Below are 62705 nucleotides of genomic sequence, written 5' to 3'. Positions count from 1 at the left end.
TACCTGCACCTCTCTTAAATCACACATTACTTTCTACCCTGGGTTACAATTAACGTAATGTCTGAGTATAAGCTATTAAAATAGGTGCCCTTTCACTAGATTGTAAACCAATAAAAAAGCGACGGAAGGGTTGAGGATACTACACATATGCGTAGTTTGAAAACATTCAATGTTATGACCAAAACACCCTACTCTTTATAATAAAAGCTACAGAAAGCTTGACATAATATTGAGTGAAGTGAGTGCAACCATTTTTAACAAAGGACATGTTCCCTTAAGTATGTATCAGTGTTTGAGAGGGAATAGAATGTTTAAGTGTATTCAAAGGAATGTGTTTCAGAAGACAAACTGTGACTCAGTGCTTGAGCGTGAACCCATGCACCAAGAGGTCACTGATTCAATTCCCCATCAGGGCACATGACCAAATTATGCGCCCAATCCCCAGTGTGAGGCATGCAGGAGGCGGCCAGTCGATGTTCTCTCTCATCGATGTTTCTTTCTCCCTCTCCCTTTTTCTCTTTAAAATCAATAAAGAAAAAGGGGGGGGGGGCACCACACTATAGTCTTCCCATAGTGCCCAGCAGCACTTAAATCAACATTTAACCGATGTGAACTCAGCCCAAGTGGCAGAGATAAGTAAAACACTCCCTACCTTATAAAAGCTCACAGCCTGTGGGAGAGACATTGCTTACTCACCAATATCTATATCCCACTGTTTCATAAAGGGATTAGAACCAGCCCACACTTAACCAGAAATAACTTGAAAGTAAGTGAAATGGTGACAAATGCACAAAAAAGGAAAATGAGAAATGGAGATTTATAGATTTCATACAAGTTTTAAGACTGGAAAATTTCAAGGCAGAGATCAGATAAATGGGACCTGAGGTTGCATATAGGAAGAAGGGAAAGAATTCCCACGTGCCTTGTTTTCCTCGTTCTCTGTAAGCCTAGGTATGACTCAGAATTGGGAAATTGTGCCATGGAAAGAAAACGTATATTGGGGTTGGTCAGACCAGGGTTCAAATTACTCTGACTTACTGAGCCTCAGTTTCCCCTATAAAAGAAAAGGACTTGGCCCTAGCCGATTTGGCTCAGCGGTTAGAGCATTGACCTGTGGTCCAGAGAGACCCGGGTTCGGTTCCGCTAAGGGCACGTACCTCGGTTGCAGTTTGTCCCCGGCCCTGGTTGGGTCGTGCAGGTGGCAACCACTCGATGTGTTCCTTTCACATCGATGTTTCTCTCTCTCTCTCTCTCTCTCCCTCCCACTCTATCTGAACAAAAAATGGAAAAATGTCCTTGGGTGAGGATAAAAACAAATAAATAAAAATAAAAACAAATAATACCCTTTAAATCTGTTCCCCAATAAATCCAATTTAAAAAAAAAAAAAGAAAAGGACTTGGGGGCCCTGGTTGGTATGGCTCAGTTGGTTGGGCATTGTCCTGTGCACCAGGAATTTGCTGGGGTGAAGGGAACATGCCTGGGTTTTGGGGCTCAATCCCTAGTGAGGGTTGTGCAGGAAGTAGCCAATCCATGTTGCACTCTCATATCAATGTTTCTGTCCCCCTTCCGTCCTCTCTAAAAATCAATGTACTACTCTTTTTTTTTTTAATCCTCACTCGAGTACATTTTTTCCATATTTTGTTCAGATAGAGTGGGAGGGAGAGAGAAAGAGAAACATCGACGTGAAAGGGACACATAGAGTGGTTGCCACCTGCACAACCCAACCAGGGCCGGGGACAAACTGCAACCGAGGTACATGCTCTTAGCGGGAACTGAACCCAGGTCTCTGGACCGCAGGCCAACGCTCTAGCTGCTGAGCCAAACCGGCCAGGGTGTACTACTCTTTTTTTTAAAATATGGACTTGGGGGATTAATGAGAGAATCAAATGAGCCCTGGCCAGTTTGGCTCAGCGGTTAGAGCATCAGCCTGCAGTCCAGAGAGACCCGGGTTCGGTTCCCACTAAGGGCACGTACCTCGGTTGCAGTTTGTCCCCGGCCCTGGTTGGGTCGTGCGGGTGGCAACCACTTGATGTGTCCCTTTCACATCGATGTTTCTCTCTCCTCCCACTCTATCTGAACAAAAAATTAAAAAAAAGAGAGAGAGAGATAATTGGTGTAAAAGTGTAACTAAGAATTCAGATCATTTTCAGCTCGTAGCACAGGCCTGATTGCGTGAAATGAAGAATGCAGTAAACATGAGAATGGCCCTGGCCAGTTTGGCTCAGCGGTTGAGCGTTGGCCCGCGGACCAGAGAGTCCCGGGTTCAGTTCCCACTAGGGGCATGTACCACCAAAAAATAAAGATGATAATGAATGGCCCTAAAGAATAAGTTGTTCACCCTGGCCAGTTTGGCTCAGTGGTTAGAGCATCAGCCTGCAGTTCAGAGAGACCCGGGTTCAGTTCCCACTAAGGGCATGTACCTCATTTGCAGTTTGTCCTCAGTCCTGGTTGGTCGTGCGGGTGGCAGCCACTCGATGTGTCCCTTTCACATTAATGTTTCTCTCTCTTCCTCTCTCCTTCCCATTCTATCTGAACAAAAAAAATTGGAAAAATGTTCTCGGGTGAGGATTAAAAAAAAAAAGAATAAGTTGTTCTTCCTATATAAGACAGTGTCCTTCAGCCCAAAAGATACTTGACTCTCATCGCCTTTTCCTTCCCCAGTCTAAAAGACCGAAATTCCTTTCATGCCAGATGGGCCTACCTTGTACTGCTGCAACTCCTCATCGCGTTTTTGCCTCACAAGTGTGATCTGGTCCTCCAGGTTCCTGTTTAGCAGGTGGAGCTGCTGGGCCTCTGCTTGCAGGGGCCTCAGAGCCTCCTTCATCTCCTGGATCTCCGCCTGGGTTTTCTGCAGGGCTTTGGCAGCAGCTTCTTTCCTCTCTAGGAGCCGCAGCAGCTGAGGCTCATACTCCTCCTCCAGGCCCTGGCGGCTCTCTGCCATGAGGTTCTCAAACTGGGCAGAGAGCCTCCGGCTCTCCTGCAGGAATTGCCCATCCCTCTGACTTGGAGGTGCTTCTAGTTGTTGCTGTAACTGCTCCTTCTGCTTCTGATAGGCATCCCGGAGCTGGGCCAGTTCCTCCGAGAGCTGGGCTGCCCGTGCAGTCAGTACTTCCCGGAAATCAGCAAACTGGGCCACGTCCTGCTGGCGGCACTCCAGCTGGTATTGGTAGGCCACACATTCCTTCGTCACCTTGAACAGCTTCTGTTTGACCAACCGGATCTCCTCTCTTAGCCCATCCCTCTCCAGCTCTGCTTGAGCTTGCAGTTTGTAGGCAGCCAGGATGTCTTGATGGACTTGTTGCACCTCCTGGAGAGCTGGTTCCCGGAGCAACACAAGTTCATGGATGAGCTGATCCCTCTCCTCTTCAAGCTGAGCCACAGCTTGGACACATTCCTGGAAACGCCCCTCAAGCAATTCCAGGTCCTCTATGCTCAGGCTGTCATCCGTGCTGGGACTAGGCCCAGCTCTGAGGCTCTCCTCAGAGTTAGGTTTCTCCTCATTTGTCACCATCTCTCCCCCATAAGCCATCTGCTTGGGGCTAGTCTTTTCTGGCTTCACAGGCTCCTCCACACACACTGTCTCCTCCGGCTTCACGGGCTCTTCCACACACACTGTCTCCTCCGGCTTCACGGGCTCCTCCACACACACTGTCTCCTCCGGCTTCACGGGCTCCTCCACGCACAGTGTCTCCTCCGGCTTCACGGGCTCCTCCACGCACAGTGTCTCCTCCGGCTTCACGGGCTCCTCCACGCACAGTGTCTCCTCCGGCTTCACGGGCTCCTCCACGCACAGTGTCTCCTCCGGCTTCACGGGCTCCTCCACGCACAGTGTCTCCTCCGGCTTCACGGGCTCCTCCACGCACAGTGTCTCCTCCGGCTTCACGGGCTCCTCCACGCACAGTGTCTCCTCCGGCTTCACGGGCTCCTCCACGCACAGTGTCTCCTCCGGCTTCACGGGCTCCTCCACGCACAGTGTCTCCTCCGGCTTCACGGGCTCCTCCACGCACAGTGTCTCCTCTGGCTTCTCAGTCTCTTCCACATACAGTGTGTCATCAAAGTCATCTGTGTCCCCCAGGTAGAGAATGTCCTCTAAATTCAAGGTCCCCTCCAAACATAGAGTATCATCCAGGGATTCAGAGTGCGCCTCCTCTTGAAAAGAATTGGCCTCTGCTCTTGTTTCCCTGCAAGAGAAATGACCTAAAGTGAGAAGGGCAGCCATGATCCCAGGATGGTTCGTGACTGGAGCCACAGACCTAGATTATATCAGGTTCTCGCATCTCAGCACTTGTCTGCTTCCTTCCCTCCACTGATCTATCCCCACGCAGCCCATTACTTAGATCCCCTGACAACATAACCAAGATGTCAATGTCTAGTCTCTGCTTACATACCTTCAAGGACAGGAAACACACACCTGAGCCACTACTATTTGTTTCATTACCATAAAATTCTAATGTTGAGGTAAAACCTTCCCTGCAGTTTATACTTGGAATTGATTCTTCTTTCTAGAATCAGGCAAATCTAACTTCTTTTCCATATAAGTTCTCTAAACACTTGAAGAGAACTAACTTGTCATTCAGTTATTCCATGAATGCCAAGGCTTCCAGTGCCCTCCTCATTTGGGTCACTTCTTTCTGACCAGGTTCCAAGTTGTCACTGTCCCTTGGGGATGGGTATTGGAGCAATACCAGGTATTTTCTGAGCACTAAACTGATGCAGTCAAGATTCCCTCAGCATATAGGGCAGCTCCATCATACTCATGACAAATGCTGAGTTTGACTAAAACCCTTAAGGCTTTTCCACAGCAAGTGCTTTTAAACCACATCTCTTGTTCCTGTAAAATGTCAATCATCTTGTTAGAATTGGTCCATCCTTCTAGCCTATAGGCTCTTAAATACAGATTCTGTGTGGTACATATATACAATGGAATACTATGCAACTGTAAGAAAGAAAAATCTTTTATCCTTTGAGACAACATGGAGGGACCTCAAGAGTATTATGCTAAGCAAAATAAGCCAATCAGAGAAAGACAAATACCACATGAACTCACTTATTTGTGGAATACAATGAACAAGGTGGGCTGATGAACGAAATAGACCCAGAGACAGGAGTATGGTTCAGACTTACAAACCTCAGAGTAGGGGGGCAAGGGGGATGGATGAGATGAGCCAAATAACTTATATGCATATATGCATAACCAATGGTCATAGACCACAATGCTAAGGAGTTGGGGGGGCAGGATGGGGAGGATGGGGGTCTAGGGGGAAAAAAGGAGAAACATCTGTAACAATAAATTAATAAAAATTGGGAAAATTAATTAATTTTTAAAAATACAGATTCTGTGATTCTAACAAATGAGCCCTGTAATCCAGGTGCCCATTGTCCAATCAGTTCCTGTCAAGAAATGCTCCCCTGCTGCTTTGGCCCTCAAGTGGTTTTGATCTTTCTTGTTTCAAATGCATCTATCTTACCTACCTTGGACCTCTAAGCAGTTCTTTGGAAATATAAAATACCATGTAAATAATAATTATAGAGGTCTTTATGTCTTATGTGTGCCAGAACCTATTCTAAATGCTTTATGTATGTCAACTCATTTAATCCTCATAACAATTATATGAGGTAGTACATTTATCCCCATTTTACAGATCAGGAAACAGGTTAAAAGAGATTAAGTCATTTGCTCAAGGAAACTCAGATATTTAATGTACATCAGTTATAAAACAGACTAAATTTGCCTGTAGCTTGCAAGAAACAGTTTTTTAGACATGAAGTATAAATAAAAAGCCCCAAATATTAAATAATTTGATTGATCTGTCTTGAAAAAAACTACTTGTGTCCAGGTTTTAAGATCTATATCTTAACTCCCAAGTGCCCAGTAAAGATTATGTTTACTCTAAATCATCCTGTACTCTGTCTTCTCTAACACCCTGGGAATCTCTGGCTGCCCTTTGTTTTCTCACATTAACTCTCTGGAAAGTACAAAAGTATAGCTTCATCAGACCCCAGACGTCATTGGCCTCCTCCAACCTACCACCCACACCAAAATCTAAAGTTTGAAGACAACTGCAACAGTTACCTAGTCCATTCACATCACTTTACCAGAGAGGAAGTGTTTCTTAGACATCTTTCCCAGATGTTACTTTGCACCTCAAATTCAACTGCCCTAAATTAGTCTCCCCAAGCTTGCTGTACCTGTCTGTATTCTCCAGCTCAGAAAAACACATCAGCATACACCAGGTTGATGAGGCAAGAAGTCTTGAATCTCCCTCGCTGGACAGCCTACTTACAAGAAACTGACCTTTCTGTCTCCGGTCTCCATCCACTGCCAGGGCCCTAGTCCTTGTCATCTCTCACCTGCACATTTGTACCAGCCTTCCAACAGGCCTTCCTTCTCATCCTAGTCTATGCTCTACAACCCCACAGCTGGCTATAGTATAAAGCAAATCATGTTGCCCCACTTCACCCATAGATAGCCACTGCTTAGCAGAGATTCAAGGCCCTTAAAGACGTGGTCTCAACCTACCTTTTCAGCCTCATCTCACATTACTCCCCCATAGCCTACCCAATGCTTGGCAATCTGGAACATGGATTAACTTTTTATACCTAGTCCTAGCCCACAACGTCTAAAGGATCCAGCTGAGAAAATATAGCTCTTTATACACCACCCCACTAGGAAACAGTCCTGGAAAGGTAGAGCTCCTAGTGCCAGGAAGGATGCACCTGCTCAGCCAGCCAGAACCCACCCTGATCCTCAACAGACAGCAGAGAGCCCTCACATCACTTTCCTGCTGAGTCCTCCACCCTGGAATGACTTAACTGTGTTCAAGGCAGTATTCTACACATTTTACACCAATATTCATTTACACGATGCTTATCTATTATCCTCATTTTATTTTTTTATATTTTTTATGACATCAAGGGATCAAAAAGCAATGTCACTATGAACGCTTGGCCGCCTAGATGAGGAAACCAAAGCATAAACAGAGTAAAGAACTCACTCGAGGTTCCTTCAGGGCCAGAGCGCCTTTTGACCACCCTCCTCTTAGAATAGGCATGAGGTCTAAAAGAGGTAAAATTTGGAAGGCAGGTACTCTAGAGCTTAGCACAAGCATTCAGAATGTATTTGTATATGTTTGCCTAACATTTCTACTCATCATTCAAGCCCTGCTAAAGTCCATCTTTGTGAAGTATTTCCCAGACCACCCCCATTCTTGTGTTTTCAAGGAACATTGTATGCAGTTTATCTTTGCACTTAGTGCTTTGTATTATAGAAGTGCATGTGTCTGTTGCCCCTGACAGTCAATTTCCTAAGGACAAGTATAGTTCTCATGCTCTCTAGATCCCAGGGTGGGGCTCTGTAGAAGGAAGACAGGCAGAAACCTACTGAGATCCAAGGAGGAAACTTGCCCAAGGTCGAGTGGCAAAGCTGGAAGTAGAACCCAGGCCTCCTGACTTCAAAGTGGTGCTGTTACCACACACCATGTTGCCTGAGTCGCCCCACCCACAGTGCCAGACCTCGGTTGGATTCTGTCCTCACACAGCTGCCTCTTGTCTAAGAAGCTGGGGGTGGGAGGTAGATTATGGGAGGCCCATGGGCAAGGGAGACAGCTCAGCTGGGGCCCTGACCTCAGACTGCCTTGGGCTCCAAACAGCCTGCCTCTGCCACTCTTATCAGGGCTCTGGCTAGAAGTGTTCGTGACACTGCAGGCATGAGTTGGTGTGTGTGTGGCTGTAGCTGTATGCCAGGCAGTACAGGTGAGTGTATGTGTAAGACTGTTCAGCTTTGTGCTGAGTGTGACAGTGAAGGGATGTCAGGTGTATGTATTTGCACCTCCACCTCTTGGTGCATTGGGAAGTCCAGGGCTACAGTCTGACCTGGGGCAGAAATACTCCCTGCTTACCCCAGATCCTCAGCCACAGGTCCCTGCCCCCTATCCTGTGGTAAGCTGACAGTGTGGACGGATGCTGGAGGGCCTCCACTCAAGGGCCCTCCTGCTGGTCTGGGATAGTAGACCCTGTCCCCGCTTTCCTGCCCCAGACAGCAGAGAACAAGCTGCCTGAACAGACTCTTAACTCCAAGCTGGCAGATGCCCAACCTTGCACCAAGTGTCTTCCACACAGCGAATTCAGCAACTGGAGGCCTCCATCTCCAGTTGTATTTGGGGTAAGGATTGAGAGAAACAGTAACTTCTTTGGCTACTATGGGCCAAATGGCATTTAACGGTTGAAAGGGTTAATTCTCACAGGGCTCATGGGAGGGGAGGGGGTATTATAAAAAGCCACAGACAAACGGAGGTGCCGGGACTCCCCCATCTCTCTTCCCTGGGTGGCTCCGCCCTTTGCCGCACCGCGGGCCCACTACCCCCTCAAGGCGAAAGGTGCTGGTGGGTGGGGGAAGGGAATCCATCCAGCCTCCCCTCCCCACAGAGGTGGCCACGCGGGCTCTGGACGATCCTACCTCGCGGCCTGGGTGGCGCCGTCCCCGCCGCGCCGGGGCTCCTGGCTGGCCATGGCTACGCGACCCCCGGCTGGGTGGCCGCGTTATTAATAGGCGGCCCAGCCGGCCGCCAGCTCCACGCCCGCTGCACTGACAGCTGCAGCCGACACCGGATCCCGGCCCCGGCGGGCGCGCCCACTTGGCCCGAGCTCCTGCTGGCGGGAGGAGGGAGCAGGCCACACGGCCAGAGGGCGGGGAGAAGCCGCCCCTTCTGGAATCAGCCAAGGGTGGGAGTGAGTGGGTGGGTGAGTGGGGGGCGTTATAGGCGTCTCCGAAACGAGCCAGCCTCAAGATCTTCCCGAACCTTCTTTCTCTCCACCCTTTCCCTCCAAGGGTCCCAGTTGCGGGCAATCAGGAGAGGAGGGTGGCTCTACAGCCCCAGGAGAGCACTTTCCCCGCCTGGCCGGTGGGGGAAAGGAGGCACGGTTTGGGGTGGGGGACTAAGAGGGACCAGCGTCCCCACCCTCTTGGGAATGTAGGCCGCAGTTGGGTGCCTTTCGGTCTCCACCTGCGCAAGGGAAGGAACGCGGCCCCGCAGCTGTCCTGGAGGACTGGAGGACGAGAGCTAACAAACCACACCACATGCATTTGGGGACAGTGGGGAGCCTGTGGTCAGGGTTAAGGAAGGACTGTGTAGCAGGAGTTTAAGCCTATAAGGTTGAGTCCATATTTAACACAGCTTTCAGCCTCCATGCTGCGCGAGGTTTTCTGGGGTCTCTCGTTTTGCTTCACTTGTCACCCCCACCCAGCCCTGCTTCTGTGCACTCCGAGGCATGCCCCTCCCCCAAGTCCTTAGCCCACCACTGTCAGGGTCAAACTTCCAACACTGAAGTCTTTCTCTTCCCCAGAGAAGCTGCCCATCCCTTCCCAGACCCGGGCCTCAGGCGTTCTCCCTTCTGATGCCTTTTTTCCACTTCACCCCTCTGTGTGGGGAGGTCTTTGACTCAATCGCTGAAGAATGCTATGCACTGTTACAAGCCTAGATTCTGGATGTGTGTTTAATTAAAGAGGCCTTGAGTGGGGTAATGGTGCGAATGTGTTGAATATATGTGGATTATGTGTTGGATCAATGTGCCCACTGCTAGCTGTATGGACACAACCTGGTTGTGTATGTGGAGTGCAGAGCAGGAGATTGTGGGATTGTGTGCCCATATGTGACTATTATGACTATGAGGCCTGCGTCTGTGTTCATTAATTCATGTATCTGAGTGTGCTGCCTGTGGCTGTATATTTATATATCTCTGTCTAATGCAAGGGGGTGGGAGATTAACACCCAAGGCAGCCAAATACACCCTTGTAAGGTATGTACAAGAAAAAGTTGTGTTTTGGAGCCTGCTGGTCATTTTCTGACTTACTCCTAAAATATTCCAGGGGAGGAGGTTGGCACCGCCTCAGCTGCTGGTCATTTGACAGCTGCTGCCAGTCAGAGGGGAGCCCAGGGAGCAAGGGTAAGGCCTGCCAGCAACACTGTTTGCAGTTGGTGCTAGGCAACGGGCAGGGCAGCAAGGGTGGCATTAAAAAGGTCATCCCTTCCCATCCAAACCCCTAGCCCAGGAGCTGGTCCAGAGCAGTCCCCAAGACTGAATTCCTTAACCCCTCCTAGTCTCCCTTGCTAAGCCCTTCTCTTTAGGCTGAAACACTGAATCCTTCAGGGTCCTAGAAACTGCTCCACCTCCAGGCTTTTGTTCTAGCTGTTCCCTCTACCTAGAACACCCTTTCCAACTATTCACATCCCACTTTCTACTCTTCTTCAGGTCTCACCTTATATGTCATGTCCTCAGAAAGGCCTTCCCTGATATGGCTCCTCCTCTCGTATGAATGTCCACCCACTTGCTGTTTATCCCATCACCTTGTTTATTTCCTGTACAGCACATATTACAACCTGCAATAACATTGTTTCTTTCAATTCCTCCTCTGCTTCCCCCACTAGAATGGAAGCCCCATCACTTTGTGTGTCTTGTTTACTGCCATGTCCCATGGCACAGCACAGGGCTTAGCATATAGTAGGACCTCAAAAAAAAAAAAAGTTGTATGAATGAAGGAAAGAAGGATGGTCCTACCTAGGCCAATTCAGGCAACATTTGATGTTTGCTATGTGCCAGTCAGAGGGGACTGAGCCCCAGGGTCCTTCACTATTCCTGCCCACATCTCTGGACCACTCACCACCAAGGAGTCCCAGTGTACTCAGGGAAACAGACACACATGTGCCCAGATCGTGTATACCAAGGCATTGTAAGGTGATGAGGCTGTAGGATTCAGTTCACTTGGCAAACATTGCCACTTGGTCTGTGCCAGATCCTATGTCAGAGCAAATGGCTTTATTTGGCTCAGACTCCTGCCTGCAAAAGAGCTCACAGGGTAGAGGATGCTAGAACTGTTTCCTGGGGAGACGAACCCATGCAGAGAATAATGTCAAATCACTGAACTGAGTGACGTGAGAACCAGGGAAGCCAGGGATGGGAGAGACTTCAGGACTGGGGACAGCCTCAGCCTCCTGGGCAAAGTAACTTGGTCCTGGAAAGATGAGAACAGGGGTTCTGTGACAGGTACAGACTGCTTTAAAAGACAAGCACAGCCATGGTCGGTCTCTCACCCCGTGCACAAAGTGGAGTCCAAGAAGAGAAGAGAAACTAGGCTAGCTACTCTCAGCCTGACCTCCGTTCTCCAAGCTTCTCTGCCCTGCTCTTTATCCTGGGGCTGACTCCTGCTGACAGTCTCACCTAGGCCCCCTTGCCTTATGGTTTCAGGTGGAGTTTGGCCAAAGGATACACTGGTAGATCAAAGGGAAGGAGGAGAGCGAGATCAGGATATTTATAATACTCTTCTTCCCCTGTGATTTTGATACCTCCACCCCGCAGTTTCTGTTGGTTGGCCTGCACCCATGGATACATCTCTCTCCAGGTTCATTAACAAGGCTTCTTCCTTTTGCCCCTCCTGGCCATGGGTTGTGGCTCCATTCCACTGTGGTGAGCCCCAGGGTGCTTCACTATTCCTGCCCACATCTCTGTGAACAGTCCCATCATTAAACCCTCTTCTGGCAAATACTCTGAGTGTTCCCGTTTCCTGCTAAGACCCCTAAGGTAAGAACCACACACAGAGAAAATGAGCACTTGGCAGAGAATTGAGGGGGGATACCCTCTTTAAAAACCACCAAACACCAGAATCAGAAAAGTTGTGAACAGATTAAAATCCCATCCTGGGTGAAAAGTGACCACTCCAGGCAGGGTCCCAGGAGGTCTCTCTTAGCTCACCTTACTCAGTTTTAGGCCTATAATTACCCTGTCCAGGAGAACGGCAGGGAGGGGTTATGAGAGTGAGGAGGGATGGGGGGATGACTGGCAGAGGGTGAGCTTGGAAGTAGGGAAGCACCAGAGGGCAGCAGTTTCCACCATACCCCAGAACCTGCCCTACATGACTTTTCGAAGCCAACCTTCCTGAACTTCAGTTCCAGGTCTGTGAAATGGGTGATTAATATTCTCTTCACAGGACTGTTGTGAAACAGTCACATGTGAGGCTCAGCACATGAGCAAGTGGAAGTGAGCCTGCTCCAAAAACTGAGAGTAGCACATTGCCCATTATTACTGGTGCAGGTGGAGGCCATTCTGCTGAGTTTCTGTGTGCCAAGAGCTCCAGCCAACCATCTAGAGGTGGCAGGAGGATGGTGAAAGATGCCCCAGCAGGGCCCTTCAGCCCATTGCTTCAAGGGAGCAAGAGTTCTAATCCAAGCTTTGGAGATGGCAGGCCTAAGCCTAAAACCTGCCACTGTACTTACTTACTGTGTGACCTTAGGAAAGTCCACCTCACAGATATTTTTTTCTTTGTAAAATTGGGTAACACTTTACCTTACAGGTTTGCTGTGAGGATGAGCTGAGACTACAAGAAGTATTTAGTTGCCCTGCTGGTGTGGCTCAGTGGATTGAGCCTCATCCCATGGACTGGAGGTCCTGGTTCAATTCCTGGTCAGGGCACATGCCCAGGTTTCGGGCTTGATCCGCAGTAGGGGGCGTACAGGAGGCAGCTGATCGATGTTTCTATCTCTTTCTCCCTCCCTCTCTCTATAAAAAAACAAAACAACAACAGAACAAAACAAAAAACAAAGAGCATTTAGTCCAGTACTGATGCATTGTGAGTGCCCAAGAAATATTAGCTATTGTATTTTTAAAAAAAATTTTTTTTTTTTTTACTCCTCTCCCGAGGACATGTTTCCATTTTTTTGTTCAGATAGAGTGGGAGGGAGAGAAAGAGAGAGAGAGACAGAAACATCAATGCGAAAGGGACACATCGAGTGGCCGCCACCCACACGACCCCAACCAGGGCTGGGGACAAACTGCTACTGAGGTACATGCCCCTAGTGGGAACCGAACCCGGGTCTCTCAGTACTGCAGGCCAATGATCCAACCGCTGAGCCAAACCAGCCAGGGCAAATTTTTTATATTTTTATTGATTTTTTAGAGAGAAACATCAAACATCGAAGTGAGAGAGAAACATTGATCAGCTGCCTCCTACACCCCCCCCCACTGGGTATCAAACCCACAACCGGGGCATGTATCCTGACCAGGAATTGAATGGGGACCTCTCAGTCCATGGGACAACACTCAGTCCACTGAACCACCCCAGCTGGGCTTAGCTATTATTTTTTAAAACTCCCTTTTCTCAAAAAACAAACAAACAAAAAAACTCCCTTTTCTCCTCTTACTCTCACTGAAACTGTAGCCACGAAATGACTTGCTGCAGTACATCTGTTCATTTATTCATTCATTTGTTCCTTTATGCATTCATTTCAACATATTTTAAGCTAATAATTTGCTACATCCTAGGAACACAGAGACTAGGAACTCATTAAAGCAAGAACAATATTTGTTTTTCTTCTTTGCTGTATCCTTGGCTCCTAGGTTTTCAATAAATAGTAGCTAAATGGGTAAATGATATTGGCTGTTTTCTCGAGCACCTACTACATGCTAGGTGCCAAGCTAAGCATTTTATCTGCATTATTGCAATAACCTAAGAACAGCTATAACCCTAACATAAGACCTTAAGAGCCCTGTTTTAAGACCTATGTGGCTCAGTGGATTGAGTGTTTTCCCCATGGACTGAGAGGTCCTGGTTCAATTCCTGGTCAGGGCACATGCCTGGGTTGCAAGCTCAATCCCCAGTAGGGGGCATGCAGGAGGCAGCCGATTGATGTGTCTCTCTCATATCGATGTTTCTCTCTCTCCCTTCTTCTCTCTCTAAAAAAATCAATAAAAACATATTTTTAAAAAAGACTTTACCCAGCCGTGGCCGTGTGGCTCACTGGTTGAATGTTGACCTGTGCACCAAGAGATCACCTGTTCGATTCCTGGTCAGGGCACATGCCCAGGTTGTGGGCCCAATCCCCAGTGCAGGACATGCAGGAGGCGGCCAATGGATGTTTTCTCTCATCGATGTTTCTTTTTTTTTTTTCTTAATATTTTTTTTCTTTATTGATTTTAGAGAGAGAAGAAGGGAGAGGGAGAGAGAGGGAAACATCAATTGGCCACCCCTGCATGCCTCCCACTGGGGATCAGGCCCACAACCTGGGCATGTGCCTTGACCAGGAATCAAACCGGTGACCTCCTGGTGCAGGGGTCAACGCTCAACCACTGAGCCACAATGGCCGGGCTCTCATCGATGTTTCTATCTCTCTCTCCCCTCTCCCTTCCTCTCCCTCTAAAATTAATAAAGATAAAGAATAAAAAAAAAAAGGCCTTAAGAAAGATCACTTACTGATGGTAAAATAGAGATTCAGAGAGGTTAAGCAACTTAGTTGGCCAAAGACACACATGCAGGAGATGGTGACACTCAAATTCCATACATGGCTTCCACTAGTGACTGGATTTTTTTTTTTTTTTAATCATCATCGTTATTTTCCCTGACCTCCAGAGGCTTATAGTTTAGTAAGGGTCCGGTGGCTATTTTCTCTTTAGACTTAGCTGGGTGGGGTCCTGGGCATGGCTGCAGACTTTGGTGGAGTTGTATTCAAATCCAGATCTGCATCTCTGAGTAAGTTACTTAACCTCCATGAACCTCAGCCTTCACTTCAAGGAAATGAGGTTGGCTGGGTGTTAAATGAGAAAATGTAAAGGAAATGCTCAGCACCTGAACAGTATACAAGAGTCGCGTGATAAGTATTTCTCTCTTTTCAAAAATCTTTATTGTTCAAAGTATTACAGATGTCCCCCCATTTTCCCCCATTAACCTCCTCCTCCCCGCTCCCCCCCCCCACACGTGTTATTCTCTTCATTTTCCCCATTCCTCCCGGCCAGCTGGGACCCTTGTCCAGGGACCTATGCCATTGCTGACCACCCTACAGAGGACCCGTGTTTGGGCTCTCGTGGCAGTGCCGAGCGCGGCCTCCAGGGGGAGCCACCACACCGACCCCGCGCCCCGGGGATTGTTGTTCCCACCGCGGCCGCGCGGGGCCGCCCGGGGCCGCCCGGGGCCGCCCGGGCCCGGAGCTTTACATGAGGGAGGCAGGGAGGTCCGAGCCGGAGCTGAATCAAGGATGTTTTCGGATCACCATGGTAATTAATAATAAACAACAATAGTAGTAGTAGCACTAGATCCTCCGGTAACCAACTTAAGAGGCGCATTCACGTGCTGGGAGCCAAGCTTAGTCTCAGACCGGGTTCCAATCCACACCGCTCACTCTCACGCTCTGCTCTGTAACCTCGGGCATTTCTGAACCTGGTTCCTTGGCTTAAAAATGGGAAACATAATAATATAGCTCTTGAGAGGAATAAATGAACTCGTAGAGGGCTCATTGGAGAGCAACTTGGGAAAGTGCATGTAATGTAATTCTCACCTCTACCCCGTGAGGGGGCCATTATTAAATTCCCTTTACAGCTGGGGACTTTTGGGGACCTTTTCCCAGGTTCCCCCACCTTCTCTGCGTCTCTCTCTCTCCTAACACAGCCCAGAGGCCAGTCCAGGAGCTCAGCCTCTAAACCCCACCATCCAGCAGCATCATCTCTCTCAAGTTGCTTTCACCCTCAGACCCTCTGGCTCCTCTGGACACTGTCCTTCCATTCCCAGGTACAGATTCAGGCGCGCAAACTCTGGCTATTTCACTACAACCCCCCCTCCCCAAAAAAACTGAAGCTATGCCCCTCTTCTTGCCTACCCACCTCTTCCCAAACCCCATCCAGTCAGCTCCTTCAGAAAACCTCTTCTGGGCTCTTTCCCCCCAGGGCACAGCCTCTGCACGCACCATGCACCGTTCTCTCTACCTGGAACACCTTTCCCCCAGCTCTAAAACCTATTACTTAGGGTACAGCTTAAATATCACCTCTTCCGCCCTGGCCAGTTTGGCTCAGCGGTTAGAGCCTCGACCTGCGGTCCGGAAAGACCCGGGTTTGGTTCCCGCTAAGGGCACGTACCTCGGTTGCAGTTTGTCCCCGGCCCTGGTTGGTTGTGCGGGTGGCAGCCACTCAATGTGTCCCTTCATGTCGATGTTTCTCCCTCTCTCTCCCTCCCATTCTATCTGTACAAAAAATGGAAAAATATCCTCGGGTGAGGATTAAAAAATATATATATATATATATATATATATATATATATATATATATCACCTCTTCCAGGAAGTCTCCCTCCCCTGTGTTCCAGCAGTCCTCGTGCTTGTTTAGTGCTTCATCTACCTGCATTACATAGTGATGTCCCTGAGAGCAGGAACCACTCCTGTTGAGGGCTCTGTGGTATTGTAGGGCTCAGTGACTGGAACAAAGTGAACACATATCCAATGAACGAGTGATTCAGCCCAGCTGGGTTCATTCACTGAGCTTTTGCAACAGCCCTCAGCTCAGAGGCCCATGCACAGTTACAGAAACAGAGGCACAGTCAGAGGCACAGTCACATACAGTCACATATTTGCATAGAGTCATAAACAGTCATATGCAAGAGGCACACACACAAAGCCAAATTCATCTGTGCTCATTTCTGCTTCTCTGTGTCTGGGTACCTGTGTGTCCAAGGTATGTATTCACTCTTTTCTTTTGTGACTTGGGGTCACTGAGACAAGTGTTGTATCTCCTTTACCAGCCTGGTAGGCCATAGACGATGAATTGCCCCATTAGACTGGGAACCCCAGGGGAAGTAGTATATCTCCCCAACTAGTTTAAGGGGCTGGGCCAGGAAACATCTTCCCCACCAGCCTGGGAGCTCTTGGCTTAGACTGTCTTCCATCAGACTTGGAGTCCTTGGGGCAGAGCTACAACTCCCCCACTAACTAGTCTTGGGGCCCCGAGGACAGAATGGCTCTGATTAAGCTGGTAACTCCAGGAGCGGAGCTGGATCTCCCCCATTAGACTGGTCATTCTCACAGGCATGGCTGTGTCTTCCTGACCCCTCTCTACCCCTGCCACCTGCCCACCAGCTAGGCCCTCCTCCCACCATGGTACAGAGATTAGGGGTGGCTGGGCTGCCAGGGCTTTGGAAGCAGCAACATACCTAATAGCAAACTATACTGCAAGAGGTAGGTCCTGTGGGATCTGCTAGGAGGGTAGGACCTGGTCCAACTCAGTATGTCTGGCAACTCATCTATATGTCTTTGATTCACTCATCAAACCTGTCTAGAGTCCCTGGGCATGGCCCTGCAGTACTCTACTTCTACTATGTTGTTTCATTCTTTCACCAATCCAATCTTGGGAGGTAAGTGTGATCATCACCCCATTTATAGATGAGGCAACTGAGGTCCAGAGAAAAGCAGTGACTTGCCCTAAGTCACATAGCTGGGAAGTAGCAGAGCTGGGCTGCCCAGCACAGGCTGCCTCCCACCCAGGTTTGAGAAACATTGGGGAGATAGGTTTGACAGGTTGCAGGGACTGGTCGTGTGTGTGTGTGTGTGTGTGTGTGTGTGTGTCACACACCCAGGTTTCTGGCCCAGGCCTTATGGTGTTTGCTATGGAGACACGGACTGCCGGAGGGTGGGAGTGCCTATGAGGAAGATTGGGAACAGTGAAAAGGAGCAGGTTCCACAGGCAGCCAGCCAGGGCAGGCAGAAGGTGAGCCGGGAACCCAGTCTTCCCCATTCACAGCACAAGCATCACCCCTCCCCACACTCTGCTCCTGGCACTGGAGTCCTGGGTTCAACTTCCATTCACCATCTAACCCCTCTCTGAGCCTCACTTTTCCCGTCTGCAAAACAAGAGCAGAGACCTAGTGAGGTCAGCGCTTGGGATTACTGCTCCTTTAAACCTTTCCCAGTGGAGGGTGAGGCCAGGCTGCAGGTGAGTGAGTTGCCACATCAGCAGAGTGAACCCCGCCCCTTCCCCTCCCCCAGCTCCAGTGGGAGGTCCCAGAGGCCCCAGAGGATGGTGGGAAGTGGGTGGGGAGAAAGAACTGAACCTAGTTGGCTGGAGAGCTGGGGATGCCTGCAGGGCTGGGTGAAGGAGAATGTGTAACTGAATGTCTGAATGTTCTAGAGTATACAGGAGTGTGCGCAAAATAAGTGTGTGCCTTTGACAGTGAGGATGTACTCAAGTGTGCAAGCTTGTGTGAATGTGTCTGAACACCTCTCTGGGTGTGCCTGTGTGTGTGCGGATGTCCTGGGTGTGAAGGAATGAGTATGGTTGTGTACCTGTTGGTGTCTGTGAATGTACTTGAGTGTACGAGTGTGTGTCTTTGTGTTTGCCCTTTTGTCTGTGTGGATGTTGTATACAGGAGCATGTGTGAATGTGTGCCTTTGTGTGGCTTATACTTGGGTGCAAAAATGCTTGTAAATGAGTTTGTGAATGTCTCTGAGTCTTTTTGTCTATGGGTGACTCTGGATGTCCCTGAGTGTAAGGAGTATGTGAATGTGTGTGTCCAGAGTGCCTTTGCGTGACCACATGAACAGTTGTGTGTGTGACTATGTGTCACTAGCAGAGTCCTCTCAGAATAAGTCTGAGCCTTTGTGAGTCCACATCCATCAAGCAGCTCCTCCAACTGACCCCCGCCTGGTGGAGGTACAAAGCCTGCCCCATCCTTCAGAAAAGCTCAGCAACGTGCTCCCTCCTGGTGACTCATCTCTTGCCATCCCTCCTCCTCCAGCCTCCTACCTTAAAGGGCAGTCCCTCTTTGCCCAGTTTGCCTTCTTCCCACCCAAAGGGAATCTCAGTCCCTTCCTGCATGCAATCTTCTGTGACCAGAGAAGGGGGCCCTAACATCAGCTAAGCCCCCACTTGATGAATGAAAACGGGAGGCTCAAAGGCCTGCAGTGCCCTGCTACAGGTGGTCAGTGGGCATGTATATTTGATCCCATGACTCCTAAAGCTCAGGCCAGCACCTCTGGCCTCCTCCAGCCCCTTCCATGCCTCTAGGGCAGGGCTTCAGACCTGGGAAGGAGAAAGGAAACTGACATTGGAGGAACCCTCAGCCACTTGCTTGTCCCTTCCCATGTTGTCGTTTCATTCACTGCCTTGCTCAGAGAGGCGACTTGTCCAGTGTCACGTAGTCAGAAAGTAGCCAAGTCAGGCCCTGGCTGGTTTGGCTCAGTGGTTCGAGTGTTGGCCTAAGGACCAAAGGGTCATGGGTTCAATTTCTGGTCAAGGGCATGTACCTGGGTCGCAGGTTTGATGACCAGGCCCAATCAAGTTTGTGCAGGAGGCAACCAATCAATGTGTCTCTCACATTGATGTTTCTCTCTTTCTCTTTCCCCCACCTTCCCTTCCACTCTATCTAAAAATTAATGGAAAAATATCCTCGGGTGAGGATTAACAAAAAAGAAAAAAGAAAGTAGCCAAGTCAGGATTTGAACCCAGAACTCATGCTACTAGGGGACTAGGGGCAGGGATGGGGTTGGGGTCAGACCAGAGCTGACTAGCCACTAGTCCTCAGGAGAAAGGCGGAAGAATGATGAGACACGGGTAGAAATGAGAAAGGGCGACTTGTGACAGTTCTCGTGGGACATCACATCCAGAGCTGGGGTGACACAGCCTCATGTGAGGCCCCACATCCTGACAGGACTTCCTGTTCTAATTGGAGCCCCGCTCCCCGCCCTGGGGTCCCCTCCCTGCCTCCCTGTGCTGAGGCACTGGGATGAGGGACAGTATGACTTAGTGGGCCCAGGCTCGAGCATCCTCTTCACCGACTGGCCACAGTATTTGAAATTCACTGTCCACTGACCTCTGTCCCCTCGAGGCTCTTCTTTTAGATCAGAGCCCAGGCTCCGGGGGAGGTATCTAGAGCCCCCAACCCAGCCTGAGGGAGTCTGGTTGGAGCAAGGATCCCAGACTAATGGAAGTTCAAGGTGCCCTTCTGGAGTAGGGGTGGAAGCAATGAAAATGGGAAGAGCCCTGGCCAGTTTGGCTCAGCCATTGGAGCATCGGCCTGCAGACCAGAGAGTTCTGAGTTTGGTTCCCGCTAGGGGCATGTACCAAAAAAATAAAAAAGAAGAAGAAAAGAAAAGAAAATGGGAAGAGAGGCCAGAGGGAGTGTGAAGGTGGACCCCTGGGGGAGTCTGTCTCATTTCACTCTCCCAACAGCCTCTGGGGCAACAGGCTTTCCTCCCCAATTCTTTCTTTCTTTCTTTCTTTTTTTTTTTTGTGGTATGTGCCCCTAGTGGGAACCAAATCCGGAACTCTCTGGTCCGCAGGCCGACGCTCAACCGCTGAGCCAAACTAGTGAGGGCTCTTTCTTTTTTTTAAATGCTTTTCTTTATTAATTTTAGAGAGAGGAAGGGAGTGGGGGAGAGAGAGATAGAAACATCGACGAGAGAGAACATCGATTGGCCACCTCCTGCATGTCCCCCACTGGGGATCGAGCCCACAACCTGGGCATGTGCCCTGACTAGGAATCAAACGGGCGACCTCTTTGTGCATCTCGGGTTGATGCTTAACCACTGAGCCACACCGGCCAGGCGTTCCCAACTTCTGATGAGGAAACAGAGGCTCTGAGAGGCAGATACATGGTGAAAGCAGGATTTAAATCTCATCTCTGGACTTCAGGTCCAGGGCTCTTGCTGCCCTGCATGGCTCCCTTGGGATCCCATGGTGGGCTTCTGCTGGGAGGAGGCCAGACAGGCAGGGATGTGAGAGGCAGGGTTTGTTTGGCTATTTTGGGCCACAAGGACCAGAGAAACGCTCACCCAAGTGCTTCAGGAGACAGGACTTGTTGCACGGCTCCATGGGGAGATAAGGAAGACAGGGAGGGTGCCCCTTACCTCCAGGCCCTGCGGCATCTCCAGGGATGTGCAGGAAGCAGGACAGCTCCACTGGCGTGGATGTCCCGTCTTTGACGCAGTGGCTTCCAAGTCTGACACTCAGTGGTCCCAGAGGCTCAGTCATTCTGGGCCTTGCTTCTGTTCTTCCTGTAAGACCTGCCTGCCTAGCATCCTTGCCCTGCTTGGCCCCTATGGCCTCTTGCTCCTGCTCACAGCTTTCTTTGGATTTCTGCCTTACTCCCCAACAGAGGGTCTACCTGGTTTAGTGAATCTGATTCCTGGAGGGCAGTTTCCAGCTGGACCACTTTATGGGCCTCTGGCCAACTGAGTGAAGGCCAGGCCCCCCTCTGGCCCAGGTAGTGGCAGAGCAATCGGGTCACTTGGTTCAGAGTATGGTGACATAAGAAACCAGCAGAGCCCAGCCGGTGTGGCTCACTGGTTGAGCGTCAACCCATGCACCAAGAGATCACCAGTTCGATTCCTGGTCAGGGCACATTCCCAGGTTGTGGGCCAAATCCCCAGTGAGGAGCATGCAGGAGGCAGCCAGTCGATGTTCTCTCTCATCGATGTTTCCATCTCTCTCTCCCTCTCCCTCTAAAATCAATAAAGGAAAATTTTTTTTAATTAAAATTTTTTTTAATTTTTAAAAATTTTTTAATTTTTAAATATTTTTTTAATAAATTATTTTAAAAATAAATAAAGAAAAGAAAAGAAACCAGCAGAAAGGACCATGGGCAAGGTAGGCACTTAGAATATAAATAGCCCCCTGGAATCCAGACCCTGATTTCAGCTGCTTCCATGAAGTTGGGGACAGTCGTCTTTTTTTATTTTAATTTTTTTTTTTAATCCTCACCCGAGGATGTTTTTCCATTTATCTTCAGAGCAGGAGGGAAGGAGAAAGAGAGAGAGAAACATTGATGTGAGAGAGACTCATCGGTTGGTTACTATTCGCACGATCCCAACAAGGGCTGGGGACCAACCGAAACAGAGGTACGTACCCTTGGCTGGAATCGAACCTGGGACTTTGGTCCGCGGGCCAACGCTCTAACTGCTGAGCCAAACCAGCCAAGGCAGGGGACAGTGTCTTTTTATCTTTTTATCTCTTTGCCCCTGTGCCAACACAAGGCTGGCAGAATTGAATTGCAATGATTGTGTTGATGAACAAGTGAGTGAAGTCAGCCAAGGAGTCTTGGGGCACTGATGAAGGCTATGGTTGTGCAATGGGGCTTGTGATTCCTGTGTCCTTGTCCTAGGCACTCCAGGGTCACCATCACCTGGAACCTCCCTGCTTCTGTAACTGGGGCCTTGGGTCTCCCTCACATGGGTCTGCATGTCTGTAGCCTGGAGATGCCTGGGACACCTAGTGGCCACCCCTGTCACTCCAGACTCAAGGGTGGATCACACAGCCTCTCTCTGCCTGCAGGTCTGACTGTATATCCCTGACCCTGGAACTCACAGCCTCTCTCCCTTGCTCCCTTGCTCCCATGCTGCCTGGGTGTCCTGTTTCTGGCCTCCATGGGTGGCCCTGCCTGACCCTGGCCTGGCCTGAGGGGGATGGGAGGGGTGTGCACAGTGCAGCTCTTGTTCAGGGGATCAGGGTGGGACCAATGTCTGCTCTTGTGTTTCAGCCCCTGGCTTAAGTCTGGGCAGACCAGGTGGGGAGCTGTCTCTGCCTGCAGCATCCTCTCAACATCCCTCTGCCTGGCAGAGCAGGCCCAGAGCCACCCTGGAAGCTGCCCAAGAAGTCCCTCAGCTGGGCTCTCCTTCCAGCCTGTTACTGATCCCTTTGCCACTGTCTCCTTCATCTCACACTCTGTGCCCTGGGCCTTGATGAAGACAAGGCTGTGGCTGGTATGGCTATGGCCAGAAACAGGGTGGGTACAACACTGGCCCCAGGGGCTCAGTGAGGGGAATAGGAGCTCAGAGAAGGGCTGGGGGTTGGGAGTGAGCCCTGGAAGCCAGTAAGAAGGGGGTCTGGCCTGGGGCCTGGAGGGCTAGGGAGCTTTTCCCAGGTTTTCTTATGTCCCAGGGGTTTCCTCCCACCTCTGGGGTCCTATCAGCTGGAGGGAGCTTCCAGCAAGGCGTTTGGAATCCTGGGATGGCCCTATCCAGGGATACTGGGGATGCCCCACTTGTTCCTTGGCCTCCAGGACCGGGTGGGAGAGAAAGGGATGGGCAGTGGGACCACACCTCAAATTCTTGAGACATCTCTCCCTCAGTGAACTCTTTCTTGCCTCCTCACCAGCACCCTCCTCATCACTGAGTCCCCATCTCTTTTACAGAGGACCTTGACTGAGCCCATCCCCATTCCTAGAGAGTCACTAGCTCAAGTCTCTGTCCCCTTACTAAGTCTAGGTCCCCCTCACTGAGCCTTCAGGACACTTTCTCACCTGCAGGGAGGGCTGTCTTGACTCTGGACCCATCCACTCAGGCTGGGACAAGGTCCTATTGCCCAAAGAACTGCAGGGGCTGCTAATGAGAGAGCAGGTGCTGATTTGCATTTATTTGCATGGTACCATTTAATATTCAAATGTCCTAGCTTGGGCTGGTAAGAAATGGCTGCTAGTATGCATGCTTTTTAGTTAAAGAAAACATTCAAACCCTCTCCCCTCCCTAGCTACCGTTTGGAGACTGAATTGAGGAGAGCCTGAGTTGAGCTCTGCTGAAACTGTACAACAGTGGAAGAACGCTAAATAGGAACTACTTTGGGTACTAGATCCCACGGGTATGCTGAGGACAAGCCTGAGGTAGGACAAGAGGCAAGGAAGGAGTCCTCCCCACTTCCCAGAGGAAGCCAGGATCCAGAACGGGGAGTAAGAAGCGGGAAAGGGTCTTCGAATATTAAAACCTGAAGTGGTTCTTAGGGATTCCTTAGACTCTTCCCAGTGGCAACACTGGATGCAAGTACTGCCCCTTTCTGCATCCATGGCAGGCCTGATGAATCGATCATGGCTCTCTGAGCAAGCCGGGAGCCACTTCATCCGAGGCAGCAGTTGGCATGTAAAATTAAATCGATTTGTCTTCACTGATTCGTTCAACCCTTTCCTTTCCAGGCAGGGAAGTGAGGTCCAGAGGGGATGCAGAAAATGCAGATTATATCCACCCCTAACCCTACCTGCCCTGCCTGGAAACACATGGCTCATTCCCCTGGAAGGTGAGGGTGGGCAATTCTACTCTGTGTAAGAAAATCATCACAAAAAGGTCCTTCTGGGTGGAATTACAGGTGATTTTTTTTTTTTTTGTATGTGCCCCTAGCGGGAACCGAACCCCCAAGACTCTCTAGTCCGCAGGCTGACGCTCCAACTGCTGAGCCAAACCGGCTGGGGGCAGGCAATTTTTGTTTATGACTTTGTGCTTTTCCGCATATCCCATAGTCTCGCTGAGTATGAATTTACTTTGTAATCAGAAACCGCTCAGTAAGAATACTAGCCTTTTATTTTTATTTTTTTTTAAACACTACGCGGTACCTGCTTTAGGCATTACCTAAATCAACCCTGACAACCACTCTGGGAGGTGGGTGGTATTACTGTTACTCCCATTTTCAAGAGGAAAATAACAAGATTTAGGGGAGTCCAAAAATTTGCCCCAAGGTCACACAGCAAGTGGCGCAGTTGTGACTCTAGCCACATTAAATATAATTAAACCAATCAGAAGTTCCTATCAGGGATGGTCTGGGCCTATAGAAGAATGCTGATGTGGATGTTCTGTATAATATGTATGGGAAGCTCCACTGCGGGGTGGGGTGTGTGACTTGCCCACGTTCACACTGGTTGTTGTGTGAGAAAACAGCCTGGGCATCAGCCTGGGGACAGACAGAGGCCTGGCATGATCCCCCCCATCGCCTCTCCCTGAGACCTGGACCCCTCCCTCTGCTCAGGACAATGGGAACACTGTGCTCCAGCAGCATGCAGGATGGAAGGCCGCCTCCTGCCAAGGCCCCTGCATGGAGGGGTGAGGAGAGGATGAAAGATGCTCTCAAAGGCCACTCAAAGCTGAGCCAACAACAGCTGGGGCAGAGCCGGGGTTGGGGAAGAAGGAGAGTCCCAGCTCCACTGGTACTTTGGGAAGGGACTCTATGGCAGCAGCATGGCCCAGTGCTCCCCCCACCCCAGTTTTGCAGTCATCACCCACTGGTATGCCTAAGCCCCTCAGTCCCTTTGTTCACTGTCTCCAAATATCATCCCCTCCTGTGTGCCCAGAGCATGGAATGGGGGCGCCAATGAACCAGCTCCCAAATACGTGTGATCTTGCCCAAGCCACTTGGTCTCTCTGAGTTTCCACACCTGGGAAATGGAGGTGACAACCTGTACTTTTCAGGGCTGCTCTGAACATTAAAGGCAATCACAGAAGCAAAGGATCCCAGTGAGAGTGGGTGAAGCAGCCCAGCGAAATGTGGTTGTTATGTGACAGGGACTCCCTTCTCCCAGCCTGCCTCACACAGCTGGTAATGTGAGGACTGGCCAGGAGAGCCTGTGGGGGAGGAGCCCTCTTCCTTCCTGCCCCTTCTAGCTGGGTATCAAGATCTGAGACCAGATGTGTGGCCGAGTGACTCAGCCCTTTCCTGCCTGGAAACTCCTCCCTGCCTGCTTCACCAGGCTGGGCCAGGCAGGGTGAGACAGCAGATTGGAGGTGGGGGTGGCTGGTCCTGAACAACCTTTGGGGAATGGTAGGGGCTGGGTGGGGCAGGGAAGGGAAAAGAGGAATGAGGATCGCTGGGTTGGCTTGCAAAATGGGAATGGGACAGAAGAGATTGAGGGTGTCCTTGAGTCAATTTGTAGTCACTGACCCAACCTAAAATGCTCTACTGCTTACCCTTCTGCCTCCCACCTGCCTGGATCCCTTCCCCAGTATCTCCAGGTCAGCCGGAACCCATTTGCCTGCCTTCCTAGGCCCGCATACCCATACCCAAGGGCCTGCTCTCTCCTTTCCCTGTTTTCTCTTCTTGCCAGCCAACCACCTCCACTTCCTCCTCTCCCACTCTGCAAGTCCTGTCCCTGGAAGGTTGCCTCTTAGCTGCCAAATCCCTCACCCAACCCAGCCTGATCTCTCAGGGACAACAGGCACTGCTGCCCAGGCTCATCCTGGGAGTCTTTTCTTCGCTTCGAACACCACCTCTGTCTTGGACAAATAGTTCCCCCTCTGAGCTCAGCTTCCTCTCTCCCCATTTAAGGTATGTGTTCTATGCCCTGGCCGGTTGCTAAATGGTTAGAGCGTCGGCCCGTGGACCAAAGAGTCCCGGGTTCGATTCTGACCAAGGGCATGTACCTCCGTTGTGGTTCGTCCCTGGCCCCGATTGGGGTCCTGTGGGAGGCAACCAGTTGATGTGTGTCTCTCTCACATTGATGTTTCTCTCTCTCTTCCTCCCACTCTACCTGAAGATAAATGGAAAAATATCCTCGGGTGAGGATTAAAAAAAAAAACTATGTGTTCTGTGAGCTCAGTCCTTCCTCATCTACTGTATGGAGGAGGAATTATAGGAATGGACTTTGGCATCACATGGACCTGGGTTTAAATCCCGATTGCTTTTTAATAGCTGTGTAACTTGGGACAATTTACTTTTCTGAGCCTCAACTTCCTCCTCCATCAAATGGGTTGAATTTATGTACCTCTTGGTGACTGGATGGGAAAATGCACATAAAGCTTTCAGCACTGGGTCTGACACATGGTAAGTTTCTATTAATATTCTTTCTTCCTGGTCAGTTTTCCTCCTTCCTCCAACCCCAACCCCTACCTACTGGGCATGTCTAGCCGGATGTCCTAGTGGCACCTCAGACTCCACACGGCCAAAAGCAAAATCCCACCGCTTCTCTTTCCTCCCAAACACTAGTTTCTCGTCCTGATGCCCCTATTTCTGCTACTGCCCCACCATCTTCCACCAGGCCTAGCCCCCGGGGATGTCATCCATAGTTTAACAAGTACTTACTGAGAATGTAAAGCTCTGAGCAGGGAAGACAAAGTTGAAAAGTCACTGCCTTTACCCTTAAGGAGCTCACAGTCTTGCGAGGGAGACACACGAACACTTAAATACAGTAAGATAACTGCTCTATTAGAGGTTTGTATGGAGGAAGCCAACCCGGGAAGCCTTCCTGGAGAAGGCAGCATTTGAGTTGGCACCTGTAGGCTGAGTAGGAGCTTGAAAGGTGAACAAGTCAGGGAGAGCTGAGGAGTCAGCCACGGGCAAAGGTGCGGCAGTGCGAGGTCCAGGAGGGCAGAGGCTGGCCTGTCTTTACAACTGGAAGCACACATTTGTGTTTTAGAGAGCTCCTTCTGGGCAGCATGGAGAACTACTGGGAGAGGATGGAAATGAGGAGAATTAGGGTTCAAAGTTTTCTTCTGCTTTGCTCTGCACAGGCTGTGCAACCTTGGGAAAATCACTTGACTTTACTGGGCTTCCATCCCTCATCTATCAAATGGAGCTAATAATAGGCACCCGAGGGGATGTTGGGCGGAATGAGCTAATGGCAGGGAAAGTGCTGGACAAATGCAAGCTGTTGTTGTTGTAGACAATTGGCCGAGGCGGCTGTGTTCTAGCTGCAGCCCCACCTCAAAAATGGCCTCCTTGCCTCTCTCCTGAGCCCGACCCACATCCTCCCCTGCTGGGGGGCAGGGTGCAGGATGCAGGGACCAGCATCTGTGTGTGCTAGGACCAGCGTGTTTCCCACTCGGAACCTCATTTCTTCAGCTGTAAAAATGGGGCTGGGAATCCAATCTACAGGAATAGCAGGTCGATGATGTGACACCTAGTAGGTGATCATTAACTATAAACAGTTCCCAAACAGCTCCCTGTCCCCGGCTTTCTGGTCTCCTCCTCCAGGGCCTGCCACTAAGCTGAGCAGAGTGGGAAATGGTAAATATTTAATAATAGATTGGCTGAGAGCTCCTGACCGACGGGACCTGTGAAGGAGCCAGAGGACACCTGCTCCCCCAGCAGGGTCTGCTAGGCCCCAGGGGCACCACAGACAGATCCCAAGGGAACTTTTGTCTTTAGTGACTTCCTGGGGAAACCCAGCTAGCAGGGGCTCTCTCAGGGTACCCCAGCCTCCCAACATGTCTCCTATCCTCTCTGATTCTGTCACTCACAGCTACAGGTCATGGATGGGTACCTCATTCAACAACCATTCACTGAACCTCTCCTCACTATGTGAAGCCTGTGCCAGCACCAGAGAGTCAGAGCTGAAGGAGGCCAGTCCCTGTTCTGAGGGCATCGACTCCAACTGCTGGGAGAGCGACGGGAACATGTATGCTCTAATGTGATTGAGGAAGGAAATTAACTTCTCGGGGCCTCCATTTAACCATCTGTAAAACGGGGACAATACTTGTCTCCTTAGGGCTTTTGTAATAATGGTTAGAAGTCTGGTGGTAGAAGTCCTGTGGGGCTGGTGGGGAGTGGGAGGAGGGAGGGGTTCTGCATGGGAAGTCGGGGAAACTCAGTAAGAGGAGTATTTGAGCTGATTATAAAGGAGAAGTGCCTTGCCAAATGGAAAAACAGGGAGAGGCAGGTCAGGTCGGAGAGTGAAGGACCCTGTGTGTCCAAGAGGCTGGTGTTTATCCTGGAGATAACAGGAAGGGATTTAAGCAGTGGAAGGACAAGGTCCCCATTTAGCCTTCGAAAGGGTCCCTCTGGGGCTCATAGAGAAAGGATTGACTGGGGAGGAAGGGTTAGGAGACTCGGGGAAGCTGATATGATAGTCCCAGGGGTTAGAGCTCTGAGTGTGTGTATCATTTAGTCACCTGCCATGTACTCACCTTAGGTCAATGATTCAAAGGTTCCAGTCCCAGGAATACGCCTGCCCCTTAACAGGAATTTACAGGGACACCGCCTTTAACCAGAGGAGCCACCCAAGGTACCCAGAGCAATCAGGCAGAGAGCCTACTGGGCCTCCCTTCCTTTCCAGCCTAGAGGTGCACCCCTCCCCCTGCCCCTGCCTCCCCTTTGTGAATTTGTGTCTGTGGTTGTCTGTGGGCTGAGACAGCAGAAAGAGTATTTTGGAGTGAGCCAGGGCTAAATCCAACTCCTGATTCTGCTACTAACTAGCTGCAGGATGAACATGGTCAAATTTCTTAACCTCTCTAGAGTTGGTTTGGTGGAAAATGTTCAAACTTGTAGCATCTTTATTTTTATTTTTTTATTTTATTTTGGTATGTGCCCCTAGTGGGAACCGAACCCGAGACTCTCTGGTCCACAGGCCAACACTCCAACCGCTGAGCCAAACCGGCCAGGGCCAAACTTGTAGCATCTTTAAATGTTTGTATGTAAATTCATAGAAAAAGTATATACTGCCCACTAATAATAGTGATTGGGGTGAGATGGGGAATGTGTTTAAAGAGGCACTTTCAGATTTTACAATTTACTTCAGCATTGTTTGGGCCTTTTTTGGGGAAAAAAATGTTTTTATTGATTTTTTAGAGAGAGAGGGAGGGAGAGATAGAAACATCAATGTGAGAGAAAAACGTAGATAAACTGTCTCCTGCACGCCCCCTACTGGGGATCGAGCCCACAACCCAGGCATGTGCCCTGACCAGGAATAGAACCAGTACCTCTGTCTGTGAGGTGATGCTCAATCCACTGAGCCACACTGGCCGGGCTGTTTGGGCCTTTTATAGGCATGTGTACTCTGTCTACATCCTCGAATTGCAAAAAGCAGGGCCAATATTACCATCTTCACAGATTGTTGAAAGGATTTTTTTTTTTTTAATGTTTTTATTGATTTTTAGAAAGAGAGAAAGGGAGAGGAAGAGAGAAAGAAACAACCATCAGCTGCCTCCTGCACATCCCAGACAGGGGATGCACCTGGGCATGCACCTCTATGGAAGTCGAACTGGACACCTCCTGGTGCATGGGACGACGCTCAATTGTCTGAGCCACGTGGGCTAGGCTGTTGGAAGGATTTTTAAAGAGATCCTACAGATAACAGTCCTTTCATACTGCCTTGAAGAGTTGACTCTCACCAAGTATTAGTTCCCTTCTCTTCTCTTCCCCTTCCCTGGATCTGTGTTGGGTATTTGTGTATCTGTGTTTCTACTTGTAACTCTGTTGTCTCTTTATATTTGTGTAACAAGCCTTTCTGTATATCTCTCTCTGGTTATGAGCCAGTGAGTATCCGTGTGTTTTTGTATCAATGGATGTCTGTGTATAAGGGTGTATGCATCTGGGAATGTGTGCGCTGGTATATCTATCAGCCTGTCTATGTATAATTGTGTTGTGGGGGGTTGCATCTGTGCATGAGTTTGTGTTTTTGTATGTTTCTGTATCTGTATGTATGTGTTTAGATGTCAGTCTGTCTGAGTGTACCTAAGTGTCTACAGTTACCTAGATGTGTCAGTGCATATCTGGCTTTGTTTTGTTGTGTGTATCTGTGAGCCATTGTGAACTGGTGTGCATGGGGGTGTGCCAACCTGTCTGTGTCTTAGTGGGTTTGTGTGGGACCCTGTGTGGATGGCGAGGGTTGTCTCTGAGAGTCCACGTCCAACTGTTTCATTCTGATCCTGGGCAGGGAGCTCTGCCCACACATCTTTACCCCTCCTCCAGCTTCCAGAAGGCCCTGGGTATGGGCGTTTCCCTCCTAGCCCTGCCCTTGGGCACAGGGCCAGTCTTGCTGCCCAGGACTGGTGGAGTGGGTGTCTGCAAACACCTTGAGGGCCCCAGCCCAGCAACCCCCTACATATCAGTTCACAGGCCAGACTGGTCATCCCCTTATTTTGGGGGTGAGAACTGAGCACTGCGTCCCTGTCCTTAGAGAGCAGTGAGCCCTGTGGGTCTTAGGGTCAGGAAATCCCTGCTCTCTCTGCCAAGGTCAGTGTCCATCTGGTCTTTTTTGTGCTTGTCAGATGCAGCCAGACAGTTGGGAAACAAAGCACGTCTCCATGGCAACCCACCTCTGACTTAGGACTTAGGCAGTTTAGTGGTTTTGTGGCCCCTTCTTCAGGCCCAGCACGGGGAGGGGGGTGGATGGTGAAGATGAGTAATGAGGCTTCTGCGTTAGTGCCCTGCACCCCACCCCCAGCACCACAGCACACTCAAACACCGCCACACTCTTCCTAGGTGAAATCATCAGAGGTTCAGATGGGGAAACTGGTGTCCAGAGAGGGCCAGTTTCTTGCCTAAGAACACCCAGCAAGTTAGTTGCAGGACTGAGGTGAGAACCAGCTTAGGCTAACTTTTTTTTATTATTTTTTATCCTCACTTGAGGACATTTTTTGATACTTTGTTCAGATAGAGTGGGAGGGGGAGGGGGGAGAGAGAGAGAGAGAGAGAAATATCGATGTGTCCTTTGTTGCCACTCGCACGACCCAACTAGGGTCCGAGACAAACTGCAACCAAGGTACGTGCCCTTAGTGGGAACCGAACCCGGGTCTCTCTGGACTACAGGCCAATGCTCTAACCGCTGTGCCAAACTGGCCAGGGCTTAGGCTAACTTTTGATAAGCCATTAAACTGAGCTGGCTGGATAACTCATTTCTGTGCAGATTTCAGGATAAAGCTTCTCCTGGCATTTCTGCCAAGTTGTTAAAACTCTTAATGTTTGCCCCTGCTTGTCGATGAAGCACAGTATTTTCTAATTACTGACTGAAACAAACTGCCGCAGAAATACACTGAATGCCGGCTCTCAGGTAAAACCATAACCATCACCTATAACTCAGGGCTTCAGAATTTTAGTCCATCAAAATGTCATCATTGTTCCTGCTGATTTACTTTGTAGTAAGTAAAGGTTATACGTTTTGAGTTATAAAATAAATTTGTACCTATAAAACATTTTTAAAATCCACTTTATCTTTCAGATAAAATTCAGGTAGCTTTTGTTTGAGGGTTTTGTCCAATGCTAAAAGAAAAAGTTTGAAAACCACTTTTCTTCATTGTGTATAGCTATGAGAGTGACAATCTGACCACAGGATCTGGTTGATCTGGAAACTTGGAGCACAGAGCGGGTCTCAGGAGGCTGGGCAACAGCTACTTTTCCTTTCTTATCTCCTTCCGGCTCTTCCACCTCTTCCCCTCCTCTCATCCCCTCCCTCCCTCCGCCTTCTAGGAGCCCACAACACAGTATAGATTCCAGCCAGACACCACTAACACCTTGGGGTTATTCACCTCTCAACCGAGCAGGAAAATGGGTGGAATCAGGCGTGGGGCCTGATTCTAAGAGATTCTGGGAGGATCAAAGAAGACCTCAGCAGGGAGGTTGTTTGAAACGTTAACACACTGCCACAGACGCCAGGACACAGGAATGCCCACTGTAGAGGTGGACTGCAGGGTTCTCCCCTCACCCTTGGGGCAGGGAGGAAAAGGGGGAGGTGCATCTAGTGCAAGGAGACCCTATCTTCTCCTCCAGCTAAAAAGGACCAAATGGGCCCTGGCTGGTGTGACTCAGTTGGCTGAGTGTTGTCCCATGCACTGAAGGGTGGATTCCAGGTGGGGGCACATACCCAGGTCCCCTGTCAGGGTGCATTCTCCCTCTCCCTTCCTCTCTCTAAAATCAATAAAAACATATATAATTTTAAAAAGGATCAAATGGTAGATCCTTAGATTTCATTCTGAAACAGCTGCAGAGCCTCTCGCCAGATAAATATAAGTGAATCAGAACACTTCTGGAGGTTTCCGGAGGCCCAGCTGTGGCCCCAGGGTAACTACTCTGCTTTTCCAGGGTCTTAACCACCAAAGCTGGAAAGCAGCTTCATGGGGTGGGGGAGGGTGCCTGACACAAAGCAGGTGCTCAGTCACAAACATATACACAAACACACGTGAACACAGAGCAGTTTTAAATTTCACCTCTGCCCGGAGGTGGCTGTGTGACTGCTGGCAAGTCACCCCACCTCTCCTTAGGCTTTCTTTTTCTTTTTTTTTTTCTTTATTGATATGAGAGAGAGAGAGGAAGGGAGAGGGAGAGAGAGATAGAAACATCAATGAGAGAGAACATCGATTGGCCACCTCCTACATGCCCCCTACTGGGGGATCAGGCCCACAACCTGGGCGTGTGCCTGGACCTGGGAATCCAACCTACAACCTCTTTGTGCATAGGTCCACGCTCAACCACGGAGCCCACCGGCCGGGCTCCTTAGGCTTTCTTGTCCATGGAATACTATTAATCTCTCAACATCTTCAATTTTGCAGAACTGCCCCCCCCCACTACAATTCCGGCCCTTCCAACTGGTCTAAGCACTGAGGGAAGCCACAGGCGTTCCCACTCCTGGCTGTGTGATTTACAGGCCCTTTCCCTTCCTGGTGTCCCTATAACACGAGGGAGGCTCAGCCACACTTTGGCCTGGCTGCCCAGAGCAGGGGACGTCTGTGGGGAGGAGACCAAGCCCCCCCCCTTCCCCCCCCGCCAAGGAACAACACTAGAGCCTTTGTCCCTTTGTGGGAGCAGGTCTCCCAAGGTGGAGGGTGAGGGAGGGTTGGTTGGGTTTGAGGGCAATATCTGGGTGGTCCTGGATTTTCCAAAACAGAGGGGGCAAAGCTAGAGGGCAGGGTTGGGGGACTACTGCCTCAAATCTGGTTGTTGTTGGTTCTACCCTGGGGACAGGCTGGTACTTCCTAGTCAGGTGACAGCCTGGCTCCAGGATGGACTTTGGTCCCAGCCCACAGGAATGCTGGGAAGTCAGTTTCCTTAACTGCTTGTAGGGCTAGCAAAGAAATTTCGCTAAGCTGAATAACCATGAATCCAGAGAACAGGGCTGCAGGCTAGCCCTCCCCACGCAAGACCTCTCTAGGTATCTTAGAAGCATGCCTATCCATTAGGTCAGGGGACAAGAGGGCAAGCTGGCAGATACTGGCCTGAAGTGATCCAGGTTGGAGATGGGAGGTGAGATTGAGTGTTGTAGTTAGGAACACTGAAGGGAATGGAACCTGGACCTCTTTCCATCTCTACCACCTTCCTCCACCTTCCTCTCCTAACCTCCAAATCAGGGGACCCAATTTATGGGTTAACTCCTGGGCATTCTGATTTGAGGTGAACCTTCAGTGAAAGAGTACATTAGCCACTGGCAGGGCCAATTTCATGGGTGTAGGCACACATTGTCCTGTTCCTGGAATGGTTCGTGTTTGGTTGAATGCTCTGCTGTTGCCCTCTTGAAACTTTTAATACTTTTTAAACAAAAGGCCCTGCATTTTCATTTTGTATTAAACTCTGCAAACTGGGAAGATGAGGGTGCTAGAAAGGTTGGTAGGGGCAAGACTAACCAATACTCCTCTCCTGACCACCCCTCCCAAAAGCCTTCCTCTCTCCTTTCCAGGTCTCAGCCCTGCCTGTAACACTTTTCCTTTGATATTCACCAACTGAGAGAGAGGCAGGGTCCTTAGAGCTAGTGTTGGGCTGGGTAGAGAGCATGAGGACAGGGCCATGTTGTCATTGCTGTGCATGATAGTGCTTGAGTCAGCTCTGGGATTGTGGGCTGGACCAGAATGAACGGCTATTAGATGGGAAACTAAGGCCCAGCAAAGACAGTTGTCTGCCGTAGGCCCCCCAGGTAGGAAGAGTGTCAGTGATGGCCCAGGTTTGCCACAGCTGAGTCCCTGAGGTCACTCAGAGGGCTAAGGCAGGTTAAGGAGCCACATTCTATACTCTAATCATCCTACAATATTATAGTGAGTGCTGTCTATACTATGCCAGGGCTGACTTGGCTGAGTGCCTCACACAAATGGGTCTTTGCCCTCCTTAGAGACCAGGACTAAGAGAAAGCTACCTGACCAGGGTCAGGTTGAGTGACTAAGACAAACTCTAACTGGTGGAGTGATGATGCCATTCTGGGGATCCAGGGAAGGGAGTCCAAGACCTCTGAACCCTAGGGTAATTTCTAGCCCCTGGGGACTAGGCACAGACAAGACCTAGATTGCTGGTCTTGGCTCCTCTGCTGCTAACCACTTCTGTGCTCTCAAAAAATCACTGTTCCCTCCTGGCCTCAGTTTCCCTCCTGTACTATAGGGAGTAACACTGCCTGCCCTGCTTCTCTCTTTGCTTGTTGTGGGATTAAGTGATATAAAAGAAATTGGTAGGCCATAACAAAGAGCCAGAGGCCTGGAGGAAATTAGACAGCCTTTTCTTGATTCTTTTCTTTTCTTTTATTATTATTATTATTATTATTATTATTTTTTATCCTCACCCGAGGGCCATTTTTTGTTCAGATAGAGTGGGAGAGAGAGAGAGAAACATTGATGCGAAAGGGACACACAGAGTGGCTGCCACCGGCACGACCAACCAGGGCCAGAGATAAACTGCAACCGAGGTAGGTGCCCTTAGCTGGAACTGAACCAGGGTCTCTGAACCGCAGGCCGATGCTCTAACCGCTGAGCCACACTGGCCAGGGCGATTCTTATAGGCTTTCTTCCCTACCAGTTTCCTCAGTCACTTCTCATCTACAGAGGATCTCAAAGCACTTCAGCATTGTTAGTTTATGAAGGCCCAGATGAGCCCAATCAGTGTAGAGCATCTCAGTGGGAAACCCAGACCCCGCAGGGCAGGGGTGTCTTCCGGTCTCACAGCCTAGCCCAAGTACAAACTGAGGCACTGTTCTCCTCATCCCCCTCCCCCAGGGGATTTGGATCCCAGCTCCACAATGAGAAGTGTGGGAAGCTGGGGAAAGGTGTGCTGAAGGCCAGGAAAGGGGCAAAGAGGTGAGTCCTAATGGGCACATGGGAGAGGAATGTCCATTGTCCACCACAGGCCTCAGGCGCTTCTGAATCCTCAGTCTCTAGAGCAAAACTTCCAATACTGTCTGGGTCCTGGAAAGAATTCTCAGAATTCCCTTATTCCAGGTTAAAAAATTCCAGAATCCCCCATCTCTTCCCAGACCAAACTCTAGGACACCGAGCTCTCCAGGGGTCCAGCCCCAGCCTCTCTCTTCCCTTTCCCTGAGCAACCCCAAACCTCCCACAACCGCCAGAGCCTCCCTCCAGAGAACAGAGCCCCCTGTAGTGGCCCCGCCGGGACAGAACCTCAGTACTGCCCCCTCCGGACCCGCCCGCGACCCCGCCCTCTCGGTCCTGGGCAGTTCGCGCGACCCCGGGGCTCTGCCGCCGCCCCTCGGCCCCAGACCTCGCCCTCCTCCAGCCCCGAAGCGCCCCGGCTGGAGCGGCGGGGAGGGGCTGCTGGCAGCACCGCTCCCGCCCCGCGGCCGCTCCCTCCCCAGGCTCCTTCCCTCCGGGCGCCCCCGCGCCCCGCCCGCCGCCGGCCGGCCGGCCCCTCCCGCTCGCTCCTCGCTCGCTCGGCCTCCGCCGCCCAAACTTTTCTCCCGGCGCGTCTCCCGCGGCAGCCGCCCGCCCCACGCATGGGCGCCCGGCCGCAGGGGGCCTGACCCGCCGCAGGTCCGCCCGCCGCGCCATGGCGGCCCGCGCGCCCCCCGCCGCACCTGCGGCCGACGAGCCGGGTGGCCCCGGCGGCCCCCCGCGCAGGAAGAAGTCCCGCTCCGGCGCGTCCGGCCTCCGCCGCGCCTTCAACTGGCTGCGGGGCAAGCGGCGCAAGAAGAAGGCGGCGGGGGCCGAGGGTGCCGAAGCGGCCGCCCCCCGGGCCAAGAAGGCGGACGACAAGGCCAGGAAGGCCAAGGGCAAAGGCCGAGGTAAGGCGCCGGGCACCTGGGCTGGGCGCTGGATGGCGTCCAGGTTGCGGCCAGGGTGTCTTCGCCGGGGGTCCGCGCCTGGTGGAGGCGGGTGAGCCCAGGCGCTGGGGCTGGGGCAGTGAAGGACCCAGGGCTCAGCCCAAGCCACCCCATTCTGCGCTGCCCCCGCAGCATTTTCTAGATTCAGCCTTGCCCCACTCTAAAGAGGGTGAGGGGGGACCCTCGGCTAGGGCAGGGATCTCTGGCTGAATCACAAAGCGCTGGCAGTCTGGCGCTTGGATCGGTGGGGCAACCCCCCATCCCCCAGGCTCACCCAGGTTCTGCCTTCTGCTGAGTCAGGGGTTCAGAGATTGAGTCTGGCCTGGGGCCAATAGGAGAGGCTAGTGGCCCTATAGCTTTGGGGTGGGGGGCGTCCCTCTGGCTCTGGAAGGTCAACTGCACTCAAAAAGTGTTTGAGCTGGCTAGGTGGATCTGGGTTTTCAGCCTCACAAAGGACCCATCGTGGAACATATGCTTTAGGTTCTTAAAAGCTAACAGTGTAGCTTTTCCCACCTAGTCCCTCTCACCATTCACCTGGGCCAAACCACACACATCCACTTTCTGGGGTGGTGAGCTGAGGATGTGAGCCAGTCGCCCCTCCCTTTTACTCCTTCCCTCAGCCCTGTTAGAAACATGCCTGTGTTGGATGTGTGCTTACAGATGGGGGGAAACTGAGGCCCAAGTCAACTGAGAGGCTGTACCTGGGCTGGGCTGGGTATCTAAAATACAACAGCTGATTCCCTGCCTCTGGGCTCCCTCTGCCTGATGAATGGGCAGCCAGAAGGGAGGCTGACCTGGCCCATCCTAGCTGGGGTCACTTTTCTTTTGGCCACTTGCTTGGTTCCTCATTTCCCCCTATGTTTTTGATCCTCGTTTGATGGGGAAGGCATGAGTCTCTGCAAGAGAGTGGGGTTCCCTTGGGGCTCGCCAGTCTAGCTTTACCTTGATTCTGCTGCTTTGCTGAAGGTGAGGAAATGGCGGTGTGTACGGCCCATCCCATTTTGCCCATGTTTACCCTCCCAGTGTCCTTTAACCATCTCCTCTGGAGGAGAATTAAAGGAACATTTTAGGGATCCGGAAGAGGGTTGAAAAGCCTCTTGTGTGATTGCATCTGGCCTGATCTTCCTTTTGGATGAGAGCCTGCTCCCCTGCAGCCCAGCCACAAGTAGAAGTCAGGGTGCTGGGGCTAGGATGGCTGGGCTAGGTTCTGAGGAAGGGCTTGATGAGGGGTGTTTTCAAGTGCTCTGCAGTTCCAACAGGACCAGGGGTTTGTCCCAGGGCTGCCCCACTGGGATTCAGTCTGAAGTCATCTCTGTCTCACTCAAGAGGCCATGGATCAGGCCAAGAGGCATGGATCAGAATTGCAACAGGATGGATTGTGGTCAGACTGTCAGTATTGGATCAGGCTAGTGGTATACCCCACGACAGTGGGCCCTTTTCAGGGAGGCCCGCCTGGAGGCAGAAGTTGGGAAAGCTGACCTGTAGGTCCCTGCTCCAACAGCTTGGGTTAAAGGTCATTGGGTCAGTGGCCAGGCTGCCCCCTGCCTTGTGTTTTGGTATCAGGTAGTACTGGGCTTTCCTGGCAGCTGGTCAGCTGATTTGAGCCCACGTGTAGGAAGCACCTCCCCTGTCCCTGGCTGTTGTTTCCACAGGTCTGGGGGTGGCCCCAGGTACAACTGGAAGAAGTCCTGCTCCTTTTTGCTCCAACCTTCTATTATTCCAGTTGTTTTCTTATCACCTGCCTGGCTCTACTTCTTTACTGTTTATTAAGAGAAATAAATCCGATCTTTCAAGTCTCCACTGGTCCGGAAGGGGAAGCCCAAAGAAGGCTTAACTCATAGGGGAAAATGTTCAAGTGGAGACTGGGGGAGATGGGGAGGAGGGATACACAAAAAATTCCTGGGACGTTGGCTTTTGCCGGGAAGGCCATTATCTCCCCTATTACATTCTCGGAACCAAGGACCCAGAGATGCAGGTCTTGGCTCCCCTAATCTGAGTCCCTTACTATAAAATGGGAAGACTGAGTTTGGAATAGAATTTTGAGCACCTGTCTTCCAGAACTTCCCTGCTTCCCTCACTGGCCTGCACAGACTTATAAAGAAAAGAGAGGAGCCCTGGCTAGTTTGGCTCAGCAGCTGAAGCGTCAGCCCGCAGACCAGAGAGTCCTAGGTTCAGTTCCCGCTAGGGACACGTACCAAAAAAAAAAGAAAAAAAGAAAGAAAGAAAAGAGAGGAAATCTGACATTTATTAGTTATTCTGAATGTGTCACGAGGCCTATATCCATTATCTCATTTGTAGATGAAAATTGAGACTCAGGGACAGTGAGTAATGATTTGTTTTAACCAGTGTGCCACAAGAATTTTTTTTCCTTATTGATCTTTAGAGAGACAGAAAGGGAGAGGGAGATAGGAACATCGATGAAAGAGAACATTGAGCCCTGGCCAGTTTGGCTCAGTGGCTGGAGCGTCGGCCTGTAGACCAGAGAGTCTTGGGTTCAGTTCCCGCTAGGTGCACATATCCAAAAAATAAAAATAAAATAAATAAATAAATAAATAAAATGAATGAATAAATAAATAAAACATCGATTGGCTGCCCCTCTGCATGCCCCCCACTGGGGATTAGGCCCACAACCTGGGCATGTGCCCTGACCAGGAATCAAACCGGTGACCTCTGGGTGCATGGGTCGATCAGTGCTCAACCACTGAGCCACACCAGCTGGGCTGCAAGAATATTTAAAACATGCAATATTCAGTCAGAGGCACTGACCTCTTTTCCCTTAGATTGTCAAATAAAAAAACTACAACAGCCAGCACAACAGTAGTTACCCTATGTGAGTGAATCAAAATTATACCTATTGTTTTGTCAGATTGCAAAACAATATATTTTTTGGTGTGCCGCAGAATTTTAGTAATTAGTGTGCCATGAGATAAACTAATTTTAGTAATTAGTTTATCGCTGGCCTAAACTAGGATTTGAACTCAACGCATCTGCCTCCCAAACTGGTACTGTTTCCATAACACTCTCAAGGACATGGACCAGTGGGTAAGGCTTAAAGATATTCTCACCCAACCCATTCTGCAGATAGGAAGGGCCCAGAGAGAAGTGAGGGAATCGATAGAGTGGGAAGAGTATCAGTTAGGCAAGTCCGAGTTCAAATTCTGGCTCGGCCACTAACAAGCCCCTTGACATAGGGCAAGCAACTTCTTTGTGGCCTCGCTGATTCTATTACTGTCTCAGGAAAGAGAGGGGATATTGCCTTGATGTAGCTATGACCTTTCTATTTCTCCAAGATTCTCACAAGAGTAGTTGTGAAGATTATATGAAAGTGAGGTCGCCATAGAAATGCAAGGGATTGCTATTATTGTGTTTATAAGTTTAATAACCTACAATCGGAGGACCCAGTCTGGAAGGAATGGGCTCTGGGGTTGATTGGACAACTCTGCTGCCTCGGTCTGCTCCCTCAGACACCCGGCAGGTTATTAACCCCTCCAAGCCTCAGTTTCCTTATCTTTAAAATAGAGATAATAAATCCTGGCATTGCAGGGCTGTTTCAAAGATCCAATTAGATAACAGACATGCAAGTGCTTTGTGAACAGTGGAGCATGGCCCAGACAGTAGCAGGTTTCTCTGGTTGTGATGCTGAGGACTTGGCATTAGCTAAGTTCATCCTGATCCATGTTTGGAAAACAACTCACTTGGTCACACCTCACATACCTGTGGTGATAATGATTACTGAGGGGGGATCCACAGAAGGTGGAGTCCTACCTTTGTCCAACAGGAGGATGCAGGCTCAGCAGTTAGAGCATTGGCCCAGGGATCAAAGAATCCCAGGTTCGATTCCAGTCAAGGGGTTCGTCCCTGGCCCTGGTTGGGGTAGTGTGGGAGGCAGCCAATCAATGTGTCTCTCTCATGTAGATGTTTCCCTCCCTCCCTCCTTCCCACTCTATCTGAAGATGGAAAAAAAGTTTCCTCTGGTGAGGATTTAAAAAAAAAAGGGTAAACAAACAGGAATCCATACTTTCCAGAAATATCTTCTGGTCTCTAGACAAGTGTAGGAAGGAAGTGTTTCTGGGTCAGATGTCAGAACTGGAGCCCAGTAATCAGGGGAGGCTTTCTGGAGGAGGTGAGCAGGGTGTGGAAGAAGGACAGGGTGCTGGCTAATTTGAAGAAGAGAAGTAACATGAAGGTTCTATGTGCTAGACACTCGCCAGGCATTTTCATGAATGTTTTTCCTGTCCTCAAAACAACCTGGGAGATAGGCATTTATTACTATTTATAGGTGAGGAAATAGGCCCAGAGGGGGAAAGTAAGTTGATTCAGGTCACTCAGCTTCATTCACTTGAAAAGACATATTCTTTACTAAATAGTGTTAAGCACTATTCAGGGTAATGTGAATACCTGGGCCAAGTCAGGCCAAGACACCTGCTTGGAAGTTATGTCACAGCATGGCAGTGACAGAAGCACTCATTCTGCTACCAGATGTTACGCTCTCCCAACAAAGCAATGTGAGGTTGGATGTGTTTTTGCTTCTGGAGAGGAGTAACCACTGTAGCGTCTTAGATAGGACCCACTTTGGGGAACGGAGTTTGCAGCACTCCTGAAGGTTTCGTTTGGGGAATGGGCAGTGGCTGGGGGTGGGAGTGGGATGGCTCCTGTACTGACAGTGAGAATTCAGGACCATCTTGCCAGGCCCAGCAGATTGAACCTGAGGCATTCTGGCCACTCTTGGAGAACTGCCCTTGGTGTGGGGTTGTGGAGACTCCTGAGGTTGAGTTCTGCTCTGCTGTATATGACCTGGGGCAAGTCATGCCGTGTCTTGAGAAAGATAGGGTCTTATGGCCTCTGAGATCCTTTGTAGTTCTAGAATTCTGTGGGTCCAAGAATGGGCTGAGGAGCAAGCTGGTAGGGTCTTGGGGGATGGGGGTGGGAACTATGCCCAAGAAAGGAGAGCCTACCTTTCTTTGGTCATGGACAAGTGATAGGGACACAGTGGCCCGGATGTCATAGGAAGGTGGGTAAGGAGAGTGCATTGTGATAATGCCACATCTCCCTGTTGAGGAAGGGGCCTGTGTATCATCCAGTGGGGGGAGTGACTTCCATAGAGGAGTCTGGGTTCATCTCCTCCAGACCACTGTGAAGGGATGGGCATCGTCTGCCTTGGGTCCAGATGGGAGTGGGAGCCTCACTGGTGTATTTCACAAATACTTATTAAGTATTTAATATTAGGTATAAGTACCTACTATGTGCCACTGTCTTGGGGATGAATGAAAGACAAGGTCTCAGTCCTCATGAACCTCACAATTTGAGGAGGGGCAGGAACCAGGGGCAAGGAGGCAATTAAGGGTCAAAAATTGTGACAAAAGAGGGAGTGCATTGATCCCAGGGGAGATCAGGGGTGGCTTCCCTGAGGAGGTGACATGTGAACTAAAATGAAAGGATGAGGAGAAGCTGGGTTTGAGGGATTTGCTGCACTGGAATAAGGCAAGGCACCTTCTGGGGATTGGGACCAGCTGGCTGTCTGGGTCCTGTGGGGTACAGAAATCATGCCTCACTGTTCTGAACACCCTGAGGGCAGGAGCTGGGTTGGCTGTCTTTTTCCTTTGTCCAGCACAGGGCCTGGCACTAAGTGGCTTTGGGTAATAGGTGGATGATCTGATATGGTCCCACAGTGCATGGGCATCTCTGGGTCCTAGATGTTCAGAATTGAGGGCCTGAGCTGTCACAGGGAGCCCTCATGGTGCATGCAGGGGGCAGCTGAAGCCCAGGGGAGGAAGTGACTTGCTCAAGGTCATAGAGCCAGCCAGCATTAGAGGCTGAACAGGAGTCTGCACCTGCCAGGCCGACCTCAGCTTTCCCACTTCTGTGTTCAGACTTCAAATGCAAAGTCCCATCCCAGAGAGGTGCTTCCAGCTGGGGTGGGATGAGAGGAGCAGGAAGCTGAGGCCAAGAAGGCCGCCATCCCCTCCCCTGCCTCCGACACCTTCCGGGGCCAGGCCGGTGGTTCCAGCTGCCTCTCCCTCCTTGTGGAGGCCCTGAATCTGCATCCGTGGCACACATCCCAGCATTCTCCTGGAAATCCCCTCAGGCTGGGGCTCCTCCCCCCACTATTCTCTTCTACTCTTGCCCCTGAAGCAGGGCTGCCCGGAAGGTTTGCTGAACTGGGGTGGCTAAATCCTATGACTAGAAAAATCTACATTCTGTTTTCAGCACAGGGTTTGAGAGGCAACCTCTCCTCACCACCTGCCCCCTGGAAATCCCCCTCTCCCTAAACCGTGAAAGCTGTCTCAGCTGCTCCTGGCCTGTCACATGCTGCCGAAAACTAATGAGAAGAGGCATTGTCTATTATGTGGGCCACAGTGAACTTAGTGGATGGTGAGGGAAGGTATACACACCTCTACTTTCCATCTGCAGACCCCTTCCCCATCTAGCCCTTTGGCTGCCTTGGGGAAGGAAGCAGGTAGAAACATTCCTTGGGCGGGAGGGGGAAATCTGTCCACTTCCCCAGTTATTACCTTCCACCGCAGTCTGTGTCCACTGTCCTTGGGGGCTGGTTCATCAAAGGCTATCAGCTCTACTCACGGGGTACCCGGCTCTGTGCTTGGCATGGTGTGCTGCAGAATTTTAGTAATTAGTTTATGTGTGCCATGGGACGGAAAAGGTAGAAAATTGCAAGGGTTTAAACCTCAAATCTTCTGGCAAAGTGCATGATTCCCAGGAGGCTACTGGTCAGGTCTCCAAGAAGGGCCTCCTGTCTGCTGAGGAAATCCTGTCCTCCAAGCCTTTAGCCAGGCGAGGCCTTCACCACCTCCAAGAGGGTCATGAAGCGCTCAGACTCACCGTTGTGTTTCCAGGAATTCTGCTTCGTATGCCTTCCATACTGTCTACTTCTTCCCACCAGTCCTATCCCAAGCTCTTGGCTATGGGCAGTACTCTTTCTGTAGGATCCTGGAGCAAGCACAGTCTTGTTTCTTTCCTTTTATCCTCACCTGAGGACATTTTTCCATTTTTTGTTCAGATAGAGTGGGAGGAAGGATAAGGGAGAGGGAGGGAGAAGGAGAGGAAGAGGGAGAAAGAGAGATCGACGTGAAAGGGACACATCGAGTGGCTGCCACCCGCACAACCGAACCAGGGCGAGGGCCAAACTGCAACCGAGGTACGGGCCCTTAGCGGGAACCGAACCCGGGTCTCTCTGGACCGCAGACCTATGCTCTAACCGCTGAGCCAGCAGGGCCAAGTATAGTCTTTATAGTGGAAGTACATCAGTCTGGGAGAGTGCCCTGGACTCCCCTGCCTGTGCCTCTTCACCTCCACCAGTAACTTAAGTGCCATCATTATTACCACCTTCACCAGTATGCAAGCCCCTCCATCTCCACCTTCTCCAGTTTCTGTTCAACACATATGACACACCTACTGGGTGCTAGACACTGGCTGAGCCTGGAGTTAGTAAGAGAAGTGAGACCATCACTGCCCTTGAGGAATTTGCTTTCTGGTTGAGACAGCTGCTGGGAAGTCCTGAGCTGTGATCAGGTCTATATCAACAGGCAGCACTAATGCCTGTGGGAGTACAGAGAACTGAACCGGGGGAGGAAGGTGTGCAAGGAAAACTTCATGGAGGAGTAGACTGTGGAGTGTGCCTGGAGGATAACAAGGAATCTTCCAGGCAAAGATGGAAGAGGAAGGACATGTGTGAAGGTCTGGAGGTGTGTACTAGCGAGGGGCAAGCAGTTTTGTGTAGCTGGAGTTCTGAGAATGAGAGGGGTGTGGTTGGAGATGAGGTTTAACTGGTGGGTGGGGGCAGCTCCTGCACAGCCTGCTGTGAAAGCCAAGGCACCTGCTACAAAAACATCTTTCAAGGCTCTTTGCATATCTGTCCTCACTCAATTCATGCTGAGGGATTTGTACTTTACCCTTATGTGTTCTCTCTGCTCCCCCACACCACTTTTCTCTTTATGGGCCTCAGTTGCCTCATAAGAAAGTTAAGGGATTGGACTAGCCAATCTCTGAGGTCTCTTCCAGCTTTGACACTAGGACCCTCTTCTCTCAAAGCAGGGAGCCTTGTGCACAAAACTTGGTATACAGTGTGTGCTCAATGAGTACTCTCTGGATGAATGAATAAAATACAGCCCCTCAGAGACTGCACTGTTGTCAGCCTCAGACTCGTGGCAAGAGATGGGCATGGGGGAGAGGGGGGGAACAGTTTTGACTCCCATTTTGCAGAGACAGGATGTTCTGGAGCCACTGGGCATAAGGGGCAGCATGGTGTAGTGGAGGGGTTAGCTCCGGTGGCAAAAAGGATGAGCCATGTGGGGATTAGAATGAGGGCTCTGGACTTCCAGCCTAGCATTCTCTCTGCTACACTATGCTGCCTCTAGTTGAAGAGACAGGGCAGAGTGATGGTAAAGCAGAGTTATTTCCCAGGCTGTGGTGCTCTGGACACAAGGGTACTTGTGAGGACACAAGGCTTTAAGAAGAGGTGAAGTTTGGCCTGGGGTTGAAAAACAAAGACCTGCATGAGGAGCACACAGCTCCACAAACATGGGTGGTTTCACATATGCCTACCTACTATACTCTCCATTACTTATACTTACGCAAATGTAGATGTGGGCATACAATATGTACATAATTATACAGTCATACCAATACACAAAAGCACATACAACTACACAATTTATAGATAAACATGTTTACACTTACATGCACACAGACAGGTTGTTACCCACTCAGATACATAAAACCAGTGATATCCAGCCACCTTGAGAGAATATCACAATTACATGGGCAGATACACAAAAATACACATCCAGACATTTGAAAACAGACTAAATGGTATAGATATAGGCACACAGTCACACACAGAGGATTACATAGGAAACCATATATTCAGGGTCACAGATATATACACAGGTACACAGCCATATTCAAGCACGCAGTTACAAATGCCCAATTACATGCCTTTCTGCAAGGTCATACAGGGCCATAGATAAACTGGAGGAGTGGTAGCATGGAGCAGTGGGCAGTGGAGTCAGTCTGGGTTTGAGTCCTAGCTCTGTAGCTTAATGCTGTTTGACTTTGGGCTAATCAGTTGACTTCATGGAACCTCAATTTCCCCATCTGTAAAATGGGAATGATAAAAGTACCTACCTTACACAATTATTTTGTAGATGAATGAAGTAATATGAAAGCGGTTACACAGTGCCTGGCACTTAGTACACACTATATAAAAGGGTTCTATTATTTTGAACACCATTACTACAGAAATACAGTCAGATAGATACATTTGTACACACAGGCACGAGGCACGGAGACCAGAGATACACAGCCACGTGACACTCAAGGTGTGGTGTTTGGTGGGCCTTAGCAGCAGGAGGGCTCCAGAACCCGCATGTCTGGAGCCCGGTTCCTCCTTATCTCCCTTCCATTGCAGTTCTCAGACTGGCGGCCCCTGGACTGGGAGAGTGAGCTACCTGCCTGCCTCACCTGGACTGGCCCAGCCTTTCCCGGAGCACTCTGGGCAGGGCGGCTCAGCTGGTCTCCCAGGTCCTGGGGGGCGGAGCCTAAGGGACACGCGCCAGGCCCCACCCCTCCGCCTGCCCCGTCCCTGGCACAGCCATTGGCCACAGGCCCCGGGGGCGTGGCCGAGCTGGGGCTGGGGGCGCCTGCAGTGGCTGCCCAGGAGTCTCTCTGCTTGTGTCCCGGGGCTGCGGCCCGGTGGCCCGGCTGGTTGGGCTGTGCTCGGGTTCCCGCGCCGGCTCCTGCACCCGCCATGGGCAACTCGTACCACAAGAGGAAGGCCCCCAGCGGTCCCCGGACCCGCAGCTTCTGGCGGTTCGGGCGGTCGGCGAAGTGGCCGGCAGGTAGGGGCCGGGGTGGGGGCGGGGCAGGCGGGGAGGAGGGTCTCCCTGCTGCAGGAGCCGCCACCGCTGCTGCCCCCTCCCGGGGCTTGGCGGGTGTGAGTGTGGGGGACCGGGTATTCCCCGCATTGACTCGACTCCTCACATGCACACAGAGACACATGTACACACGAATACCTCCAGGCAGGCACATGTACATGTTCACAATTTACACAGTCACACACACACAACATCCACTCAGATGCAGATGTATGGATGTACAGACATAAAACCACATACACATTTACACCCAAACCATCGCTGTAGGACGCACAGATCCTGAGACACAGGCACATACACCTATGCTTACGATTTGCACAGCCACATGAACTACATCACATCACAGATTCAGACATACAGTCGTACACACACATTAGTCATGTAGGTACAGTTGTTCAACGTGTTAGACACACAGATGTACCCACAGATTCAGAACTGCACAACCAACCAGACACTCAGGATTACAGACAGACCCTAAGGCACGCGCGCGCACACACACACACAAACACACACTTGTTTCTCAGGCTTTAGCCCCCAACAGGCTGAAAGTTTGCAGGATGGAGGGGAGACAAAGGTGAAGGGGAGAAGCAGGAAACCAGGGGCTGGAGGCTCCGGTCCACCTCCATCTGGCGTGATCAGGAGTCAGACTGGTTCTCTAGACTCCCTCCCCACCCCCACTCAAGCCGCAGCAGCCTTTCAGTTCTTGCCCCCCCCACCCCCCGCGGTCCCCATGGTCGCCGCTGCCGCATCTCCCCCCTTTCAGTGCAGCCACCGAGCTGGAACACAGCCTTTCCCAGCGTGCTGCGGGATCCCTCCGCGGGTCACATTCCAGCCTCCAAGTGAGGGGGAGGAGGGAAGAATGAGGAAGGCTGCCTAACCCAGAGCTGGGAGATGGGATTCCTGGTTTCCCTCAGTGGGTACCGCAGTTCAGGGTATCCCTCAGAGTCCCAAGGGGTCTGGAGGAAGGGCTGTCGAGGGAGTCTAGTTCCCCCACCTGGTGAATCCAGAGATGGGGTAGGGGTGGGACTGTGGATTCAACCCCCCACCCCAAGATAAGGGGTCTCCAGCAGATGTGGGTATCAGCTGGTCTTTGGGAGTGAGAGAATCCCGGAGATGGTGGGGTGGGGGCCCACTCTGCTGTGGTGGGAGAATCCACCCATGTTTTCCCAGGATGGCCCACATTCCTAGAAAATTCTGAACTGAACCTGATGATCTCATCCTTCCACGCAGGGAGTCATGAAAAGAGCCTGGGCTGGGAATTTGGGGTCTGGGTTCTCAGTGTGGCTCTGGTATGGGCTCGGGTGACCTTGATCAGATTGCTTTCACTTCTCTGGACCTACCTGACTCCTATGGGGGGATCTATATTTGAAATTCGGGGGGCTTAGCTTAGGTCATTTCTTGGGACGCTTATAGTGTGGCTAGCTATTTCATGGATAAAGAGACTGAGGTCTGGAGAGGATGGGCTTGTCCAAGGTCATTTGCCTGCTGTGGTTTGAAGACTAATCATGATAATCAAAATAATAGTAGGAAAATGGTTAATTTTTGGTAGGCTCTCTGAGGATTCCTCAGAAGATGGATTGATGAAAGACTCCAGGACTGTCCAGTAGACTCCCTGTTCCAGCTCTGTCCACCTGTCTCTCTCGAGCTTTGCATTGAGGGGGTGGGGCTGGGGCTCCTCATCTGCCCTCCCATGACCACTCTAAACTGATGGTTTCCTGCAAACCAACTGTAGGTCCAGACTTGTGACTATTTGTGGTGGGGAGAGAGAGATTAAGAGGGCTGTGTTTACAGTCTCCTGCCCACTGGCCCAGAAGGAAGAGGCCAGGGGCTTCTAGCAGCCCTTGTGCTCTTTGAGTTCCTGCTGTAGCTCAAGAGTCAACCAGGCTTCAAGGTGTTTCTATAAAACCAGTGCAATGTCAAGGCAATACAAAAATAAGTGTAGGGGCTGGGGAATATTCTAGGTTATATATCAAAAGGCTTTTGGGTTGGGGTCAGTTTTAGAAAACTAGGGAGATGATCATAATTTGGTCTTTGAAGTAACTGCAGGGTTGGAATTAGTCCTGAATTGTTGATTAAATGAGAGATACATTTCATCTCAGCTTTGATTGTGAACAAATGCATGGAGTTGAGACTGAGCATGGAGGTTGTAGAGAAAAGTAATTGAGGCTCTTTCCTTGTGCCTGGGAGAATTTCCATTGTGAATGCAAACTTCCGTCCCTTTGGTTTTACTTGTGCTGAGGATTTTAAGGCCTCCCTGGCCTTAGCCTCTACTGTCACAGGCCCATGTGTGGGACTGGGACTTGAGTACTTACCCATTTGATTAGTCTGTGAAAGGATGAAGGAAGGCAGGCAAGCAGAGAGGCCTGGAGTCCACCCCTACAGGCCACAGGGAGCAGTGAAGGTGCTTGAGCAAGGGAGGGGCCTATGAAAGTGGTGTGTTAGGAAGATGGCTCTGGGTGCTGGCAGGTGCAAGGCAGGGCAGGTTGGCGGGTGGGGTGGTGAGAGTAGAAGCTCCGAGAGCAGTCAGGAGGCTGTTGCAGTAATCCAGGGGAGAGGTGATGAGGTGAGGGTTAGGGACAGGGTGGGGGCTGTGGGAGTAGAGAGGAGTGGCAGCTGCAGAGACACTGCGGAGGAGGTGACAGAAGTGCTAGGACCTGGGATTCATCAGATGTTGGGAGTAAGGGCCAGAGAGGGCTGTGAAGGCTCTGTGCTTGAGGCTGCTTGGCTGGGGGATGGTAGCAGAGATAATAATGCAGAGATAAAAATGAGGCCCTGTGCTAAACCCTTCACATCATTCATCTGTCCTCTAGCAGTCTTACACACTAGAAGCTGTTATTCTCTCCATTTTACAGATGAGGAAGGTGGAGCTAAGAGAAGTGAAGTCATGTGCCCAAGGCCATTCAGCAAGGAGATGGCTGAATCACGATTCTAACCCAAGCCTGTCAGATTCCTAAACCTGTGCCCTTAATCTGGTTAGAGATGGATGGGTTTCCTTTTATGATTGAGGGATCTGCAAGTCCTGGTGGCAAAGAAAGCCTGAGGCCCAGGGGGGTTTGGACTCTGAAGAACCCAAGTGGAGGAAGTGCTGTGAGGGGGTTAAGGACTAAGCATGGAAGCCCCTAGGGTTCAGAGAAGAAGCAGGTGGAAAGTGTAGAGAAAATCCAAATTCCTGGAAGGGTTCCTTCCCTGGATCAAAGACCCTTGGACCATGGAGAAGAGTGAGAGTAAGGGTGGAGTGGAGGGGCCTCCTCACTGCTTGCAAGATACTATATCCTGCTGGAATTGTCTGACCCAACCCTCCCCTTGCCTCCCCAGGCCCTGGGCACTTGGTCCTGGACAGTTTGAGGGATTGGTGGAGGAATGGAATTGGGAGCCCAGGGAGCTTTCCCCCTTTCCCACTGCCCTCCTTTGCCCACGCATTGTCCTGTCAGGTATCTACATGGCCCTCCTCTTGGTAGGGTTTTTCATTCCCATTTTGCAGATGAGCTTGAGGGAATGACCAAGTCTTTGGTAGAGTCAGACCACCTGAAATTCTTTTCATCCCTGCCTCTGGACCAGGAGGACCAGGGGTCTTCAATAGGTTCCACACCTGGGAGAAGGCCAGTTTCTCTTACCTGCCTCCACTCCCCCCAGCTTCTCTCTGTATCCTCCCGTTTCCTGGGGGCAGACTTATGACCAGCTGTGTGTCTGAACTTGCATGTGGGAGCCCTGGGCTTCCCTCTCTGGTCCAAGGGGTCTGAGATAAGCTGAACCCCCTTGCTGCCCCAGGTCAAAGTAAGGGACCACCGCCTTCCTTCCAGGAGCAGAGCCATACATACTGTGGTCTCTTTAGAGAGCATTTCCCCAACCCTCTAGATGAAGAAACTGAGGCCCAGTAAAGGGTAGTGCCTGGCTCAGGACCATGCTGCAATTGAGGGGCAGTGAGAGTTCAAATCTAGGACTCCTGACTCCCAGAACAGGGCGATATCTGGTCTGGGTTTGAATCCCATTCCCTACCAAACAGGGATGTCAGGTCGGCCAGACAGGGCTAAGTCACTGAGGACCTGATAGGGAGCTTATGTTAAGTGTCCCTTATCAGACCTTATCTTAATGGTCCTTAACTCCACTTGAGATTTGAAGAGAGCTCTGGAAGTGGGTGGGAAAGGAGGCCTCTGAGAGCATGAGAATTTGAGTTTTCAGCCAGTCAGAGGGTTCACATCCTGACTCTGCCATTACTGGCTTTGTGACCTTGGGCAAGTCACTGACCCTTGGAGAGTGCCTCTGTATGAAGAGGATTTAGTGAGACTGCATGGGTCTCAATTAATTGGCACTCTATAATTGCTAGTTTATTATCTTTGTGTGTAGTGGAGAGGAAGAGGGGCCTAAGAGGGCCCTTTATCCCTCACCCTGAGAGGCAGAGGCTCCCTCGAATGACATTTTGTGTTTACACTTGGTTGCATGGCTTTAACTTTCCCAGGCACTATGTGAAGTGGCTTAATCCCACTTTACAGATGAGGAGACTGAGGCCCAGAGAAACTGATTTATTTGTCCAAGGCTTGTAATCCAGACCTCCTGACTCCCAAGCTTTTCCTCTCCTGACTTCATGGTGGCGGAATATAGGCCTCTCCAGCATTTATATGGGGATAATCATGCCTTGAAGGAACAAAGGAAAGGGCTTTGGAAAGTCAGAATTGCTCCTGGCCCAAAGAGATTATTATATCATTGTTGGGAGCAGATACTAACCTGGAAACTCATTATGACATTTATTAATATTATTGTAGCTAATTCCTCCCTGCACTACTGCTGTTCCCCAAGGCGCCTGTGGGATGGGATCTTCCCCTCCCTGTTCGGGGCACTCCCTGCCCCCCAATATTTACTTTAGAACCGGCCTGTCAGCTCTGCCCCTGCTGGGTGGGGCATTCCATTGGGAAGGAAGGAGGGGGATTTCCCTTCTGCAGAGGTAGGGTACAGAGCTCCCCCTTTTTGGACAAGGACCCATGCTGCAGCCCTGACCCCTTAACTCCCTTAGACTTAAGTCTGCTAAGGTGTTTCCAGTGAGACCCAGGTTCAAATGTGGGCTGGTCCACTTCCTGGTTGGGTGACCTTGAGCAAGTCACTTTCCCTGGTGCCTCCTTTTGCTCATTTGTAAAAAGGAAATGTCACAGGTACCTTTCAGGTTTCTTGTTAGGTGTACAAAACTGTAGAAGAGAAAGTGTTTTGAGAATTGTAAAAGTGCCTCCACCTGAAAGTTTTTATGTTCATTTCTCTTTGTCTTGCCTCTAAGAGAATAAAATCTACATATGCTCTGGGTTCTGTTCCCATGGGAAGGCCCAGCCCCCTTGGGCCTTGGTTTGTCCACAGGTACAGTGGTACAGTGATACAGCGAGGGGCTGCAATTTAGAGTCTCTGAACACTGAATCCTGGCTCCAGGGCTGGCCAGTGGCACAGTCAGAATGTGGGGGGGGGGGGGGTTGGAGGGGGCAAGGTCAGGCCTGGAGGGTTTTAGCTCCTGAGCGAGGCCACCTGGGCAGCTGTGCCCGCCCCCCTCATTCCTCTCCCCTGAGTCAGGCCTGGCTGCTGTGGGTGCGCCACCACCCCCACCCCTTGCTCTGGAATGGGGCAGGTTGAGGCCTCACCCCATGGAGGATGTTGCCAGGACAGTGAGCACACATGCGCACAATATTCATGTGGCCTTCCTCCCCCATCCCTCCCTGTCTCCAGGCTCAGGAAAGCCCCAGAGTGGTGGGTACGCGCACCTACCTTCCTGTACACAGAGTCACCTGGCAGGCCCTGTGCTAGTCTGCAGTCCAGCTCGTGTATAAAGAGGACATGGATAGGGGGTTTAGGTGTGCTTTGTGGATGTGGTGCTGAGAGCACCCACCTGTGGGATTGGCCCCAGTGGACATTTTGGAGGTGTGTGCCCACCTACCTCACTGGTAGACACAGACTTGCATGTGTGCTTCCTGGTGTGCCGCGGGGGCAGGCGTGTGTGGCCAGGAGCAAGGTGTCTTCCCAGATCCTGGAAGCCTCCCTCCTTCAGCAGATAGAGGAGGGGAGGATTAGGCTGTACCTCTGGACTCTTAGAGCAGAGGTCCTGGAACAGGTCCTTGGCAAAGGTCTTTCCACTCTCGGGGGCTGGATTTCTTTGTGAGGAACCTGCCCTCCACCTGAGATTCGGGTTGCTGAGCCCCGCCCCTAGCAAGCCACAGGTGTGTAGACCAGTGTTTGGAGTCTGGGATGGCTCAGAGAGGCCTCAGGCTCTGGCCAAGCTGTGGGTAGGTGAAGGGAGGGGTGTTGCTGGGGCAACCAGGCGTTATCAGGAGTGAGAGCCTTGGATCTGGCCGGGGAATTTGCAGCTGTGGCCCTGAATCTGCTGTGGGCCTGGGACCTTGAGGAGCTGATGTGCCCCCATCCCTGATTTAGTAGGAGCTTGGCCTTTGGTTTCCCTGGTTAGGGAGAAACCGAAGATGACTGTGTCCTGTATGGTTAAAGGCTCCAGTTTTGGAGCCAGCCAGAGATTGGGAAGTCACTTAGCTCTCTGAGTCTTACCGATCCATGATCAATTAATTTACCAGGCGAGTACCTGCCTGGAAAGGCTGTTGTTGTGAGATCCATGAGGGCAGAGACTGTTTGCTCTCCACCAGCACCTGGCATGAATTAATCACCCTGCAAGTGTTGGTCTACTGCTCTTTTCTGGTTGCGTGGGACTAATAAGGGGTGGATGGGAATGGCTTAAGAGAGGGGAGAGGGAAGAGGGAAATATATGGTCAAGAAACCTCGAATTTTTGGGGATGGGGTCCCCTCAGCCCTTCTGCAGAGAGAAGATCAGGTTTGTAGCTGACATAGTGGTCAGATAGATCATGGCTTTTGGATTCAAGTTATCCTGGGTGCAAAAGCGACCTTGCTGTTCACCAGCGTTATATGCTTGCCTTCTCTGGCCTTAATTTTCTCATCTGTAAAATGGGGATTAAAGTGTCAACTTCTTAGGATTGTTTACATTTCAGTGATTTGTGGAAATATACTCTCTAGCTCCATAGAGTTTGTTTTCCAGAGAGCGAAGGCTCAGCCTTCTGCTTGAGTGGTCTCTGAGAGGTGGGGCAGAAAAGGGGGAAGGGCTGCAGAGGGGTCTTGAGCATGGGAGCCATTGTGAATTCTTAGATCCCTGGGGACTCAGAGAGAAGTGGGCTATTTGAGAAGGATGTCCCCAGGCAAGTTTGGGGGGCAGCACTTTACAGTTCTTTCTCTTCTACAGTCTTAACTACACCTTTTGGAGTTGCCAGAGGGATGTATTTCTTTTGACTCGGTCATTACCCAGCTTAACCTTCATTTTTACTGACCAACCTCCTGGGGCTCTGAATAAAATTCAGGCCCTGCCAAGGCTTGTGGGGCCCCACCAGATCTGACTCCTGCCCTCCTCTCACCTCCTGCCATTCTCTCCCTGGCTCACTGTGTTCCTGGCCTCTGTTCCGGGAAACCCACCGCTCCAGCCTCAAGGTCTTTATACTTGCCGATGCCCCTGTCTAGAAGGCTCTGTACTTTTGCTGCCTGGCTCCTCATATTGTTTGTTTGTTTGTTTGTTTTAATTTTTTGTTTTAATTTTTTTTAGCAAAGTTGAATCTTAATCTTTTATTTTGTATAAATGGATGGACAGGGCGCACTACACCCGCAGAATAAGGAGTTCAGCCACAGGCTGGGAAATTTTCTTCACCCAGTCACAATTTCTAGGCTTTGATATTTTTCTCCAACACAGTTGAATTTCTACAATTCAGGTTGAGGATTTGGTGTCCACCCCCATCCTTCTTATTCTTGAGGTCTCAGTTCCAATGGTCTTTCCTTGATGTCCTCTAAAGGCACCCCCTTCCTGCCACAGCTCCTCAGTCTCCACTATCTAAAATTATATTGCTAGTTTACCTCATTCATGTAGTCATCAAATGTTTATTGAGCTCACGGCATGTACCAGGATTCAGGCACTGGGGATGTACTGGTGAACAAGATAAGTTTTCCATTAGATATAGGCCCCAGTACTAGCTTAATAAATATTTGCTGATTGAATGAATGGGTACAATAACTTTATAAAGAGGAGTTATTGACCTAGTTTCTAAATAAGGTCATGGCTTGTGTGTGATGGTGCTGGATTTGAACGTGGACCTGACTTCCCTCCAAGTACCGCGTCCCTTACTGCCCTCACCTGTAAGCTGTTTCTTGGCTAATTCTGTTCTCCATGCCTGGTGATCCAGCAGAGACACTGAGTCCCAGAGTGAGGCCTGTGGGAAGAATCCTGGGCTGGAGGAGCAGGTCTGTACTGAAGGCCTGTCGCTGCTGTGTGACCTTAGAGAGTTCCCAGTGCTTCTCTGGGCTGCTGATGTCACCTTACCAAAGTGGGAAGAAAGTCCTTTGGAAAGTATGAGGCTAGCCCTGGCCGGTTTGGCTCAGCGGTTAGAGCGGCAGCCTACAGTCCATAGAGACCCGGATTCAGTTCCTGCCTAAGGGCACGTACCTCGGTTGCAGTTTGTCCCCGGCCCTGGTTGGGTTGTGCGGGTGGCAGCCACTCGATGTGTCCCTTTCACATCGATGTTTCTCTCTCTCTCTCTCTTCTCTCTCCCTCCCACTCTACCTGAACAAAAAATGGAAAAATGTCCTCGGGTGAGGATTAAAAAAAAAAGTATGAGGCTGAGCATACACACGAGGGTTACCACCAGCCAATGTGATGCCACCCTGGGCAGCTCCTGGCTTCCCGCTACTGTGTCCTGGGCTGGCTCCCACCTCTAAAGGGGCCTCCATCATGGCCGCGCCATCCCCACAGGCGCCATCCCCACAGGCACTCTGGCCTTCTGCCTGGCTACTCCGTACTCTGCACTCCTTCCCCGGGGAATTACCCTCAGCAGCCAGGAGGGCCTGGGGTGGGCACCATGCCAAGTGTAATCTAGTGGCTCTTCTACCTACCAGCTGGCAGCTGGGAGCCCTGCCTTAGCTTTGGCTCCTGACTATTTAGAAAAGGACTTGGGGACAGGGTTAGTGGTTTGCTTCTGGAAGTGAGTGTCTTCAGCCCTCCTAGTAATACTGTCCACCAGAGCCCAGCACCCACAGGCTGCAGCCTTCAGTCGCTCCGTGAGCCTGAGAGGGTTCCTGCCCCTGCACTCTACTTTAGGGGCGGGGTCGGTAGAGGGGCGGGACCAGTGGCGAGGGTAGGAGGAGGACCTGGAGAGCAGCCCCTCCCCCCAGCCTGGATCTGGGGCTCTGCAGCTGGGCGGGCTGGCGGACAGGCATCCTTTAGTGCGGGGTTGTGGTGAAGGCGTCGCCTGGGGCTCTGGAGAGATCGGGATAGGCACTGTCTGAGTGGGACTTGCAGTCATGGTGGTGCTCCTGGGCCGCCACCTCCCAGCGCTCCTCGGGCTCTTTAAGAAGAAGGGTGAGTGGGTGTGGCTGGGTCGGGGGAGAGGAGGGCTTCCCGACACCTCTATTTGCCAGACCCTGATGTAGAATAGGGGAATCAAGACGGGGGAAGGAAAATGGATGGGGGGTGGGGGCCAGTAATGAGACCAGACTCCCCTGTCCACTGCCATGCCTTTGTCCAGCCACTTTGCTGCTGCCTTTGTCTGGGCTGTGCCTGTGTTTGGGAGGATGGATCCAGGTGTCTCTGACCTTGAAGCCTGCAGCCCAGGGGCGAGACCGCCTCCCCCGCAGGGGTACCCATGCTTTACTGGGTACATCCTAGTACCTCAGTGCCCAGAGCAAGGGCACCCCCTCCCATTAGTGTCTGGGAGGAAGGAATGTGGGGAGCAGAGTAGAGGGGGAAATAGTACCACTGGAAGTTGGGGAGCATGATCAATGAGATTCTGTTTAGAGGCCTGGGGGTGAAGTTTTGGAAGGAGGGACCTGTGCCCATTTACTTGTCCTAGGAACTGGGCTTTCAGGCCTGGATTAAGACGTGGGGACCAGAGTTTATTGGACTTTTTGGGGGGCCAGAGGACCCCCCAGTTTGAGTGTGACCCAGGAATCCCCTCTGGGAACCCGGAATTTAGTCCTGGAGTTTAATTTGGCTCTGATTTGCTGACCTTAAACAAGACCTTTCTTTTTTGAGCCTGTTTCCTGATGTATAAAATCGGGATTGGGATTAGGCGAAGGGATCTCTGAGAGGTGTAGCTCTGACCTTGGGATTCCTGTGGGTTCCCTGGGCAGGAGCTGGCTGTTGAAGAATGGGCTGGGGAAGGAGAGACGGGCAGGTGTCAACTAAAGACCCTCATTTCAGGGCGTGGCCTTTTCAGGGCTTGTTTTGTTCTTGCTGTTGTACAAGGTGCTGCCAAAGTCACATGACTCTCCCAGTGCTTTTGCTTGTATTGTGGGTTCCAGTTAAAGGGGGGGCTGGGGCTGCAAAATGCTGACACAGCCCCCCATTCCCAGGATTAGATGACCAATTTCCCAATGGGCGGGGCCTGTAACAAGATCATTTGTAATGGATCTCTGGCTCCTCTGTAGGGGGGAACTTCCAGGAGAGGGGAGTAACTGGGACTGTTCTCCCAAGAGAGGCTGGAGCTTCCTTTACTGGGGGTGTAGGGGCCTGGGTCCCTCTTTTCCTCTGCCCTGCTTATTCTTCTACTAAAGGACAGCCACATGGGTGAGTAGGGGAACCAAGAGGCCATATCCCTGGTTTGTCCCTCCCTCCAAGACTTCTTGGTAATCTGGTTATGACTCCTGCTAGCCCCCACCTCTTCCTAGTGTCCCATGGTCTCTTCTGCCTGGACCTGGGCCAAGGTGTTTACGAAAAGGGTATTTGTTTTTCCCCTATAAAGTGGAACTTGAGGTCTGGAGATCAGAGAAATTTGTATTTCCTATGGGCTGTATGTATACTCGGTGTCTTGCATGGGGCCCTTAGTGTCATGTGGATACGCAGCTGTGTCTGTGTTTGAGTGTTATTTGTATATGTTTAGAATGGAGACTGTGGGTGTTGCATTTATACATGGTGGCTAGGTGTGCTCTGTGGGCCCCTGTGTGCAATGTGTGTACACAGATGTATTTATACTTGGGTGCTTTGTTTGTATACATACTAAAGCCTGTGGGTGTTATGTAAATATACGATGGGCCTGTGTGCCCTGGTTGTGGTGCCTGTATGGGGCCCTTTGGGTAGTGTGAGTACTTAGATCTGTGTGCACTTGGGTGGTTTGTATTTGTACATGGGGCTGTGTGTGTATTGAGTACATACCCCTGAAGTGTGGGTTGTGTCTACAGATTGGCAGAAGTGGGCATTGCCTGTCTGTGTAGGGCTGTGTGCAGTCCGGGCACTGTGAGTGCCCTTGTGGTGGTGCCTGTGCACCTGAAGGCCCAGATGCCTCCGGGCCTCACTTCTCTTTCTCTCCATCCCCCCAGGCTCAGCCAAGGCTGAGAGCGACAAACGTCTGAGTGTAGGGCCCGGCCAGGGGCCAGGGTCTGTAGTGGATGAGCACCAGGACAATGTCTTCTTCCCCAGTGGGCGACCACCTCACCTGGAAGAGCTGCACACACAGGCCCAGGAGGGGCTCCGTTCCCTGCAGCACCAAGGTAACCTTCCCCTCTCTCCAGCACTACTCTCAGCTCACAGGGCGAGAGGCCTAGCCCAACACACCTTTCTGGTATCTTCCAGAAAAACAGAAGCTCAACAAGGGTGGCTGGGACCATGGAGACACCCAGAGCCTCCAGGTGAGCCCTGCCCCCAGTCTGACTCTTACTTCTTCCTCCCTGTTTGACCTCTGGCAGGTATGTCTCTGAACCTTTCTGAATTTCAGTTTCCTTCCTGTATCATGAAGGGCTAGACTAGATGAGGACCCCTGAGGGCTCGTCCAGCTGCTGTCTGCTCAGTGCTAGGTGATACGGGGGGCAAGCTGAGTCAGAAGTTCCAAGGGGGAACCCTGAAGGCAATAGTAAACCCCATCCAGGCTTCTGGGGTGGTCTTGGGTCTGAGGCCAGGGCCTGATCTCCTTTTTCCCTCAACAGTCCTCCAGGACCGGGCCAGATGAAGACAGCATCTCCTTCTGCAGCCAGACCACATCCTACACTGCTGAGAGCTCCACGGCGGAGGATGCTCTTTCCATCCGCACGGAGATGATTCAGCGCAAAGGTTGCTGCTCATCAGCTGGGGTTCTTGGACAGGGAGGGGGTGATGGGCACCATCTGAGTCCCTACACCTGCAGCCTCCTCTTTTCCTCCTAATCTAATATTTCTCAAGGCTCTGATTCAGTGAATTCAGGAAACACAGTACTCTGTGTGCTCTTGGAGAGTCATGATGCACATTAACTGCAAAGTAGAACAGTTAAGAGTTGGAAGCGGGTTTGAACCTGATATTGCTGCTTATCAGCTGTGTGCCCTTGGGTCAACCCTTAACCTCTCTGAGCTGTTTGATGTCCTATAAAAATGAAGACAAGGGTACTTATATTATTGGAACGAATGCCAAGTATTTAGCATGCTAACATAATAAGTCTTCACTAAATGGAAATTATCACTATTCACCTAGTAAATGGTAAAGCCTTCTAGAAAGAAGTCTTATAGAAAAGAAGCATCTAATTTTGTTTAACCTAGCTTTGCCCTACCTGCTATGGAAATCTTTTTTTACAGAGTTCTTACTAACGTTTTAACAAAAACGATTGTTCTGCAGAATGTCCTGAGACCTGCTCTAATGGTTTCTCTCCCCTGTACTGGCCCCCAGGCTCCACCTTCCGACCCCATGACTCATTTCCCAAATCATCAGGGAAGTCAGGGCGGCGGCGGCGGGAACGGCGGAGCACGGTGCTGGGGCTGCCGCAGCATGTGCAGAAGGAACTTGGTGAGCCCTGGATTAGGGGGGCAGCAGTGGTGTGGGGGGAGCCCCTGCCAGCCTCTCTGCTGACTCCCAAGTCCTTCCTGTCTGTCCCAGGCCTGCGGAATGAGCGTGAGGCACCAGGCACTCCTCGGCCTCCTGGTCCACGGGATGCTGTGCGAATCCCCACGGTGGATGGCCGCCCGGGGAGTCTGGCCTCAGGATCAGGATCCGGGGTCCGGGTGTCCCTGCAGGCACTGGAGGCGGAGGCGGAAGCTGGGGCCAAAGCAGAAGCCATGCTGCAGCGCCACATCAACCGTGTCTACCGGGATGACACCTTTGTTGGCCGGTCCACAGGGGCTCAGCCCCCGCCAATTCCACGGCCCATGTCCCTAGCAGTGCCCGGACTGACAGGAGGGGCAGGGCCTCCAGAGCCTCTGAGCCCGGCCATGTCCATCTCGCCCCAGGCCACCTACTTGTCGAAACTGATCCCACATGCTGTGCTGCCACCCACAGTGGATGTGGTGGCCCTGGGCCGCTGCAGCCTGCGCACCCTGAGCCGCTGCAGCCTGCTCTCCGCCAGCCCGGCCTCCGTCCGCTCATTTGGCCGCTTCTCCTCCGCCTCCAGCCCGCAGCCCCGTAGCCGCCACCCTTCCTCCTCCAGTGACACCTGGAGCCACTCTCAGTCCTCGGAGACCATTGTGTCTGACGGCTCCACCCTGTCTTCTAAGGGTGGCTCTGAGGGCCGGCCAGAGGGCTCTGTAGCTAGCAACAGTGTGGTGCTCCCTCCCCAGGGGGGCAGCGGGAGGGGCTCTCCCAGTGGGGGCAGCACTGCTGAGGCCTCAGACACTGTCAGCATTCGGAGCAGTGGGCAGTTGTCCGGCCGGAGTGTGTCCCTACGCAAGCTGAAGCGACCCCCTCAACCGCCCCGCCGGACCTACTCACTCCGTCAGCGGGGCTCGGCAGCCCCTGATGGGCCCTTGGGCTTGCCCCCCAAGCCAGAGCGGAAGCAGCAGCTACAGCTGCCTCGGCCACCCACCACTGGTGGGTCAGAAGGGACAGGGGCAGCACCCTGTCCATCCAACTCAGCAGGCAGCTGGGTGCCTGGCTTGTCTCCAGGTGGCTCCCGGCGCCCCCCACGCTCCCCAGAACGGACGCTCTCACCCTCCAGTGGATACTCGAGCCAAAGTGGTACCCCTACCCTGCCTCCCAAGGGTCTGGCTGGCGCCCCTGCGTCCCCAGGCAAGGTCCAACCCCCTAAACCAGAGCGAGTCACTTCCCTCCAGTCTCCTGGGGCCTCTGTCTCCTCCTCCCTCACATCTCTGTGCTCCTCCTTCTCTGACCCAGCCCCTTCAGATCGATCTGGTCCACAGATGTCAACTGCTCTTAGTGACAGGTTTGTCATACCTCCTCATCCCAAGGTGCTTGCTCCCTTCTCCCCACCTCCCTCCAAGCCCAAGAGTCCTAACCAAGCTGCCCCTGGACCCGTCTCTACCACTGATGTCAGTCCCGAGTCCCTTTCCACCCCCCAGACATCCCTGATCCCATCACAGGAATCTCCCATTGCCTCTAAAGACCAGTCGCCCCCACCATCCCCACCCCCATCTTATCATCCACCCCCACCACCCACTAAGAAGTTAGAGGTGGTTGAGGAGGCCCCATCTGCCCCAGAGACTGGTGAGGAGCCCCTCCAAGATCCCAGCTGGCCCCCACCCCCACCCCCTGCGCCTGAGGAGCAGGACCTGTCCATGGCTGACTTCCCCCCACCAGAGGAGGCCTTTTTCTCTATGGTTGGCCCTGAACCTGCAGGCCCTTCACACCCTCCAGCCCCTGTCAACTCCCTGGCTGCTTCACCCTCAGCTACTCTCTCTTCTCAGAGCCAGTCCCATGGTACCCCAGACCCTCCATCTCCGCCAGCGCCCCCTGCTGGTTCTGTCACAGGGCAGGGCAAGCTCCCTCGGAAAGAACCATTGGGCTGCAGCAAGGGCAATGGGGTACCTAGGGAGGATGCCGGTGCACCCCTGGTCACACCCTCACTCCTGCAGATGGTTCGACTGCGTTCTGTGGGTGCTCCCACAGTGGCTCCAACCCCAGCATCGGGGCCATCAGCCCCCCAGAAGCCACTACGAAGGGCCCTGTCAGGGCGGGCCAGCCCAGCACCTGCCCCCTCCCCAGGGCTCCATGCTGCTGTTCGACTCAAGGCCTCCAGTCTGGCTGCCAATGAGGGTCTTGTGAATGCCCAGCCCAATGGGCCACCTGAGGTGGAGCCACGGTCTCCTCAGTCCCCTGCCTCTATGGCTAGCTTCATCTTCTCCAAGGGCACTAAGAAGCTGCAGCTGGAGCGGCCTGTGTCCCCTGAGAACCAAGCTGACCTCCAGCGGAATCTGGTGGCTGAACTTCGGAGCATCTCAGAGCAGCGGCCACCCCAGGCCTCAAAGAAGTCACCTAAGGCTCCCCCACCTGTGGCCCGCAAGCCCTCTGTGGGAGTACCTGCACCCACCTCCCCCAGCTTTCCTCGGGCTGAGCCCCTTAATGCTCTTCCGACCAATGGGCTCCCTCATGCTGAGGGCAGGACTAAGGGGGAGCCAGCGGAGAATGGAGGCGTCGTGCAGCTGGTGGGCCCGGGGGAGAAGCTGGGTCCGCCTGGCTCAGGTACAGTGGGCAGTGGTGGTGTGTGGGTTCCGTTGCTGGGGCTAGGACGAGGTATCTTGCTCACCATTAGGGATTGCTCTTGGATCTTCAAGGTTGCAGGTCCCAGGATGCCTGCGAGGGTGGCCTGCACCCTTGAGCTCCAGGGAAGAAGCATGGTGTGTGGGGCGTTGGAATCCGAACTACTGAGTTTGAATTCCAACTTGGCCATTTTATCCACCCTTCCTAGCCTCAGGCTCCTCACTGTCAGGTTTGGGCAATGGTGCCTGCACTATAGAGATAATATTTATAAATGTTTTTTTTAACCCTCACCCGAGGATATTTTTTCTATTTATCTTCAGGTAGAGTGGGAGGGAGGGAGAAACATCGATGTGAGAGGGACACATCAACTGGTTGCTTCCCACATGAACCCGACCTGGGCTGGGGACGAACTGTAACTGCGGTATGTGACCCTGACTGGAATCGTACCTGCGACTCTTTGGTCCGCGGGCTGATGCTCTTAACTGCTGAGCCAAACCAGCCAGGGCAGTATTTGTCAAGTGTTGAGTGCAGTGCTGCTAGTATGGTCAGTAAATTGAGGGGGTGAGGTAGGAATGTGCCTTGGCTCTCTTCCAGAGCCAAGCGGGGTGCCCCTTGCTGAGTAACCCTTCTCTTTTCCCTACAGAGCCACAGAAGGAGCTGGTCTAACCACCAGGCATCTCACTGGCACTGCTGACCCATCCCAGGAATACAATCTCAGGGACCTGAGCAGCTCCAAGGATGAGAGGATACGGCAGACACTTACCCTGATGGAGAGGATGCCTGCAGCCTTAACCTCCACGGCCTTCAATATTTATGCAAGCCTGGTGTTGACCCTGTCCTCCAAGTCATCCAGCTCTCATGCCTTTTCCCGAATGGAGTCACCTCTGGCGGCTGCCACTTCTGTCTTGGCCTTAGCATCTCGAAGGAGGTAGCTGGTGGGAGTGGGCGGCTGTGCCCCATGCTGGCTCTGAGGCCAGAGTTGGGAGAACACCCCACTTGAGTTTCTTTTTTTTTTCATGTCCAAATCAAGCACACACTGTAGTCCAGAATCAAAGCACTTTTGAAAAGAGACTGCATGTCCATCCTCCAGGGCCCATGAAGCCACATTCCACGGGCCTGTTTACATGGCGGCAGCATCGATTGGTGGTAGCCAGCCATAGCTGGGAC

General features: G+C 51.5%; 2 protein-coding genes across 2 annotated transcripts in view; one reads left to right on the top strand and one right to left on the bottom strand.

Moving 5' to 3' along the window:
• The window catches only part of SYNC (syncoilin, intermediate filament protein), a 15777-nt gene extending 7230 nt beyond the window's left edge, over nt 1-8547 (bottom strand). The window contains exons 1-3 of the mRNA XM_036256814.1: nt 8457-8547; nt 3789-4182; nt 2703-3545 (exon numbers count right to left, since the gene is read on the bottom strand). Coding sequence (XP_036112707.1) covers nt 2703-3545; nt 3789-4182; nt 8457-8509 — 1290 coding nt within the window. The 5' untranslated portion in view covers nt 8510-8547. The remainder of the gene's footprint in view (nt 1-2702; nt 3546-3788; nt 4183-8456) is intronic.
• Nucleotides 8548-35959: 27412 nt separating this feature from the next.
• KIAA1522 (KIAA1522 ortholog) lies at nt 35960-62434 on the top strand. The gene is made up of 7 exons (XM_036257456.1): nt 35960-36194; nt 57467-57637; nt 57720-57775; nt 58070-58193; nt 58779-58895; nt 58986-61520; nt 62182-62434. Exons 1-7 carry the CDS (start codon nt 35960-35962, stop codon nt 62202-62204), a joined length of 3261 nt encoding a protein of 1086 aa, XP_036113349.1. The 3' UTR covers nt 62205-62434.
• Nucleotides 62435-62705: the final 271 nt, after the last annotated feature.

Source organism: Molossus molossus, unplaced genomic scaffold (assembly GCF_014108415.1).
Source record: "Molossus molossus isolate mMolMol1 unplaced genomic scaffold, mMolMol1.p scaffold_m16_p_12, whole genome shotgun sequence".
Classification (NCBI taxonomy): domain Eukaryota; kingdom Metazoa; phylum Chordata; class Mammalia; order Chiroptera; family Molossidae; genus Molossus; species Molossus molossus.
This window is presented reverse-complemented; position numbering and strand designations above follow the sequence as displayed.

What these genes read in the sequence shown, in the direction of transcription:
- KIAA1522 (XM_036257456.1), top strand. Translation starts at nt 35,960, where the DNA reads ATGGCGGCCCGCGCGCCCCCCGCCGCACCTGCGGCCGACGAGCCGGGT. An exon ending in GCATGTGCAGAAGGAACTTG is followed by an intron (nt 58,896 to 58,985) that starts GTGAGCCCTGGA and finishes TGTCTGTCCCAG; the next exon opens with GCCTGCGGAATGAGCGTGAG. An exon ending in GCTGGGTCCGCCTGGCTCAG is followed by an intron (nt 61,521 to 62,181) that starts GTACAGTGGGCA and finishes TTTTCCCTACAG; the next exon opens with AGCCACAGAAGGAGCTGGTC.